Source organism: Cryptomeria japonica, chromosome 5 (assembly GCF_030272615.1).
Source record: "Cryptomeria japonica chromosome 5, Sugi_1.0, whole genome shotgun sequence".
Classification (NCBI taxonomy): Eukaryota; Viridiplantae; Streptophyta; class Pinopsida; order Cupressales; family Cupressaceae; genus Cryptomeria; species Cryptomeria japonica.
Window position 1 is genome coordinate 322016857 of NC_081409.1, and position 72089 is coordinate 322088945.

The 72089-nt window shown below is 37.6% G+C and overlaps 1 protein-coding gene across 1 annotated transcript; it reads right to left on the bottom strand.

Moving 5' to 3' along the window:
- Positions 1-27326: 27326 nt before the first annotated feature.
- LOC131062481 (pentatricopeptide repeat-containing protein At3g24000, mitochondrial) lies at positions 27327-30969 on the bottom strand. Its single transcript, XM_057996145.2, has 2 exons — positions 30725-30969; positions 27327-30603 (listed from the first exon to the last, which is right to left on the bottom strand). Exons 1-2 carry the CDS (start codon positions 30794-30796, stop codon positions 27499-27501), a joined length of 3177 nt encoding a protein of 1058 aa, XP_057852128.2. The 5' UTR covers positions 30797-30969; the 3' UTR covers positions 27327-27498.
- Positions 30970-72089: the final 41120 nt, after the last annotated feature.

The window sequence follows — 72089 nt, forward strand, 5'->3', positions numbered from 1 at the left end:
GATTTGATTTTTTAGAAGAATAAAGAAAGGGATTGATTTATTAAATAAATCAATCATATGCTATAGTGACAATATTAATTATATTTAATTAATATTGAGAAGAATTTTAATTAACATAATTAATTAATTAATTATGTGAGGAATTAAAAAATAATTAAAATAATTATTTTTAAGTGTCTACATTTTGCCCCTCTTTGAAGCGAGGTGTGATGACGCATTGATTCAAAGAATAATCTTGTTTTGATGTTGATATTGGTTTGATAGGATGCCCCGACTCTTGATTTATAAATTACGGTATGGTGATGCCCCCTTGGGAGATCAATTGAGGTATTTGATCTTTGGAGTTTTGCGAAATTGATATCCCGATAGATTTGATTTAATTCGATTGATAAGATCTAGATTCAGTCTGGTTTCAAGAAGAATTCATCCTGTATAAGACAAAGATGATCAAAGTGTCTGGTTTCAGGAAGGATTCATCCTGTATAAGACATGATTGATCACAATGTCTGGTTTCAGAAAGGATTCATCCTATATAAGACATGATAAGAGCATCTGGTTTCAGGAAGGATTCATCCTGTATAAGACATGATTGATCACAACGTCTGGTTTCAGGAAGGATTCATCCTGTATAAGACATGATCAATCACAACGAATGTCTGGTTTCAGGAAGGATTCATCCTGTATAAGACATGATCAGAGCGTCTGGTTTCAGGAAGGATTCATCCTGTATAAGACATGATCAGCTCGTCTGGTTTCAGGAAGGATTCATCCTGTATAAGACATGATCAGATCACAACGTCTGGTTTCAGGAAGGATTCATCCTGTATAAGACATGATCAGAATCAAAATTGATTATGTGAGGAAAAGAAAAAATAAAATAAAATAAAATAAAATTAGAGGAAGAAAATTAGGGTGGAAGGAACAAATGAGGAAGATATATGAAGTAGTCATGAGGTATTTGGAAAGAAGAATAAGAGATGCGAGACCACGGAGGAAAATGGGGGCAATTGAGAACTCCATGAGATTATTGAGTTTAGGATTTGATGGAATGATGGTGAGATTTTTGTGCACAACAAATGTGGAGAGCCAACCTAGTTTGATGTTGCCCTGAGTGACTTGCACCACTACTTATAGAAATCAGGATGCTATGAGAAACCCAGGGCGTGGACTAACTCTGTGGACAAATGGGAATTTCTTGCACACAACAATGCAAGTGTTAAGAAACACTAATACAAAGTTGTGGGTTTGTGCAAGGAAACCCTCAAACACACCGATACCTCTTGTATACGAGAAGGTAAGTGTTGATAAACACTAGTACTAGGTCGCCGATTTATACAAGAAGGATCCAAAACATGCCATACTATGAAATATGCCCCAGTATGCACCTATCATAACATACCTGGATATGGAAGGACCCAGGCAGTCGTAAATAGTGGCATTTGTAGGGCAAAAGATGCAAGCCTATATGAAAATGAAAAAAAAAAAAAATAAAATAAAAAATAAAGAAAAAAAAAATTAAAAAAAAAATCTAACAAAATCTAACAAGTCTCTTCCTTGTGACCAAATGATACCTCTTGCCAAGAGTAGAACTAGGATGGACTTGGGATTGTTTCTCAAGACTTCTTGAAGCTTATACAGAGGCATGAAAGCTCAGTTGCATTGGGACATTTCTTGTTCATGACTTAGGCAAAGACTCATTATCATATGCATGTTTTATTTGGAGGCGGAAAAGAAGGAATGTTGTGCATGGGTGGGCTGGATGGCAGATGATTTGTAGTATCGACCTGATAGATAGTGGATCCGATTATTTACCTTGGCACCCGCACAAAGGTTTTCACCAAGATACTTGCCCATAGCACCACGAATTGTTTTTCTTTCTTTTTTATGATTTTCTCTTCTTTTTTTTTTTTGTTAATTTTTTTTTTTTTTTTTTTGACAATTTAAGACTTTCTGAAGACTAAGCATAAAACCTTTTGAGGTGCATGATATTCATCGGATCATCCAAAGGATCGCCTTCAGGAGTAGCCAACTGATAAGCTCCTGATCCATATTTTGCTGTGATTACATATGGTCCAAGCCAGTTAGGCTCGAACTTGCCTTTCTTTTCTCGTTCTTGTAGATTTTTCTGATTCTCCATGAGGACAAGATCACCAACTTGGAATTCTCGGGTTCTGACTTTTTTATGATAACTCATGCGCAGACGGTTTTGATATACCCGGAGATGATTCAAGGCCTTGAGGCGCCTTTCATCTAACAATTCTAGCTCTTGTAAGCGGGCAATTCTGTATTCTTCCTCTGGTAGGATGTTTTGCAGCGATACCCTTAGAGAGGGGATCTCGATCTCAAGGGGAAGGATAGCTTCAAAACTAAATACTAGGGAATAAGGAGTGGCGCCTATGGGGGTGCGGATGGAGGTGCGGTAGGCCCACAATGCAGGATGGATTTGGAGGTGCCAGTCACGGCCCGCTTCATTGACTATCTTTTTGAGGATTTTTATTAGGGTTTTATTAGAAGCCTCAGCTTGGCCATTGCCTTGGGGATAATATGGAGTGGAGAAGCGGTGTTGGATGTTGAATTTTTGGCAGAGCTCTTTGACATCCTGGTTTTTAAATTGTTTACCATTATCTGTGATGATAACTTTTGGGATGCCATATCGGCAGATTAGGTAATTCAAGATGAATTTGGATATTTGCTTGTCGGTGGTGAAAGTAAGAGGGATAGCCTCTACCCACTTGGTGAAGTATTTGGTGGCAGTGATAATGAATTTATGTCCGTTGGAAGATGAAGGGTGGATTTTCCCAATGAGATCGAGCCCCCACTGCGAGAAGGGCCATGGTGTAATGAATGGTTGCAATTCTTGTGACGGTGTATGAATCTTGTCACCATGTTGCTGGCAAGGGATGCATTTTTTTACATAGTTGTATGCATCTTCTTCCATTTTAGGCCAATAGTATCCTGTTCTCAAAAGTTTTTTAGCCAATGTGAGTCCACTTGAGTGTGCCCCACAGATGCCCTCATGTACTTCGCGTAATGCCCATTCGGCTTCTTGTTTATCTAAACACCTTAGGAGGGAACCATCAAAATGCCTTCTGAACAAGGTGTCTGCAAGGATGGTGTAATGGGCACATCGACAGATGAAAGTTTGTTGTTGGGTTTTGGTGAGATGTGGGGGAATGGTGTTGTCTTTGAGGAAAGCGAAGGTTTCTTGGTACCAAGGGGACTCTGGACCAACGAGAACACACACCATTTCAGATTCTGGTAGGTCGTATGCCGGTATAAACAATTGCTCGACCAATAACTCACACTTCTGACTATGTGCTGGCATTTGAAGGAGGGAGCCAATGGTGGCCATTGCATCTGCAGCCCTATTGTTTGTTCGTGGGATTTGATCAAACTTGATTGCCGTGAAATGTTGTTTAAGATCTTCAACCATGGTACGGTAGGGAAGGAGTTTATCATCTTTTGTCTGGTATTCATCATTGACTTGTTTTAATACGAGCTGGGAATCGCCATAGACTTGTAATTCCTTTATTTTCCAATGGATAGCCAAGCGTAAACCTGTGATGAGGGCCTCGTATTTTGCTATGTTATTAGTACATGCAAAGGCTATCTTGTATGATTTGGGGATGCCATCTCCTTGAGGTGTGACCAATAATATTCCTACCCCCGATGCATTTTGAGTGTAGGAGCCATCAAAATACAATTTCCATGTGGAGGATGTGGTAACAGTCATAATGAACTCATCTGGTAATTCTGTGAGAAGAGGATGGTCGCCTGGAAGTGGAGCTTTAGCCAGTTGATCTGCAATGACTTGTCCCTTGATTGCCTTTCTATCCACATATTCAATGTCAAACTCGCTTAAGAGCATGACCCATTTAGCCATTCTGCCAATGAGAGTAGCTTTTGACAGGAGATATTTAAGTGGATCAATTTTAGCAATTAATTTTGTGTTGTTGTTTAGCATATAGTGTCGTAGTTTCTGTGTGTTGAATACTAGTGCCAAACATGCTCTTTCAATGGGGGTGTAGTTGAGTTCATATCCTACTAATGTCTGACTGATGTAGTAAATGGCATGTTCCTTCCCTTGATCATCTGTTTGCGCTAGCAATGCCCCCAAAGCCATTGTAGTAGCACATATGTACAAAATGAGGGGTTTTCCAGGGGTAGGTGGCATCAAAACTGGAGGTGGTGCTAGATATTCTTTTAATTTTTCAAAGGCCTTTTGACAGAGGCAATCCCATTTGAATTTTGTGTCTTTACGTAACAAATGTGCAAATGGATGGCACTTGTCGGCTAGCTGTGAAATGAAACGCCTGACAGACTGGAGTTTTCCCTGGAGGCTGCGTAGTTGTCTGAGAGTTTTTGGTGGAGGCATTTCCATAATAGCTTTTACTTTTGCAGGATCAACCTCAATGCCTTTGCGAGAAACAATGAATCCCAGTAGTTTTCCTGATGTGACGCCAAACACACACTTTTTAGGATTTAGGCGCAGCTTGTATTTTTCCAATCTTTCAAAGATCTGTTTTAGAATAGGGATGTGCTCTTGTCTTGTCTTAGATTTGCCTAGCAGATCATCCACATAGTCCTCCATAATTTTGTGCAAGAGGTCATGAAAAATTGTTGTCATTGCCTGTTGATATGTAGCTCCAGCATTTTTAAGGCCAAAAGGCATGACCCGGTAACAGAAAGTACCCCATGGTGTTGTGAATGCGGTTTTATGCTGATCCTCATCTGCTATCCTGATTTGGTTGTATCCAGAAAACCCATCCATTAGCGATAGCATTTCATGTCTTGCTGTAAGATCCACAATCATATCTATGTTTGGGAGCGGGAAATCGTCTTTAGGACAAGCTATATTTAGATCTCGAAAATCTGTGCAAATGCGGATGCCCCCAGCAGGTTTGCTGACAGGCACAATGTTGGAGACCCATTCAGCGTAGTCTATGGGTTTGATAAATTCTGTGTCTAACAACTTTTGAAGTTCTGCCTTGACCAAGAGAGCAATATGCGGATGCATTTTGCGGAGTTTTTGTTTTACAGGTTTTGCATCTGGGCGGACGGCGAGATTGTGAACCACCAAGGCAGGATCCAACCCTGGCATATCGAAATAGGACCATGCAAAATTGATTTTAACCTCTGTAAGGAAGTTGATGAAGTCTTGTTTCTCGATTTCGGTGAGGGATTTGGCAATGAGCACATTTTTTGGAATGACTTCAGTGCCCATGTTGATGCTGTCTGTTTCTTCTATCAACAAATTTGATTTGTCCCGTGGAAGGTAACCAATGGTAGGGAGGTCAAATCCCTCATCATCAAGTGCCTTTTCTAGGTTTTCACTTTCAGATATGCTCTTTGTTTTTATTTCTTGTTCATCCAAAGGCACCTCAGGGAGGTTTTCACCTAGGAAATCATATCTTTTTCTTTTATTATCTTTTTTGTGGATAAGGGTATTGACTTGACTACCAAAGTATCCCTTTTCGTGTAGTTGAATACCCTCAATTCTATTACCATCTTCCATATTTTGCGTTGTTAGGAGAGCAATGAGAGCATTATTGTCAACGTAGATATCTAAATTGGGTTTGTCTCATTGGCCCCAGTCAATGAGTTCAGGATGGACAAGATGTAGCTCATGTGAAGTGGGAGGGGTTATGGGGGTGATGGTATTGATGTAAGCATTGCAGAAGGTATCTTTCTCGTATTCATAAGGCATTTCATGGAATTCCTCTTCGTCAGCGCTTTCAATATCCAAAGAAGGACTAGAAGGGGCACCAACGATAGTAATATTAGGCACCGGGGTGTACCCCAAGCCTCTGTTGTATCTGTAGGAGATAGGATTTATGGGTGCTTTTCTTCCTTTCTCCTTTGGTCCCAGACCGTGTCCTTTGTAACCCATTTTTTCAACTATGGCAAATGCTTTTGGATACATTTCTTTGGATATTCTTGTTGGATCATCGTCCTCTTCCTGGTATAGCCATGAAGAGATATCTGCTTCGAGGTTCTCATTATCAAGTGGGCCCCATTGCTAGAAGGTGGTGCTTTGGCATTGCATGACTAGTTTCGGGTCCTTTTTTAGCTCTTTTGGTTTGCCAAATGACTTAGGAGAGAGAGGGAGGTTTCCTATTAATAAGACGTCCTCCAATTTGTATTCTCCACAACCATTATCCAAGATCTTGATTTGATTATTTGGTTGGGATGATGTGGAGGCAACATTTGATGTGTCAGATGGAAGCGTTGGCGAAGGTCTATTTAGTGGGCAATGATACAAATGCTTCCCCTCTAATAGTTTGCAATATTGAAAAGGTTGGGGATCACCTTTGATAGTGATCACTCTTCCATTATAGGGGAATTTGATGCATTGGTGATAGGTGGAGGGTATGGCCTACAAGGAATGAATCCATGGCCTCCCGAGGAGAATGTTGTAGGGGAGATCAAGATCTAGTAGTTGGCAAGGGGTTTCAATTGTAATGGGGCCCACTTGAAGAGGTAAGGTGATCACGCCCTTTGAAATTCTTTCTGCATCATCATATGCCTTTATTGTGATCCTTCCTGATGTGTCTATTAGATCCTCAGAAAGTCCCAATTGTTTTATCAATTTGTATGTACACAGATTAAGCCCGGATCCACCGTCTATCAGGATTCGTTTGACCTTGTGCTTGTGGATGAGAGCTTCGATGTGCAAAGGTTTGTTATGGTCCTCATCTGCGGGAGCATCTTTGGAGTTAAATACAATGTGTTGCTGGGCAACAAGGTTTCCAATGAGGGTTTGAAATTGGGTGGCATTGATGTTATCAGGAATGCGTGATTAGAGAAGGGCTTGTTCCAAAATTTCTTTATGGACTGGAGAAGTCTTGAGAAGTTCCAAAATGGAGATCTGTGCGGGTGTCTTCCCAAGTTGATCAAGGAGGTCATATCAGTGGGTGGAAGACATGGGTGGAGGGTTTGGTGGGGGAGGAACTCCTTGAATGGTGACTCTTCCTTGACGTGTAGTTGCATTACAATCATTCTAGAAATGGGAGGTGGAAGGCGTGGCACCTTGAATGACTATTCTAGCCAGGTTTGGTCTGCTTTGGGAAGAAGGAGGATTAACTCCTTGGATGGTTATGACATTGACATGATTGTCTGCAGGTTCAATGCGACTTACTAAAAAATCAAAACCGGTTACGTGATTAGCATAGTCATAATCCATTACGTTAGATGATGAGCCTTTTCCTTTATCATGCTTTGGGAAGGGTTCTTGATACATTTTGAATTTGTCATTGTTATTACCAGGTTTTGAATTTTCTACCTCAATCTCACCTCTATCAATGAGATCTTGTATGTAGATCTTCAATTTCATACACTTTCGTGTATCATGTCCCTTGATACGATGGTATTCACAATACTCATTTTCATTATACCATCTTGGTTTAGGTTGATTGGGATCAAACAGGCGAGTGATTGGAAAAACCACTATACCTGCTTGGACAAGTTTTTGAAACACCACTTCAATAGGCTCCGCAAGAGGAGTGAAATCTCTTGGAGTCCTGTTATTCGATCGGGGTGGTCGTCCTTAGATTGAGACATTGTTGTGAGGTTTTTGAGATTGATTTGAATTATTTTGATTGTTGAATTGATGAATATTGGTGGTGGATTTTGGGGGAGTGGCCACGGTTTGGAACCCGCTTCACATCAGTTACACCATCATTGACCATGTTTTTATTTTTAGCCCAAAATTTTGGCTTGTCGTTATGATAAGAGGAAGAACTTTGTGATGACTTCTGGTAATGTTTCAAGGTTCCTTCCTCCAACAAGACACGTTCGAGGGTGAGGCCCTTATCGGTCAATTTTTGGAAGGATTTGATACATTGAGATATTAAAGGTCTTGAAAGTTCAGGCACCAAGTTCTTTTGAAATAGTTCAATTTGATGTTGTTCTGGCATGTCCCACTGGAATTTTTTGATAAGATGTCGCCATCTTTGTAGAAAATTGGCGAAGGTTTCTCCAGGCCTTTGTTTTGTATTACATAGGTCCATCATAGAAACATCATTACCCATGTTGTATGCATAGTGGGCCACAAATTTTTCTGCCAAGTTTGGAAAAGAGACAATGGAACCTCGTGGTAAAGATGAGAACCATGCCAGGGCGTCTCCCGTGAGACTCTTGGGAAAGAGTCTGGGAAGATAAAGGTCACTATAGGAGACTTCTTGGCATGAGATGTGGAATTCGGGGACATGGTCGCGGGGGTCTCCTTTGCCTTCATACTTGGTGAATTTAGGGATCTCAAATCCCGGGGGATACGGTGCAACTGATATAGATGGGTCATAAGGACAAGGGTAAAACTCTTCGAATGAGTAAGCTTTCCTTTTATTAGTGTTTTCTTTCATGTTTTTGATGATATTCTTCATGTCTTGAATTTCCTTGATAAGGTCTTGTTGTGGACTTTGATATTGATAAATTGTATCTGCCCCAAGCATTGGATGAACTAAAGAAGGTGCACCACCACCAATATATTGATATGATGAGGAAGTGGGAACGTGGGATGTGATGACCGATGTTGTTGGGGTTCGTGTGATAGTTGGTTGTGATCCGCCAACTGTTGTGATGGGATTGAATGTGGTCTGGATAAAATTTGCGACATTGTTGGGAGAAAAGGAAGTTTGTTGGAGAATGGATGAGATTGGATTTGATAGTGGTATGGATGGTAAGGAGGAAGAAGGTGGGATGGAGATTGTGGTGGGAGGTGTCGCGAGTGGCATTGATTGGGTTTGGATGATTGATGGGGCTGCAATTGATTGAGTTTGAATAGTAGGTGCAACACTTTGTGTGGGAGTGAGGTCTCCTTGTGGTTGTTGGACAAGAGCGGATCTATTAAATTCAGGTGGAAGTTGAGCTCCATGTTCAAGAAGAGTTTTCAGAAGTGCAGTAGGATTGTGTTTAATAAACTTTTCTACCATCTCTTGGTTATAAGAATCCGCTAGGAAAGTTTGCACTTCCGGACAAAGTTCATCTTGGTTAACCATGTCAAGATTTTGGCTTTGACCTTGATCGCTTGGTTGCCCACTTTGTGTATGATCTTGCGTGGGATCTTCGTATAGGACACCAATGTCTGGCATGCCATATTGTTGATCAATCATCTTTTTTTTTTGGGATCGAGTTGCGACCATACACGATATTTGTGATGAAAAGACTTAGGAAAAATGTGATGAAATGACTTAAAAAATTTGTGATGGAAGGTTTTTAGAAACTTGTGATGAAAGGACTTAAGAAATTTTGAGAATGAAAGGACTTAAGAAATTTGTGATGAAAGGACTTAAGAAATTTGAGGATGAAAGGAATTAAGAAATTTGAGGATGAAAGAACTTAAGAAAACTGTAATGAAAGGACTTAAGAAATTTGAGGATGAAAGGACTTATGAAATTTGTGGATAAAAGAACTTAAGAAATTTGTGATGAAAGGACTTAAGAAAACTGTGATGAAAGAACTTAAGAAATTTGAGGATGAAAGGACTTAAGAAAATTTGAGGATGAAAGGACTTAAGAAATTTGAGGATGATTGATGAAGAAGGTATGGCAGTGATGTTTTAGAAGAAAACTTGATGACTAGGTTGTCTTTGGCATGAACATGAAGGATCTATTTAAATGGCAAGTTGTATGAAGGGATATGACCACCCTGATTTGGATGATAGTAGGTGTTTCAAGGGACAAAATTGAATGTTGACGTAGAGGATAAACTCTTAGCTTCTCTCTTAGGCTTATGAAAAATGGGACGAACGGAGTTTTGACGCAATTTTGAACTTGGTGTGGGTAATAACTTGGACAATTTGTTTGTGTCTTGACAAATATTTTTGCAAAGTTTTTTTGGGATAGTGATGTGTTTTTAGTCTACTCTTGGCAAGTATGTATCAAACAAAGCAAACACAATGATTAAATGCATATTATCTCAAAGACACTCATGCTCATATACAACATTCTTAAGGCTGGCAAGGACAGTAGTCATTGAATCCCAATTGGTTTCCCATCTACGCTTACCCAGAGCGGACACTTAGATGCTTGACCCCACTGGCTCCCCTCCACGGCACTCACTTCTCAGGGCAGCCAAGCATCAATTCCCATGAAAACTCCTCATGACGAACTTTGTGTCTCTACTAAGGGCCGTAAGAATATGGGCCGCTTCAGAGGTCCGACCTCCTGCACCAATGACTAGAAGGTTTTTGGCCACTATGAACAAGGTGTTTAGTAAGTCTTCCCGTTAGGAGCTACCCTTCGAAGTTGTGCAAGCGCAATTGAGGCCTATAGCCCAACGAAGCACCAAGAACTTAGTAGTCACGCAAGCATGATTGAGATCTCTAGGATCCTACTAAGCACCCAATGTGAGAGTGAACTCTCATATAGCCCCAACCATTAACCCTTTCGTAGTCAATGGCCTATTTATTATAGTGAGTTGGGAACCCCAGGTCCGGGTGTACTCACTTGGGTCGTTCCCCTCTTACCTTCTCAAAGAGCAAGTTGGGAGGGCAGGCTCGCTAGAGATAAACACACAATCAAACAAGAAAAGGTTGGAGGGTCTGGATTTCTGATCGTCTAATAAGACGAGAGCATACTTTCCTACCTTTACGCTTTTCTTAAAGACACATAAGACAATGGTTTTATTCCATTTTAATTAATATCTAGGTGCCTAATTTAAATAAATGCACAATATTTGGTTGAATCAGCTAGGCAACCTGCAAAACCACTTGATTAGTAGTTTGAAAAATGGAGTCTTCAAAAAGCGTCCTGCAAACAACTTGATTAGTAGTTTGGAAAAAATAGTCTTCAACAAGCGTCTTGCAAAAAAAATCAACAAAATGACGAAAATATTAATTTTTTTAATTTTTTGGGAATAAATAGAAAAACATGAATAAAAACTTTTTTACTAATGACAAATGTGGATTTGAAGAAAGCTTTGATGGGTAAATGGGGTTTGACTAGGTTTTTACCACTTTCTGAGGGATATGCAAGTGAAAAAAATGGGGATTTTGGAGGAGAGATGAAGGAATGGGAAAATTTGTCCAAGAGGGACAAAGAAGCAAAAGTTGAAGATGGATAATATGGGAAAAATTTGGAGGTGATTGAATGAAAAGGGAAGAAGTTATGGCAAATCCTAAAAATAGAAAAATATGGGATTTTGGGCCTCAAAAAGTGGATTTTTGAGATAAGGCCTCCAAGGAAGAAAATGTGGAAAATGGCAATGTAGAGAATATGGTGAAGTTTGAAGGGAAATGGAGTCAAGATAAAGAAGATATGACGAAAAAATAGAAACCCTAGATTTAACAGTACAGAAACCCTAAATTTAACAAAAACAGAAACCCTAGATTTAACAGAGCAGACAGAAACAGAACAGAAGCCCTAAATTTAATAGAACAGAAACCTTAAATTTAATAAAATAGAAACCCTAAATTTAACAAAGCAAACATAAACCCTAGATTTAATAGAGCGAATTGTCTCACTAAACAGAATAAAATAAAAATGTCAAAGGTCTGGATTTCTGATTGTCCAGATAGACAAGAGCATACTCTCCTACTTTCACACTTTCCTGCAGGTGGACAGATTATATTTAAACAGAGCAGATAACAGGAAATAGATAAATTAAATGCAGACTACAGTTAGCGCCTACAATTTTCAGACAGATTAACAAAGCAGACAGTAGCACTACACAGATAGAAAAGTGTCAAAGGTCCAGATTTCTGATTGTCTAAATAGACAAGAGCATACTCTCCTATTTTCACACTTTCCTGCGGTCAGAGCATACAGTCATGCTAAACAGAATAGAAAAGTGAAAAGTCTGGATTTCTGATTGTCTATATAGACAAGAGCATACTCTCCTACTTTCGCATAGATTATACTAAAACAGAACAGACAACAAGTCAAATAACAAATCAGATAACAGAGCTGTCGTGCTGCAACAGAAACAGAATAGAATAAGGAGGAGCTATCACGCAGAAATGCAGAGCCACGATTCTGGAACCTGCGAAAAAGATATATACATATTTTTATTTATATTTTCTGCAGTTGCGCTATTCTGGAACCTGCATCTCATAACTCATAAAAACCTTAAAAAAAAAACAATAACATTAGTTCTTAGGGACGTGAGTCCCACCGGGCGTGCCAAAATGAAGAGGGAAAAATAGATTTAAAAGGTAAACTGATCAAAACATAACGAAATAAACATGCAGAATGCTAAAATATCATAAAAAAACCATTTCACCTTGCTATTTTACCTTCTCCTTCAGATTGAGCTTGATGAAGTGAAGACACCCCTTGATAATGCTCCACTTGATGTGCTCCTTTGATTGCTGGATGTGGATGGCTCTCCAATATTGTGCACAAATGATAAGGATGAGATGATCAAGTTGCCAAGATGATTTCCTGGGCTCAAAAGGGCAGCATAAGCTTACTGAATTTCAAGATGTTTTGAATGAAGGGATGAAACCCTATTTTATAGGAAGAGGAGAGGAAAACGGATGGCTAGGATGAATTCGAGATGAAGGGCTAAGATTTACTTGTGAGTTCACACAAGGTCCAAGAGAGGGTGTGAAGACTAAGAAATATGCCTTAAAGGCATTTCGTATCTCCACACTCTACAAGATGCATTGGAGGCATTAAAAATTCTCCAAAAATGGATATTATGGGGATTAGAAGAATAAAAAGGAATTAAAAATTCCTTGGGAAAGGGAAATGTCTAGAGGAATGTAAGATTTCGAAAATCTTACATTCATTTAGAAAAAGAGCATTTAAAGCTAGTGGCTGGATGAAAGGACAAAGAGTTGACTTTGTGGCTAATCATGATGATTAGCCATTAACGACTCATTAGGAGGGGAATTAGAGGAAATGTTAGGTGGGATTTATATTTGTAGGAGAATTTGACTAAAAGAATAATGTTAAGTGAGTTTAGGGAGTTTCTAGAAGAATTTATTAGGTTAATGATGAATTAAGAAGATGATTTGTAGGAATTATGTAGGTTAACTAATTAATTGAAATTAATTAGCTAAGAGGAAGGTTTGTGAGGATTTGATTTTTTAGAAGAATAAAGAAAGGGATTGATTTATTTCATATGCTATAGTGACAATATTAATTATATTTAATTAATATTGAGAAGAATTTTAATTAACATAATTAATTAATTAATTATGTGAGGAATTAAAAAATAATTAAAATAATTATTTTTAAGTGTCTACAGTCCACATACCGGTTCACATAATGCCAACAATCTCCCCCTTTGGCATTGATGGCAATATACAAAGATATCTCTCCGCTTCACATCTTCTCCCCCAATTTCTGCAAATATCTTCTCCGCTTCACATCTTCTCCCCCTTTGACAACAATGCCAAAGTGGAGGCACAAGCTTCTTGTTCCATTATGCTGCTCCCCCTGAGGAGTAGCATCCTTCAACACATCAATCTTGAAGAAAGATTTGACTATGCAATACATGACTGATGTGGAGCATATACCTATAGTTCACTTCCTGAAGGGGCAGTACCCCTAATTCACCTCTGAAGTATACAAATGTAGTCTTTGGGAGAGGCTTGGTGAATATGTCTGCTAACTGCTCCTTACTAGAAACATGTTCCAGTGCAATCTATTTGTTCTGAACCTTTTCCCTTAAGAAATGATACTTAAGCTCAAAGTGCTTGGTTCTAGAATGTAAAACCGGATTCTTGGAGATATTAATTGCACTAGTATTGTCACAAAATATACTTACCGATTCAGATACAGGAACTTTGAAGCCATTCAATATATGCTTCATCCAAATTGTCTGAGTGCAGTTCATGAAAGCTGCAACATACTCTGCTTCCATTGTAGACTGAGAGATACAACTCTGCTTCTTACTCATCCATGAGACTAGTCTACCACCGAGGAAGAATGCACCACCGGTTGTGCTCTTCCGGTCATCTACATTACCAGCCCAATCAGCATCTGTGAACACTTTCAAGTTGAAATCCTTGCTATATGGATACGACAATCCATAGTCAACAGTTCCCTTCAGATACCTAAGAATCCGCTTGACTGCAACCAAGTGGGATTCTCTTGGACTTTTCTGGAACCTTGCAGTAATGCCAACTGCATGTGCAATATCTAGTCTGCTATGCACTACATAATGCAATTTACCAATCATTGATCGGTATTCCTTTTCATCAACCAATGCTGAGTCATCCTCTTTGGATAGTTTACAACCAGTCACCATCGGTGTACCAACCGGTTTGCTATCTTCCATGCCAAAATTCTTCAACACTTCTTTGACATATTTGGACTGAGTGATAAAGATTCCATCCTTCATCTGCTGGATCTGCAGTCCAATGACGAACTTAATCTCCCCTATGAGTGAAATTTCAAACTCTTTCTTCATCTTATCTGCAAATTCATGACTCATCTTGTCATCTCCACCAAAGATAATATCATCAACAAATACCTCACAGATCAGGATCTGATCTCCTTCAGACTTCAAGTAGATATTGCTATCTTCACTTGTTCTTTCAAATCCAATCTTCACAAGATGGGAATGCAGATGTTCTTACCATGCCCTAGGTGCTTGCTTTAGTCCATATAGGGCTTTATGTAGCCTACATACCATGTCACTGTCTTCAGATAGGGAAAACCCATCTGGTTGCTCAATATACACCTCCTCTTCAAGTACACTATTTAGGAATGCAAATGTTACATCCATTTGATATACTTTGAAACCTTTAAAAGCTGCATATGCAAGAAGCATACAGACCCCTTCCAATCTGGCTATAGGAGCAAAGGTTTCTCCATAGTCTTCTCCTTCTTCTTGAGCATATCCTTTGCATACCAATCTGACTTTGTTTCTAATCCCTGTGCCATCCTCATTCAGCTTATTTCTGAAGAGCCATTTGGTACCAATGACATTTTTATGCTCTGGTCTGGGTACCAAAGACCATGTACCATTTTTCTCTATCTAGTCAAGTTCCTCTTACATTGCCTTGATCCAGTCTTCATCTTTATGTGCCTCTTTAAATGATTTTGGCTCAAATTCAGAGATCATACATGAGTTTTCTCTGACCTTTCTTCTTGTAAGGATTCCTGCATCCTTATCTCCTATGATCTGATTAGGATCATGATTCAGCTTGACATACTAAGGAATGGTCTTGATGGATTCCTCTTACTTTTCTTCTTCATCCTTATCTCCATCAGTATCAGTATCTACATTTACCGGTGTAGGAACATTGTTACTGGTACTCGGTTGACTGACAACAGCTCCCAGAAGGTTGCAACCGGTTCGTTTACCGCTTGCTCACTGTAGGTTTCCTCAGTTTTCTCAGAGGTTTCATCAACTCTTATATTGATGCTTTCCATAATTCTCTGAGTCCTATTGTTGAAGCACTTGAGAGCTTTGCTCTTGGTGGAATATCCAAGGAATATTCCCTCATCACATTTCGCATCAAATTTTCTTTGGTTTTCACTCCTCTTGATGTAACATTTTCTACCAAACACTCTAAAGTAGCTAACCACATGTGTCTTACCGGTCCAATACTCATAAGGAGTTTTATCCTTACCTTTCTTGATGAGTACCTGGTTCATTGTGTAGACTGTAGTGTTCACCGCTTCTCTCCAAAAGGTGTGAGCTACCTTTCCTTAAATCAACATGGTTCTAGGTGCTTCAACCACACTCTACTTATTCCTCTCTGCTAGGCCATTTTGCTATGGAGTCCAGGAGACAGACAATTGCCTCTTGATGCCATGTTCTTCACAGTACTTGTTGAATTCACCGGAAGTGAATTCCCCTCCTTGATTAGTTCTTAGGCACTTGATCCTGTTACCGCTTTCCTTCTCCACTAAAGCTCTGAAAGCTTTGAACTTTACAAAGGCTTCAGATTTGTCTTTCAAGAATGTGACCCACATCATTCTTGAGCAGTCATCAATGAGAATCATGAAGTACCTATCACCCTGCACACTTCTAGTTTTCATAGGACCACACAAATCAGTATGCACAAGATCAAGCAAGTTGTCAGTAGTGAAAGATTTACCTTTAAAAGTTGAGGAAGACATTTTCCCCAATTGACACTCTCTACACAAGGTATTATCTAGTTTGCTTAGCACCGACAACCCTCTAACTGCCTTGATCTTACTAGCTTTCACAATGTTATCAAAGCTTACATGGTAGAGTCTCCTATGCCATATCCAACTATCATCAAATTTTGCCATAAGACATGTACTTATATTTGCATTCAGATGAAATAGGTTACCTTTGGTCTGCATGCCGGTGGCCACCAATTCACCATTCTTTCCTTTGATTCTGCAAACTCCATTCTTGAATTTCAGAGTGAGGCCACTGTCATTCAACTGGACAACACTCAGAAGGTTGTGTCTGAGACCATCAACCCAATACACATTGTCAGCACTACTCTTTCAATTCAAAGAGATGGACCCTTTGCCTTTGACCATGCATGGTGCATCATTGCCAAAGCGAACCACACCACCATCATACTCCTCCAAGGATAGAAACTTGCTCCGATCACCAGTCATATGGTGAGAACAACCACTGTCAATGATCCACTCATTGGAATTATCAAACCGGGAGACAAGAGCCTTCTTGTCTGACACATCTTCTTTGACAACAACAAACACAATATCTTCATTTTCTTCATCCTCTGATTCTTCATCTGTGACACCTTCATCAACTGCCACAAAACAGTTTCTCTGGTTTCCTCCTTTGAATTTCTTGAACCTTTCCGGTTTGTCCTTGTTGTCACCATTAGGATAGTTTACAACAATATGTCCTATCCGGTTGCAAGAAAAGCATTTCAAAGGTAGCTTACCTTTGTATTTGCCGGTTCCTTTTGGAAGTTTCCTAGAAAGGAGAGCTTCAAATGCCATCAGAATCTCCTCATCATCTATTTCTCTGCTCTGTCTTGGTTCACCACTAGTGCTAGCTTCTTTTCCTTTTCTAGATGGTACAACAGAAGCTTTAAAAGTTGATTCAGTCTTTTGAACATTGCCATCAAAACTATTTAGCTCATAGGCTGTCAACTTTGCTATGATGGAGTCTAAGGATACCTTAGTCTTGTCTATTGATCTCAGCTCCTGAATAACAACAACCCTTATTGCATAGACCAGCAATAGGGATCTCAGGACTTTGCTTACCACAGTGGCATCTTCTATTTTACCACATGCACTCTTGATATCTCCAACAATGGTTTTGATCCTTATTCCATACTATTGAATGGTCTCACCTTCAACCATCTGCATATCTTCAAACTTCCCTCTAAGGCTTTCTTCCTTAGCCTGTTTTACATGCTCATCACCGCCATAGATATTTTCAAGAGTATCCCATACCTCTTTGGGATTTACCTTATCCTGAACATCAATAAACTCAATGTTAGATAAACTACTAATTAGGGCTTCCATGACTTGCCCATTCTCCTGCATCTCTCTCTTTTGGTCATCGGTAAGGGTACTGGTAGGAGAAACATAGACAATCTCAACATAGCTCTAGTGTTGAACACCCATGCTTCTGATGAATATCTTCATTCTGTCTTTCCATATACTGAAATTTTCTCTGTTAAACTTTGGACCTTCCCTCTTCATCATTAGACTGGGATCTTTACCTCAAGTGGTTAAGCTTATAGCACAGAGGACCTGGAGGATGCTCTGATACCAATTGATAACATAATGATGAGTGAATAGTACCAAACCGGTACTGAGAGGGGGGGGTGAATCAGTAGAGACAAAAATACAGTCCAAAACCGGTTTGAGAACAGACACTTCAAATGACTGGCAGACAGTGACACTGGTTTGAAACAGAGTGCAACCGGTAAAGCTAAGAATGTCTGAGACAAGCATTAACCGGTTACTCACTTAGCTTTTCACTCAACTTGAGACTACACTACCATTTCACCCTTATGCATAAATAGGTAATCTATCATTAGATCATAATAACAGCTAGTTCAACATGTTTTATTGGCAGGCATAAAACACGGAACCATCATATGCTTGACAAACAATAGCAAAGAATCACAAGATAAAAGCATCACACATGACACACATTTTTCACGTGGAAACCCAACTAGGAAAAACCATGATGGGGATGAATACCCACAAGTTGTTTTTGAACTCTTTAGAAGTCCGCTCTGTTAGGAGCCTTATCCAGTTAGAGACATTACAAAAGGTTCTACTAGGAAACAATCCTGTTAGAGATCACTCGGTTAAGGGATGGCTACAATACCCGGTTAAGGGTTAAACTTTGTTAAAGGTTACCTTGTAAGAGGATTTCAAGAACTCAATAGCTAAAGGATTCCGAACTCAATAGCTTTGAATTACCATGTTAAAGGATTTTCAGCAAGTCGGTTAAGGCTACCCTGTTAAGGGATTTTCCATTTGTTGAGGTGGTTAGAGATCAACAGGTATTACAATGATCTGGTAACAACACTCAATGCCAATGCAGATCTGCTTAAGCTCCTCTTCACCTTCTGCACTTACACTCTACAGGTATCACTTCTCTCCTTTTGGTTTGGCAAGAATCGCGTATCCCTTCTCTTGGATACACACACATAACTTTTGCCAACAACCTCAGAAAGAGACACAACATCAACCTTATAGGAAAACAAATACGTCGGTAGCATAAACCCTAAACCCTAAACCTGTTAGGTTAAGGAATTCAAACGGTTCAATCCTGACTGTTGAGAACATTCCATTAATTGCAACAGTCTTGATCCAATCTCAAGACATTCTCCATCGTCCATTTTCACCGATTTCATGGTGGCTGATAACCCATCACACATTGTCACCATTTTACAGACTTCGCACATTCCCGAGGTAGATAGGAACAATCTCCTTTATGCAAGATCCTTCACGCACACAAGGCTGACGTGGCAACATGATCTATTCTTCATTACAATGATAACTCATCACACAATGTCACCAGTTGAGCCATACAGGCTTGAAGCACTTCAACCGGAAACCCTGAAGTTGAGACTACCAACTGGTAGTCATACAACGCTTCCATGTGCCGATTCCCATAACCATATGTCGGTTCACCTTGAACAAGCACACCACTTCAGTTTGGCACAAATACCGGTTCACAGTGTTATACTTGTTCTCACATATGCTGGTTCATACCTCTTCAACATATTGACATCAATGACAACATACAATGTCATTATGTCCACATACTGGTTCACATAATGCCAACAATATACATTCATCTAAAAGAGAAGCACATTATCACAATGATACGCCCCCAAAAAGGATACATCAAAGGATAATGATCACAAAACACTAAACACATAAGGGATCTACTTAACTCTAGGGTCAGTATGCTATTATGATAAATAATGTATATCATGTATATATTTGCATTGAATTGTCCTCATCCCCAAATAAAGTAGAATCACTATGGAAGAAGGGCGCATGTGTATTTTGAGTAAACATGGAAGAGACCAAAAGAGATCTCAACGCTTTGCATCGTCCTCAAGTAGACAACACTAGGGACAACAAATAGAAGAATTGATAAACAAATAGAGGAAGATTACAAACAAGCAAGAGAGAGAGAGAGAGGATCTACGACACAAATGAAGCTAATCAAGCAAGTCCTCTGCCTCCCCATCTTGTTGAACATTGTTTTGGGAAGGTGGAAAATATGCAAGAGGATTGACTTTGAAAATAGTAGATGGAGATACCACAAGTTCCAAATAAGTACCATGCTCTAATGAAGGATCACTTTGTTTCTTACTAGGAGCTAGGATTAATTCTCGTGAAAATTGTTTAGATAAATCATTTTCAACATCAACATATTCATATTCATCACTTGAATCAACATTGTTAGTATAAACATAATTTTCATCCATCTCTTCATCAAAATCAATAAAAATAGGATCTTTAATTGGAATAGAACATGAACCATCATTTTTCTTAAGCATTTTTTGCCTTGGAGATTTAGGTTGAAATTACTCCCTAGGGTTAGGTAAAGGCTGGACAAATGGGATCATGTCAATATTTGGAGTCTTTGGGGAGGAAATAGGTTGAGAAGCAAGGATATGAGCCTTAGCACGACGTCTCCGACGATGTTGTCTCACACAACATATTCTTTTAGTTTTAGCCAAAGGTTGTGAAGGTTTAAGATTAATAGGCATAGGCTTCTTCTCTTCCTTTAAAGAAGGATGCATGGGAGAAGGTTTTTTAGGTTGAAAGATAGGAGATGTTGGGGACTTCCCTTTGTAGGATGTAGGAGGCGGGACCACAACATATAAAGGAGTAGAAGGTGTAGGGAGAAGACCATGTCCATCATGAGGAGGATGGATAGGTCTATCACGAAGAAGATGAATGGTATTGGGATCTCTAGGATTGCTCAAGGATAAGATCATCTCATTCTTCCACCTTTCATAAGATTGAAAAAGAGCACCACTTCAAGGTTTAAGAGGTTCAAATTGTTTAGACCAAAAATAATCAAGATTAACATCTCCACGCCTCATCGTAGGTTGGTACATACTATGATTAATTGTTATGATTTTGTCATTAAGAGGAAATTTCAAACACTTATGAACAGTAGAAGCAATCACTTTCATGGAAGAGAGCCGAGGATGTTCCAACTTCAAATGAAATTGATCTGATGTAGGAATGATAGAAAAATTGACATCTAAGCACTTAGTACCAACCTCAATGAGAAGAGTAATAGAGCCAATAGTGGGACAAGAGAAACCATCAAATATTTTAATCACCACATTAGATTTATCATATGTCACTTGATGCAATTGTAAGGTACAACATTATTCTTCAGTTATCACATTTACTATGCATGTGAGATCAATGAGCATGACTCGTGAAAGCATGTCTTTAATCTTCACAGTGATGTATAATGGGCCATTGGGTGCTTCAATAGTCTCAATAGGATCAAAGGTAATGCATAGGTATATAGGAGGTGTAGGTTTATTAATAAGATTCACAAGGTCATTAGAAGAAAAGGCAAGATGTTCAGACTCAATCACATTAGTAGAATGAGAAGGCAAATGATTAGTAAATATTTGGAGGTTTTGATTAGGAGGGGCTAAAAATTTGTTTCCTTTGTCATTCACACTAGCCACGAATATGGTATTATTATCAATAAGATCTTGAATCTTACTCCTTAGGGAATAACACTTTTCATTGTCATGATCGGGTTGACAATGATATTGGCAAAAAGCTTTGGAATCATGATGAGGTGGCAAAGGTTTGGTTGTGTCAATTGGTTTGATGGGAAGAAGTTTTAACACATTATTGTTCAACAATTGTGTCATAATGCTATGCAAAGATTTAAAAAGAGGAGTGAATTCTTTTCCAAAAATATTTGGATAAAGGAGGCACACCTATTATCGCGACTGCTACCTGGGTGTTGTTGTTGTCATTGAACTTGATGAATCCCTTGTTCAGTTTAAACTTTGTAAAAGGTTATTGAGCATTTTCAATCTTATCAACTGAAGCCATTGAAGGGGATTATTAAAATTGACTCCTTGAAGATGATAGTTATGAAGTATTGTGCACAACTGTGTAAAGGAAGTAAACTCAAAAAAGAGAAGCTTATCCCTAATGTCCTTTTGCAAATTAGGAATGGAAATTCTTTGAACATCTTGATCAGGCATAGGATAAGAAATTTGAGAATACAAATGCTTATATCTACCAATAAAATCAATCACTTTTTCTTTAATACCTTGCTTACAATGCATTAAATCAACCAGAGTAATCTTGGGACCAATATTATTGTGAAATTGTTGAATGAAAGCATTATCCAACCTTTGAATGATGTGAAACAATAAGGAGGTAAAGAACAATACCATTGTAAATCTTTATCTCTAAATGTTCTAGTAAATAATTTAGCCAACAATCTTTGATCATAAGAAAAATCACTATGCAAAGTTTGAAATGTTTTCACATGAGTCATAGGGTCACCTTTTCCATTATAAAGCTCCAATTGGGAGACTTCTAAATGTTTAAGGGGGACAACACAAACAATATTATTAGATAATGGGCTCACTACATCAAATGTGGACACATTATACCTTGATTGGTTCATGGAAGCTATTTGTTGTTGCAAGGATGACATTGTTTGGGCTAGACTACTAATAGTTGCTTCAGTGGATGGGTTGAAATTGGAAATGATTAATTGGGATGGAGGAGTAACATTGTTAAATGAAGGAGGAGGTTGAGAATAAGGAGGTGGGACACTATGATTGGTAGGTATGGGAGATGATTGGGTAACAAATGGAAGAATCACAAAATGAGGTATGAAAGAGTTGTGATTAGCAATGTTGCCCCCTTGACTAACATGTGTAGGAATAACATTGTGTGTGGAAGTAGCCATGATATTGGATATAAAAGTAGGTACACTAGGCATAAAAGTAGTCATAGGAATAGAATGATTAACTTCACTAGGAGGTTGAGTGTAACCAAGGACTTCAACACATTTTTTCAAAGGCATGATATTAGTGTCAACAATATGAGCAAGTCAATTCAACAAATCGACACCAATTTTATCACTTTGAACCATTCTTTTTAATCCTTCAATCAATGGGATAGCCTCACTTTTCAGGTATTATTGAATCATCCATTGTTGAAGATATTCAAATTCATTGTCAATCTTCTCCAATTGGTCAACGAAAACCGTAGTTAGTGATTCACCCTCATCATGAAAATTATGTAAAGAATGGGGATAACCAACATCAATTGTTAGAATAGAAGAACCACCCACATTCTCACGAAACAAGTTATCTAAATTAGGATCCATATCGTTAGTAATTAAACCTTGGGAAGCCTTAATTCTACAACTTATTCTCACAAGATTATTATAGGTAGGGCTAATAGTAGTAAAACTCAAGCACAAAGGAGGGAAATGTGAATTTGAATTTGAAAACCATGATTAAGCAATACAAAATCTTGTAAAAATGATTGATTAACCAATTAATTAAGTAATTTGATGTGAATTTGAAAGAGAAATGCATCTAGATCATAACATAACTTTCATAATAATGAGTTCTGAAAATAAAATTGAAAATTTATGCAACCCTCATGGTAAATTTTAGAATTATAAATTAGCATTTTTGTAAATTCAACCACTAAATTCATGTAATTCAATTTGAAAATGAGATCTAGGAGGGAAAGTTTAAATTTTAAATTAAATGAATAATCAAATCTGAAATGATAAATCCAAATTAGAGAACCCGCAAGCTTAATTTTTGAACTAAAATTAGGGTTTTTGTGAATTTAACCTCTAAATGTTTAAAAATCAATGAAAATTTACACTTGCAAATGTAAATTTGAATTTGAAATTCATAAACACTCAGAACATGAATCTGAATTATACGTGTAAGGAGTTGTGTTCACCAAAATGTGATGGTGAAAAATTAGGGTTTCCACCACAAGATGTATGAAAATCACTAATTTTTACTTGGGGACCAATACATTAGGGAAAGATAGGAATTAGATAGATTTAAACCTAAGAGGTCTAAATGCTGATATAATTCTAGGGAGTTTGGAATGTGTGCCTTCTTTCCCTTGAGTTGAATTGATTAATTGAATTTGCTGAAATTAGGGTAAATGTATTGGAATTGATATAAAAATGCATAATAATAAGATACACTTGTCAGATTGAGCCACGAACCTAGATTTGAGGATTGTAAGAGGATTCAAATATGTTCCTAGAAGGAGCTCTTGATTTGTTGGGACTGGTGTGATGTTCGTTCTGGTCCTTTGAACTTTTCACACTCCAATGAAGGATCGATTTGTCTCTACAAATAAAGCTTATCCTGAAGATCGTAACTCCATACCCATTCTTGCACACACTAGAAAAGGAAAATAGGTTGGGAATAGGGGTTTGCCTTAGGTCAAACCCCGATTTTGGAATTAACCATGAAATAGAAATAAAATCTGATTGAATTGTAGTAATGAAAATGTTCTCCTTTTGAGGGAGATGCTGAATAATGACTAAAACAAAAATGTTATACCTCCTTGTGAAGTTTTGCTTGTCTCCACATGAAATTAGGGTTTCATGAAGTCTTCAATAACATAGAACATGAATGTCGACTCCAATGCTTGAATCTTGACTTTATCTCTACTCCAATGCTTCAATGAAGATTGATTGCTTGCTTGTTTGAACTTGAATGCTTGACGTCGAATTGAATTTCATGTGTGGATGATCAAATGAGAGGGGTAAACCTTTTTTTATACTTGCCCATCGAAAACAAATTTATTTTTTCAAAGGGAAAATCAAATAGTTTTACCATAAACACATTTCATAGCTAAAACTAAATAAATTTTTTTTCTTTTTTATCTACATCAATATGTATGTATGTACATGTACACACACACACACACACACACACACACACACACACAATACATATACACATACATATACATACATACATACATATGTATATGTATATGTGTATATGTATTGTGTGTGTGTGTGTGTGCGCGTGTGTGTGTGTGAATTGTTATTAAAGTGTGATACTTAATTGCAATCATAATATCTAATGTTAGATCTCCCAACATCTTGGAATGGGTACTTGGATGCAATGTAGGTGATTTTGGGATATTATTTGAGTATTCTCCTTTTAATTTACAAACATTGGTTGTAATGGCATCACAAAGAGAGATGAAACATTCTAGTGACAATTACAAATTGACTTGGCTTCATTTACACCACTTTATCAAATCCTACACACTAGGAGAAGGCGTTGAGGATATTTACATGTCAGTGGGGGGTCCACAAGGATAATGGAGTGAATAATAGAGTGCTACTTTAGATGATTTGTGCCCTCTTTACATGGGTCAAAGATATATGAGAAGTTACATTTTCTATTCATTAGTGCATTGACTACTCCCATGGGGACAATGGGTTTTGTAATACCATGATTTCAGATGGTCATAGCTTCAAGAGTTCACTTTTGTTTCCTCTCTACTTTTCTCTATAAATTCTATACATTGTATATGGCTTATAATAGGTACATATGTACTACCAAAACATTGTCAATTTGGAGGGAGAAGTGTGTTGTTTATGTTCTCTTGTTTTAGAATATTAATATGTACTTGAGTTTCTTTTTGAGCATAGGTATTTTCTTTTGAAAGTGTGTTTCTATGTGCATCTAGTATTATGTGTGGAATTTTTATGAAATGTTTGTTTTATATACTTTTTCGATTTCTATTTAATTGATTGATACATAATAAATTGAAAAAAGTACACTTGTTTGAGATTATTGTTTCAATAATTCACTTTGTATCTCAACAAGAATGAATCTATACATGTAATTGCCTTTAACTCCATCTTTCATCTATATAAATAAAATATTTCAAATTTTAATTTTTAATATTGATTTAACAATTTAACAATTTTTTATTTTTGTTTTAAGCTTCATGTATTAATTTATGATTGCAAACGTCTCTATAATTGAGACTGATCTTGTTGAAGGTAATAATTTAGTAGAAACTTTAAAGCAAAGATATCTCGTTGGAGTAGAATTATAAGGAGTGTGAAAGCATTATTAAACCATATTTTTAAGAAAACTTTGTAACGAGCATATCACATTCTGTAAAAAAATCCATGACTGAATCATTTCATCAAACACGTTGACATCCTTGGATTGGAAGGAAATTTAAAAAAAATCGACCAACATCTGTTCTTTGATGGCAAACACTTTGGTTTTGACAATGCCGTACGTCTCAGAATGGTGTATGTGATGACTGGTAATGTTTATGCTAAATTGATGCAACGAGATTGGATTTGAGATTCAAGTTTTCTTTTGTCTTTGGAAAAATTTATGTGATGTTCAAAAATTCTGACACCAGTTTCAAGAAAAAATATTTAAACACGTCTTACAGCTTGAAGAACTCTCAAAACACAAACATAGGCAAGGTTTAGCTCTGCCGATGGATTCTTGTGGGTACAGAGAGTAAGTTCAGAAGATTAAGATTTCTAGTAAAAAGGTTACCCATAATTGAACTTTCAATGCTGATGTTCTAGCATGGAATTAGGTTTCTTAAGTGAGAAGTTTTCAATGCCGAGGATGAAATTGCATGGGAATTTCTAAGAAAGTACAAAAACGTATGAAGACTGAAATGTGAAGTTAGAATGATTCTAAGGATGATTTCAGCAGGTCCGCAAGATTATGTAAGATGCTGGGAACTGTGCAGAGGTTTGAACCCCATACAGAAATAAAGTTTGCAAGACTATTCCACTGTAAGTTGAAGGTGTAGAAATGAAGTATGTCATTGGCTACATGAATACCGTGTTGATCAACTGAAACAGAGAAAATTGACCAAATCCTTCTCTTAAAGTTTTCTTCCCTAAAGCCATGCCAACATGGTCAAAAGGTCTCTTTGACATTTTACACTTTATTGCTTTAGATGTTGATTAAATGAATATGATCTTTGAATTTTACGAGACTGAAAATTAACTCTGAGGCTGCCTATCACAACCCTTCTACCTAGAACCATGTTAAAATGCCAAGAGCTGGTATTGCATTCTATTCCTGGATTCTAAAATACCTCTGAAGTATATATACTTCGGCATTCACTGGAAACTAAGATGGTCCTCTCCTTTCAAATTTCTTCCTCAAATCCAGTTAGAAAGTCTTGCCCGATTCCAACATTTCTTCGAGCTCAACTTTTTAGTATTGAAGCATCAAACTCAATTTTCCTGCATATCTGATAAAATGTACATCCAGGTTGTTAGGAGCTATGTTACCAGAAACGAGAAACGTGAAACGTGACAGCAACGGCAACGCAACGAAAAACGGAATTTAGAAAGGTTGCGCATAAGAAACGATATTATATATATAATTCTTTTATAAAATCAAAATATAAAAAGAAATAAAAATTAAAAAATTCAAGATACAAACAAATGCTAAGTAGATATTAAATACTTTATAGAAATAAACTCATAAATCTGTAAAATACCCTAGGGGAAGGACCTCATCTGTCTGTCCAATGCTCTGCATAATCTACCAAAGAAGGGTTGCTGTAAAAATATACAGTGTTTGTTTGCTTAGTTTAGTTGAAAATCAACACATCATCCGCTACTTAAAAATATATTAAATCTATATGCATGACAAACTGCTGGTTAACTCGTGTAAGTGGTGAGTTAATAGCCTAAAAGGACGCAGCAGACAGTGGCAAGCACAAAAAACTGGCAGATATTTTTGCTACAAACTCCTTCACAGCCGACTGGAACGGTCAGATGGCTTAGAAACGGCCGTTTCAGACGGGAAACCCGTTTCTGCCATCGAAACGCGAAACGGGGCTTTCCCGTCGCGTTTCTGGTAACTATGGTTAGGAGCCATGGTCTATCTGATTTTCCCAATAAGGCATAACATCTTCCTATACCTCTGATGAAGTAAAAGAAATATTACTATATATATTAACTCCAATGCCAAGCTATAACAACTTATGGTTATGCCAGAGCCTAAACACTTACAAACTGCAATTCCAATGCCCTTTATGCACAGAAGTTGAGAAAATACAATAGTATCTAGCTGTATGTTCTTGTTTGCATTACCTAATATCACCAATAGTCCCCACAAGAACACTTTCCATTTTTAAAATGATGGAACCGAATGGAATCTCTCACAACAAGTTCTCGGTCTACAACTTTGGAAATGAGCTTGGTGGCATTGTGGCAATCTCCACATATCCGAAGGTTCTTAACAATTCGTAGAGGTCTATGAGGAGGTGTATTAATAAGCCCAAAGGCCATGGCTAACCTCTCACTATGATAACAAAGAAAATGTCCCTTCTGCTCATCTTCTACATCATGTAACACAAATTTTGTGTCGGGCACATATCCTGCTGCTTTGATCTGCACAGTTAATTCAAACAATTTTGCATATATCTCATCTGTTTGCTCGTGTGATCTGTCTTCAACAAAAAATGTATGGACCCTATTTTTGAGTTCAATCCAGCTGCAACCTGGTTCCTTTTTAACCCCTCTCTGTTCCATTATTCTTCTTACCTCTCTTGCACTGTCCCATCTTCCAGCAGCAGTGTAGATGTTTGAAAGCAATACATATGCTGCAGAATCTTGTGGTTCCAACTCAAGAAGATGTTTTGCTGCCTGCTTTCCAAGTTGTATATTTCCATGGACCCTACAAGCACTAAGCAAGGTGCGCCAAATCAAAGAATTTGGTTCAAATGGCATTCTATTTATTAGGCTCTCTGCCTTAGCGAGCTTTCCAGCACGTCCTAGTACATCAACCATACAGGCATAATGCTCTACTGTTGGAGTGACACCATAATCCGCTTTCATATTATTAAAATAGTAATAAGCTTCCTGCACTAAACCCATGTGGCTACATGCAGATAGAACACAGATAAATGTGATCCTATTAGGCTTAATGCCTGCCCGTTGCATTTGTCCAAAGAGTTGGAGAGCCTTCTTTCCCTCCCCATGCTGAGCACAGCCTGCGATCATTGTAGTCCAAGTCACAACATTCCGTTTTGATATTTTTTCAAAGCACTTGAATGCATCAATCATACTTCCACACTTGCAGTACATGTCAACTAGAGCATTTCCCACACAAATATCCGGCTCGAGTCCAGTTTTGATAGAGTAACAATGGACCTGCTTCCCCTGTTCTAGAAATGCTTGGTTGGCACATACCCCTATAACACTTGCAAGAGTAAACTCATCTGGTTTATTGCCTGCCCATTGCATTTCAAGGAAAATCCTGAAAACTGTATCGCCTGAGTCTCTCTTAGCATGCCCTGCAATCATTGCATTCCATGATACATCATCTTGAATAAGCATATCACCAAACACTTTTGATGCATCCCACATATTTCCACACTTGGTATACATGTTAATAAGCGTATTTCCCACACAAACATCTGAATCAAATCCAAGTTTGATAATTTGGCAATGGATTTCTTTCCCCTTTTCCAGCTCTGCTAAATTGGCACATGCCACAAGGAGGCTCGTAAAGGTGAATTGGTTTGGCTTTATGTTTGTCAAAAACATCTCCTTATATAAATGTAGTGCCTCATCCTCTCGCTCATTTTGAGAATATCCGGCTATTAGTGCAGACCATGAAACAACATTTTGTTTGGGCATTTTCTGAAACATCTCCATCGCCGCCTCTACATTCCCACATTTTGCATACATGTCAACAAGAGAACTCCCCACAAAAATATTCCTCTCAAATCCACTTTTTATAGCATAGCCATGGACCTCTTTGCCTTCACGCAGAGCTACTTGGTTGGCACATACATTAAGTACACTTGCAAGAACAAAGTCATCTATATCCATACTGAGCCGGTGCATTGCTCCAAAAAGTTTCAGGGCTTTCTCACCGTAACCATTGAAAGCATATCCTCCAACCATTGCGCTCCAAGAATTTCTATTTCCATTAGATACTTTGACAAACACATTATAAGCATGTTTCATATTGTTGCATTTGGCATACATATCAACAAGGGCGCTTGCCACAAATGCATTTGAATCAAATCCGACTCTAGTTATATGCCCATGAACCTCTTTACCCTGTTGCAAAGCTCCCATCTCGGCACATACTCTAAGCACACTAGTGAATGTATAATCATCCAATCTAATACCGGCATCTTGCATTTGCACAAAGAGCTTAAATGTCTCCTCTCTATAATCATTCTGAGCACAACCCCTTATCATCGAATTCCATGATACCTCATCTCTCACAATCATTCCATCAAAAATCCGAAATGCATCCCATATCTTACCGCATTTTGCATACATGTCCACAAGGGCATTCTCCAGCGACACATCGGTTTCAAGCTTACCTTTCATAATATAACTGTGGACTTGTTTGCCTTGTTCAATAGCCTCTAAGCTAGCGTATGCCCTAAGAATGATCCCAAAGGTGAATGGATCAGGTTCTATTCCAGCTAATTGCATTTGATAAAAGATTCCCAGAGCCTCTTCCTCATAACCATTTTGCACATATCCTGTGATCATTGCAGTCCAGGAAACCACGTCTTGTTCAGGCATTTCATCAAACACTTGACGCGCATCGTCCATTGATCCACACTTTCCATACATTGTCACAAGAGCATTGCTAACACACACATCCCCACAATATCCATTCCTAAAAATCTGCCCATGGACTCCCTTCCCCCGCTCCAATCGTCCCATGGTAGCACAACCTCGAAGGATGCTTGCAAATGTAAACCTCCCAGGCTTGACACCCAGCAGCAACATGTCACTAAACATCTTCAGAGCTTCCTCTCCTCGTCCACAACGAGAATAACCGCCAATTATCACAGTCCAGGAAACAACATCTCGCTCAGGGATGCTTTCAAACATTTGGCGTGCGTCCTCCATGGCACCACACTTAACATACATATTCAACAAATTGTTCCAGATAACAATGCCTGGGTTAAACCCATTTTCCACCATATGGGCATGAAGTCTCCGCCCCTCTGCAAGTGCCTTCCTCTTGACACATCTCTGTAAGAGGATTTTATAATCTTTTGAGTTTAGCCTAATTTTCTTTTGTAAACTATCATTTGATATATCCAATCGTGGTATTTCCTTCTGGTTTTGCTCTGCATTGTTGTGTTTCAGTCTTAGGGTTCCTATATTTGCATAAGTTTTTTTAATGGAGGTAGCTTGGCCAATGATGTTATTTCCAACAGAAAGCTGAATAAAACAATAAAAACAATTATTGGATTTTATAACAAAAACAAAGGAAACAAAACAGAAAGCAAGGGTATTGTTAAAAGAAGAGAATGAAAGGGGTGTTTTGTAATAGAATTGTTACCTTGTGATCAAATGGGCGCTCTGCAAAAATGGTGGTCGGAGTAACTGAAGAAGGTGAGACCCACATTGGCATGGCGTGGAACGCTTGTTGCTGGGTGGGCACTGTATGGTTGCCATTGTTGAATCTTGAATAATACTCAGAAGGCAAGGATTGATGATAAGCCTGATAGTGGAAAGTGTGGTTGTGATGAGTTCTATTGTAAAACGAATCCGAATTGTGTTTTGTATTTTCTTGTTTGTGGTGCCAGTTCGTAAATATCTGCAGGGTGGCTGTTTTGTAGATATTTGTTAAGAATATATTATTTTCTTTTAATAAGATAATTGATATGTGCAAAAAGATTAATTAGTTATTAGTTTAGGATGAGATGTTGGTGGTGAAGAATGTGACTCATCAATGGGTCTTTGGTTTGGTGAATGTGACATGTTTCAGGGAGTAGGAGATGTGTCTCCCAATAACCATGATCAAAAACTATTAAAAAGTCTAGTATATTGAAAAAATCAAAACTCTCAAATGAATAATATAACTTTTAACTAAATAAAAATAAAAAAATTGTAAAATATCTCTTAAATAAATAAAATAATTACATGTTTAGACAACAGATGTAAAATGGCTCTTCAAATAAAAATAAAGCAAAAAATGATTTCAAAATAAAATAATTTTTAAATGGTTACAAAATAAATAAAAAACTTATTACAAACTTTAAATACTTTTAAGTAAATAAAATAAAATGGTTATTAAATTGTAAATAAAACTATATCTATCTTTAAAAAAATCTATGTAACAAACATTTGGAGAGATCATTCTCCAAGCAACTAGTTCATTGAAATCAATATAAAAAATAGGCATCTTTCACGTCTTTTACATATATATTTTGACTTCAAATCCTACAAGGATAGAAATAGTGCTCCTTTTTGTTGTTCAATAAATGCTTGCTATTCTTTTCATACTAAAGCCATGATTTATTCTAATGTACTTATGCATATTTAGGTACAAGGTAGTAAGGTTTCACTTGAATTTGCTCATTTTTATGAGCTACTAGATCATTGGGGGAAGGCCCTATACATTTGTAGCGTCATAAATTGTACACCCTTAATTGGGTGGTACAATTCCACAGTTAGGTTAGCACCCGCCTTAGTGTGTTTGCATTTTGCATTTCAAATTCCCTTTAAGAATTTCGTTAATTAATTAAATTAAATATAAAGTCTTCTATCATCCTTCTACATTTTATAAAATTGGGCCCTTTACCCTAAGTGTGCCCTTTTTTAATTTTATTCTCCCAATTAATCATTTCATCAAATACCATAATTATGTCTTATTTTGACCTTCAAGGCCCGATTTAGCATATCTAAACGTTACAAATTCCCACATACTCTTGGAAATTTCTTTAAAATCACAGTATCTTGCTTCCCCAAAAAATTGGCGAAAAGTTGGTCAGACCATGTGGGTACCCGCATGGTCCTGACTTTTTCTCCCCGAAATTCGGGAGCATGTTTTGGTAGTATTTTAATATTCAAATCCAAGAGATTGGTGAAAAATATTATTTCTAAGTCGGCCTATGACTCAAAACAAAGTTAGGGTCTCCTACATAAACCCTTCATTTCCTCATTTGAAGATCTAAGATCTAGCGATTGAAGGAGATTTTTATGAAGTGAAAGTGTAGGTTTTATGAAGTCTACAACAAGAAATCAAGCATTCACCAAGTCTACATCAAGTATTTTCAACACCCTTTAGGAGATTTGAAGACATTGAATAATAATAGGAGATCATCGAGTGATGATTGGCTTGTACCTCTCCCTCAGGGTTTGGTATGGTTTCATGTTGTTTCCATGTCTTTGTATGAGCTTCATTTTCAGATTTGCATTCATTCTTTAGATCTCTAGATCATTTTTGATTTGAAGCATTTGCATCTACATTTACAAGCATTTAGGGTTTTCTCCCCAAAGCGTAGGGTAGAACTCTAGATTTACTTTCTTGTTCATTTAGGATCTTGCATACACACAAGATTCTTGCACACACAATTTCAATACATTATCAACTATTTGTGGAGGTGGAAACCACAAAAACAAGGGTTTTGACGAAGGCAAATCCCTATATAGCCACCCACAACACTTGAGTTTCCCCTTCTTTTGGTGTGTAAGTTGCAGATTTAAGGACCATACAGGGCTGGAAAGGACAAAGGAGACGAAGACAAGGAGAACTGTCTTTTGCAGATTTTCTAAAACCATCTCAGGACTAGGATGCTACAGAGGGACCAGGGTGTTCCACCTTGGTCCCAACAATTTTTCCTAGATTTTCAGGTGCGGACTTTGCTCCTCTTTGGTAGCTTGGATCCTAGCTTGTGGCTTTGTTTGATTTCTGTAGCATTTTGTTTTCATCATTTCATTCCAATAGACTTAGTATTCACAAGTTCCAAACCTAATTCAAAATTACACAATTTCAACTCAAACAAAAGGGGAAATAGGACCTCAATCAACATTCAACCCTCTTCCTAATAGAATTGAGGTTGGATCTACAGAAGGTTCACCCTCCTTTTAATGTTTTGGTTGCTTTGGCTAATTGGTGGTCTAACTTACATGGTGTGACCCTAGTTCCAAATTTTTACCATCACATTTTGGATCACATTTTGCACATCTTCCCCTTTATTACAACAAAGGAATAGAAACCCTAAGAGGTATTCCTTGATTCTCTCTTTTCTCTCACAAGAAGTAGTTAAAGTGAAGTATCTCCCTAGGCTCTTTCATATTCCAATGTGTACATGAGAGTGGGATTAGGTCTTAGCCACTTGGTTCCACTTTTGTGCATCACATTTTGGTGAACCCGACGTAAATCCAATCTTCTTACATTTGCATTTCTTAGTTGGATCTATCTATTGCATATTTATTTTCATCCAAAACATAAAAATCTCAAAAATATTGTTATATGCATTGTGTGTTCATTTCTTAAACATATAGCTCATGCACTTTTATGTTTGTATTTAGTGTATCACATTATTGCTTCAAATATTAGACATCTAGTTTACTTTCTTTGTTGGCATTGCTTCTTTCATTTCATTTTGTAAAAAAAGGGACATTTTCAAACATTTTCATGCCAAAAATATTTTTTGGGCCGTTGCCCCGAACCCCATCTCTTGCTTGTCGGTCTTTGGCCGACTTGTCTTCATATCATGATAGTTTCTTTGACCTTCTTATGACCCTTCACCCCTCTCCTAAAGATCCCACTAAGGATGTTTTGAGGAAATAGGATAATTTCAATGACACATGTATTAATTCTCTCCCTTCCAAAGATGAAGTATTAATAAATAAATATATTCCCTCTCCCAAAGTTGTCTCTACCCATGAGGATACCCTAGTTCAAGAAGAGACTATTAATATTTCTTCCAAAGATTTCCCTCCCAAGGTTGAGACTTTGAATAGTGATGTTAATCCTTCTCCTAGAAAGGACCTCTCTCATGTAGATCCTTTGGTGATAGAGGATGATATGATCTTTCCTACTAACACTACACCTTCTTTGGATACTCTTCCTTCTAGAGATGAAACATTAATGATTGGAGGTATTCTCTCTCCCAACATTGATATTATCTATTATAACATTTTTGTGCAAGAAGAGACTATCAACACTTCTTTTAATAGTTCTTATCATATGAATGATGTTGATCCTTCTCCTAAAACGCATACCCCTTGTAAGGATATTGTGGAAAAAGAAAATGTTCTTTGGTCACAAGGATTTACTATCATTAATAATCCCCTCTATGAGTATATCCCTTTCATTCAATCCAAAGAAAGTCCTACCCATGAAGAAATGTTTAAGGTCGATAATCCTCTTCCTAAACCAGCTTCAATCAACATGATACATGTGAATGAAACACCTAATAAACCCCTCTTCACAGTTCAAGTTGCTAATTATTTTCCAAATTCTCAACCTCTAAACAAGCCTCTCTTTGTGGTTCAAGGTGGTTATAGTAATAATGCCTTTTTGAACTCCTAACAAACCAATAATTACTGTGCAAGGAGGATATCCCACTAAGAGTCCTTATGAGTATGCTAAACAGATGACCCGAGAGAGTTATAATTCGGTTGATCACACATATAATACATGAAACAATACGTGACCTAGTCCTCCTCCTGTTATTCCTTCTTCATTTCCTACTTCTCAACCTATTCCTCCACTAGCACCTTGTATATCACAAACTCTTGGTAAGGAGTATGATCTCATTGAACAACCTAAAGAAACTCCTACCAAGATATCTCTTTGGGATTTAATTCAAACTTCATCTACACATCATAAAATGTTACAAGATGCTTTAAAGAACTTAGATGTCCCACACATAGTGACACCTAATAATATGGCTTATTTGATTGATCCTATAAAAACTTCTAAAGCTCAAATTGTGTTCACACAAGATGAGTTATCCTCCCATGAGATTCAACGCTATTATGATCCTCTTACGATTGTTGTCATTATCAATGATAATGCTATAAGAAGAACCTTTGTTGATAATGGATCTAGCCTTAATATTTGTAGTGTGGATTTATTGCATAAGATTAATGTGGATTGTTCTTCTATTTAGCCTGATTTTCTTACTATTCGTGGCTTTGACAATATTGCTAAACAATCTTTAGGTAGTATAACCTTTCCTATTAGGGTTGGACCTGTTACTTTTCCTACACTTATACATGTCATGCCCGATAAGCTTACCTACAATCTTCTATTAGGATGACCTTGGCTTCATAATATGCAAGTTGTCCCTTCTACCCTTCATCGCAGCGTCAAGTTCATCTACAATAAAAAGATGTATACTTTGTTTGTTGATACTAATTTACAAGTCCCATTGCAAACCAAATATTCTTGTTCAACTACTTCTAATCCTTCTTCCAATTCTCCTACATCTTCAAATATATCTATTTCCTTGAATACCCTTGTTCCCTCTAGTGATTCAAAGACTCTTGAAAAGGATTCTACTCAATTTGAATCTTCTCTCAAAGATATCTTTTCTCCTGAAGGGGTACTCTCAGGTGATGATTGGGGATCTATAGAATTTAACCCTAATTTTAAGGGAGAATATAGGGTCTCTTGGAAAGGATCTAAATTTGAGAAAGAGAAAGCTAAGGAGGACCCTAAAAAGCAACCCACTTTGTCTAAACAACTAAGTAGCAATTTTGTGGTTGCTTCTAATTCAAAAAATTATTCAGAATTTTCTTCTAATTCATATAGCATTGAGACCTATGAGGCTCCACCATCTCTTTCTGATATGGCATTCCTTTATGGTCCGGGTTTTCATATCTTAGTTAAGAGTGGATATAATGGCAATGGTTGTGGTATAAATAAACAAGGGATTAAGGTTCCTTTAGAAAATAACATACGTGAAGCTTCATTTGGCCTTGGATATAATCCCTCAATGCCCACCAAAGCATCTAAAAGACCATCTCTAAAGGTGAATGCTATATTTAGTAGTGATGACGACTTCTTCTCAATTAAATCATCCTTTACATCTCTCAACACTCATCCCACTCATAAAAAAATGGTGACAATTGACAAGTCTCTTTACGAATCTCCCCAAGAGATTGCCGATCCCACTTATGAGACTTTATCTTTTATTCATTAATATCTTCTCTTATAGAATTAAGGCTCTAATGAGTTATACCTATCCCTTTACTAAGGTTTCTTGTGTGCAAGAGGAGCATGACTTAGTGGCCTATTGTTCTCCTATAAACTACTTTCTTGATCTTTCACTACTCATCATCTTATACATGATTTTCCTCTCATTGATGGTAGAATGTCATATTTAAATTATTCATCCAATCTATCATACATTTAAATAACATTAGTATCTATTATGTTTCTCATCATTATGTGACATTGGGGGCCCATTGTCATTTCATGATAGTATAATTTCATGTGCAATCATTCTTTGGAAGTAACATAATAGCCTATTTTTGTCCCATCTCTTGTCTCTATGTATGGGGGGCAAGAATGATTTCAAAAATTTCTCCTTCTTAAGATTAAAACTCTCCCCTTTGTGAAGTAGTGTCTTCTATGATAATCTCTTATTGATTGTAGAGGTGTATACCGCTCTCTCATATTGGAACAAGTATCCCTAATGAGAATCTTAAGTACATGTCCTTAATTGGACCTCTTCCTTGGTGTTGGATGTCTATAACAATTTATCAAATTCTTTTATTCATTGAGTGGTATATTTCATAAGAAACACTTGTATGTTGCAAACGTGCATATCCTTGATGAGGATCTCTTTCCTTCTTTTAGAAGAATGTTTCTTTTATAAATGATCTCTCTTTGATGTCCTTGCCTCTATAATTGGGGGACAAGGGTGGTATTTAACTATTATCTCCTTTTTTCAATGATTCACCTTTCATTTGTTGAGTTGCATTTTTCAAATGGATTTTCATCTCCTGCATAGAATATGCATGATGTAGAGCCCCAACGAACAAAGGCTTGTCACACAAACTCACTCTACAAGACCCTCAATTAAGGTCTTAAAATTCATAGATACTTGGAAAATCCTATCAACAACATAAAATGACACCTCTACACTCCCCTATGCTCAATGGAGCCCTATTTAATCCATAAACAACTCATGGAGATACAACCTCTCACATCAAGTCTCTTCTTGACTCCAACTCTCCTGTAGCCACCTATGACCAACTTGGATTATAAGACATTGACCATTTTAGAGTAGGTATGGACCCTATATAATCTCTTGTCCAACCCTAGGGACATTGATTATAACAAAGACAACACCCTTTTGTTTGTACAGGTTCAATCAAGGTGACTTGTCCTCTACAAGACGTCTATTCCTAGTAGCCCTGGTTTGAACCTTTAAGGGCAAAAAATTGAAATTATCCTAATGTCACCCCAGAATCTTGATACTTTAAGATGTTTCATTTGGTGACACAAAAAAATCCCAAAACTTAGACCCCAACTCTTGCATTGACTAGGTCAAACGCTGCTACTACAGGAGGCCTAATGGGGCTTTTAGGCCACTTTTACAAAGCAACCATACACCAATGGATTGATATAAAGACACTAATGGATGGGAAAGGTTTGCACACATCCCTAAAACCAAATCCACCATTATATAGGGTCCACCACTCTTGTTTCTTCTGCTGCATAATTTTTAACTGTCAAAACCGTCTAGTCACATGAAGATGTCTAGCCTAGGGCTTGATCCCAAAATCCACCAGTTGAACGAACCAATTAGAAACCTTGGAAATATTAAAATAAATTGTCTCCCCTACTATTCCCTTGAATTTGAGCCAATTTGGCCTGAGGAATGTGGGGTTAAGAAAGCATTTCCTCGGAAACCCTAGTTTTAGAGGGTTTTCAGACCACCTTCCACTAAAATGCAGATATCTCATTTATTTCTCAGTCCTTTCCTACCAAATCAAATCCAAATGAACATAAACATAGAGGCCTATTAAAATAAATGATTTATCCTACACATGGAGTCCGTACAATGGCCATACAAGGCACTGCTATAGCGAATTTGTGTAAATTTTTGAGTGTTTATTGAATTTGATCACTGTCTTACATCCAAAAACTTCTTTTGAAATTCATCAATCCTTTCTTCTAAACCCCCAAGGAATTAATAAAGGTTTCTCAAACCGCCTCAATTGACTCCAATTGAAATTTGAATTAGGTAGCCATTGGAGGGAGATTAGTTACAAGTTGACAACAAAAGTTGTCATCCAAACTTGACAACTTTGCACAAAACTTGACAACCTATGACATCTGCCTATGTAACCTATTAGGACACATCATAAACCTTACAAATAGGCCACATAGGAGCCAAAATACAATTCTTGCCTCATTTAGGAATTTTGGATGTCATTTTACCATGGTTGACCAAATAGGTCTTAAGAAGTTCACACTACAAAAATGGCACCAAGGCCTTACATGGATAATCAAAACAAAATGAATGGTCTTGAAAGACCTTATTACAACTCAAAAAAATTCAAGGAGCCTACAAACACCTCCAAGAGCCTTCATTGCTCAAATGGTCTTCAAAGCCTGCAAGGTGCTCCTGCACCATACTCCTAGGGGGCATAGAAAACTCAAGTCTCTTGAAGTTGAGGAATGGGGTCTGCAACAGAATGTCCATGATTTTTAATGTCATATTTTGTCATCCACGTGGCATCTTCATTAGGTAGGCCACTCCACTTGACAAGGTACTCCTTATAAGTCATGTTTCTAGTCTTCTTGACCACCTTGGTGTCCAAGATGCTCTCCAACTTCAATGGTTGGCTAGGTGGTAGATCCTTGACCCAACCTTCATCTCCTTCTGATTGCAAACCTACATCTGAACCTACAACATCACCTTTGTAAGGAAATAAATCTGAAACATTGAAAATGGGTGATATTCGTAAGCCTTGAGGAAGTTCAATCTCATAGGCATTAGGACCAAATTTATGCACAATCCTAAAAGGACCAATCTTTTTCATGAGTAACTTTGTTGGCTGCCCCTTTGGAAGTTTCTCTTTCTTCAAGAGTGCCATCACCAAGTCTCCCACCTTATACTACACATCTCTCTTCCTCTCATTTTCTTTCTCTTTGTACTTTTCAGTGTTTTTGTGAAGAGTTTCTCTCACCTTCTCATGAATGTCTTTCATGGCCAATGCAAAATCCTCTCCTTGAGCACTTCTTCTTTCCAATCCTTGTAGATCTCTTAATTCAAGAATACCTCTTGGATGAATCCCATAGACAACCTCAAAAGGACTTCTTCCTGTGCTTCTATTGATAAAATAATTATAAGCAAATTTAGCTTGAGGGATGATCATATCCCAAGATTCTCCATGCTTCTTTGTGAGACATCTAAGAAAATTCCCCAATGATATATTCACCACCTTAGTTTGGCCATCAGTCTGAGGGTGATAGGTTGATGTGGAGGACAATTGAGTGCTCAACTTCTTCCACAATATATGCCAAAAGTGGTCCACGAACTTAGAGTCCCTGTTAGTCACAATTTTTAGCGGCAAACCATGGATTCTAACAATTTCTTTGAAGAATAAGCTAGCAATGTGGGAAGCATCATTAGTACATTTACATGGAAAGAAGTGAGACATTTTACTAAACCTATCTACTACAACAAAAATGCTATCAAATCCTCTTTGAGTCCTAGCTAGGAAGACCCAAAACAAAATCCATGCTGATACTCTCCCATGACTTATTAGGAATAGGGAGTGGTTGATATAAACTTGCATTTGATGATGCTCCCTTAGCCCTTTGGCATATGCTGAAACTTTCAACAAACTTCCTGACATTTGAGGCTTTCACCACCTTTCTACTTAGCCTAACACAAGTCTAGCATAGAGATATCATTATGTATATTATAATTATATTGAGCCACAAAATGCTCAGATAAATCAGAAAAAGTATTGATGACATCGAATGGAAATTTGGAGAGCCATTCTAACACAAAACCACTGAGAATCTTAGGAAAAAGTCACAAAAGATAGTTATCATACCATGATACCTTTTGGCAAGCCATAAAGAACTCTTTGAAATGATGATGCAGATCTACCTTCCCTTTGTATTTGTTGAATCTTGGCATTTCAAAATGTTTGGGGAAGGACATCGTTGTAATGGACTTGTCGAATGGGTAGGGACACAATACCTCAATTTTGAAGACCCGTTTAGAGCTATTCTCTTATAGCATTTTAAGAGTAGCTTTCATTTCCTCCCTTTTGGTATTGACCGGGAAGGAGTCAGGAGATGACATAGCTGTTTGATATCATGGTACTTGATATGACATTTGTTGTGAGTGGTGATAACCCTGTTGGTGCGGTGGGTTCTAATAACTTGCCATATTTTGGTAAACAAGGATTTGTTGTTGACCTAGTGATTGTTGCTGATACTGAGGTATCTACAAATAGGTCGCCACATTTTGTTGTGGGGCACTAAGTAGTTGTTGATATTGTAGATTCTAAAATTATTGAATTTGTGGCATGCTACCTTGTAGACAACTGACCCCTATGAAATTGGGATACACATTAGATTGAGAATTTCTTGCTGGGGGATTTTGACTTGCACCACTTTGCACATGATGAACATTCATAACTACTTAGGATGCAGGTGGCACTTGCAAGTAATTGAATCATGGTTGTGAGACAACCAATTGGGAAGTTACTTGGGGTTGATATTAGGTAGCGCCAACACTTTGCGGGATTGATTGAACAGGTGGAGGTAGAGATGATGATGGCAATGTGTAATTCATGCCCCTAGTTGAAACCTGTATGGCAAATGTGAGGGGATAACTCGACATCCTTATGGTAGTACCCACAACTTGCGACATTGATTGAACAGGAATGGGTATGGATTATTACGACATTGTGTAATTCATGCCCCCAGTCAAGACGTGTGGTGGAGGAGGAAGGATAGCCTGGCATTTTGGTGGTCCAGACTGGCATTTGTGCAGAAGGCATGTTGATGGGTCGAGAGATTGAGCTGGTAAAAGGCGCGACTTGCATCCAACTAGATGTTATGGGTATCTGTGCCATTAATGGTAGAGAGGTGGCGAGTTGTGTGGACAACACATTAACCGATGCATTATAAACACCACCTCTTGAAGATGTAGGCCCTTGCCACTTAGCATAAAATGGCTAATAGTATCGCATGAGAGTATCCATAGGTGTTTGCATGAGTATCAGGGATATGCCATTTTGCGTCAATGTTGACATGGGTAGTTGGGTTTGTTGAGGTAATTATTGTTGACTTACAATTATATGTACATCAAGTGATGTGATAGTCATGCCATTGGCGACCATGTTGGCAGAAATGAGCTCTTTATGAGCTTCGCTGATTTCATCAACCATTTGGGCATTATCCTCATTAGCTAAAAATTGATCAATTGAGTTGATTTGGGAATTTGTGCTGTTAGGTTGGTTGACCATGGCATCCTCAAGAATGATAGGATGAAGAGTATCGTATGTGACAGGAACATTCCCTATTATGATAGAACTAAAACTTGAATGAAAATTCATTTGAGGTTCAGAAAACCCTAGTGTAGAATGCGGAGGTTGTTGATCCATAGTTTTTCAAGATTGAGATCGAGTGATAATAGGCATGAAATGGGAGACAAGATGATGAGATGATTAGAATGTGAAACCAAAATCAAGGATTGGATAACTATCTGATTTGATCAATGTTGATGAGAAAGAGACTTGAAATAGATGCAATGACTGATTCAAGGACAAATCAATTAAGGAACCAAATGCCCCAAAATCACAATTGGATGACATCTGAATAAAGCGATGCGACACTAAAGTTACTCAAGAGGATACACTCAAGAAAAATAATATATCAAAGTGAATGAAACCTCTAGCCCGAGGTGATATGATCACTATGAAATAAAGATGCAACTCAAGACAGGATATAGTCGAAGAGTTGATGATGATTTGTCACAAAAAATGATGCAAACTTTTTGTGATTTGAAGAGATGGGAATCAATAAGGATGGATTTGTCTGAAATGATTAAATTGGTAGATTTGATTGATGGATTGGCTATAGTACCAAATGATTATCCAAAAGATAAGGATTGATTTGATTGAAAAGATGTGATATGATTGGTGATGCAATTGATCAAATAAGGAAATTGGACTTTTATGGAAAGATTTAATCCATGACCTAAGTGAAGAAAGGTGATGACCAAGCATGTAAAAGATCAAGATGATGATGATGACGACGCAAGCTAAAGATTAATGACCAAGATTGATTAATGATTTGGAGGATAGTTAGACACAATGAGATAGACGATAGTAACAATATTTGATTGCAAAGAGGATTAGAATGACGACTTTCTATTGAAATGGTACAATTGATTACATAAGTCGAGACCTTAGGAGATGATAATAACGACACTAGATTTGCAATGATGACCCAAGTTATGACCAATAACTGAGATGATAATATGGATTACACAAGTCAAGACCTTAGGAGGTGATAATAAAAATGCTAGATTTGCAATGAGGATAACCAAGGGTATGAAAACAAATTAGGATGATAAGTTTGAAGATGTAAGCCCCAAACCCTAATGGACGATAGTAACAATGTTGAATCGAAAAAGAGGACAACTAAGATGAACTATTTCAACACTTGACTTAGGTAAAATTTGATAGTGTAACGGGACAACTGACGCACAACCAATAGATAAAAAAAACAAGTGTTGAGGGATGAGACCAAACTAGGACCTAGTGACGTGAGATTGTTTGATTTTTTGAGTTGATTTTTGACAAAAGATTATTTCGAAAGGAAACACGACAAACACACAAGTACAATAATGAAAATCAGTCATGCACTTCCTCAGATAGTCAAAGATGATACTTGTTGAATCCCCTAACCATAAAATACCAAATCCAACAGGATAGATAGAAGATTGGAAGCATAGGCTCCACCCTCGGCACACACTTCTCGGGCCTTGCCAAGCTTCAAATTTATAGAGATCTGAGGATCTAGAGAAAATTTCTATCTCCAATTGGGGGGTACATGAGAGGTATCTTTGACATGCACGTATCACAATGCTTGAGCCAACAAGTAGAAGGATTGGGGCCATTATAATAATGGTTCATAATAATTTTTTGATGGGTCCAGTCCAACAATGATTTCACGAAGCAAGACACTTAAGGCTCTAATTGAGCTTATTCATGTAGAGAAGACCTCCACATATGATGAATTCACTCAACACTCTGACTGTTTGACCAAGTTTTTTGTATAGCAGCTAGAAAGACACCACTCGAGGTCGCGCTGGGAGATATGATATCCCCAACGTACTCCTGTTTTGAAACACTCCCTTGAGGTGATGAGGCTCCCAAGAGGTGATTTGATAATAAAGATAAAAACAAGCATTGTTAACCACCTTTCTCATCACCCAAGTTCTGCGAAGGCGAGGGGAGAGGATAATAGGTGTAATTGTCGGTCCACCCTATGAGTGCACAAGTGTGCCAAACACAAAAGACAAAAGGTTCAATTTTAATCCCCAAATAAGATTGTTTACTCTAAAAAGAAAAAAAACTCCTAAGTTACCCTGCAACATAAATTGTTAGTAGTTTTGAAATTTTTCTTTGACCGATCGGAATGTCCCTGTAAGGTAATTGAGTTAGTAGTTTGGGATTTTATATTGTCTTTGATCATTCGAAACACCTTTGTAGGCACTCTATTTTTGCTACACGCTGTAGACAGAGAGTTAGTAACACATAAAAACACCTGCAAACAAAGATAAAGCAAAACGAGAAGCATCAAATCAACAAAGCAATTGCAACTCACTAACTGAGAAAATGCGAACTAATTTGTAAGCAAATGCAAATTACTATAATGGCGATTACGAATTACTATATGAGAAATTGCAAATTGATATCTGAGCAATTGCAAATTACTGTCCTAATAATTCCAAATTACTATTTGAGCAATGGTGCACCAGTTAGCAGAATACCAATTTTTTTTTCTCAATTTTGCAAAAAATAGAATGATAGAGTTTTGAAAAATTAAGGTTAGCAAAGTCAAAACAGGGATAGGGGCATGCTGAATTTCAAGATAATTTCCATCATCCATTGTTCATACTCAAGTTTTTCGATTTATTCCTCGGTTTCATGAATGACCGCTTCCGCCTTGATGATTCACCCTAGTTCCTTCTGTGATCTCCTATGCTCCGCCTGCTTGCAAAAACCTGCAACTTTACATTTGACTTTTCAAGCCATAGTTAGCAAATTTCACAAAATTAGTCATATAATCTGCCCTAATTAAAATTTTTAAGTTCTGGAAATTCACAGAAGCAGAAAAAATAAAGGCGACATAGAATGTGAAGAAAGCGTCAAAAAGCCCCAAAGTTAAATTTTAACTCAACAAATGTGAATCAACATTAATGCAAATGTGAATTAATATATGAGAAAATGCAAATCACTGTGTGAGTGATTGTGAATTATTGTAATGCCGATTGCAAATTACTATCTGAGCAATTGCAAATCATTGTCTGAGCGATTGCGAATTACTGTGACAACAAATGCGAATTAGTTAAAACTGGGTGCAAATCTGTATGAAAACCTACAAAAATTAGGTTAATGGTAACACAATTTCTTGCCTTCTAGCATGAGAATACTTGCAAAATGAACACTCATAAGACTATTACATTGACCATGAAGTGGGTCCCACCGGGCGTGCCAGAAAATGTGTGAGGTAAATATGCATGCTATACTAAATTGATCAAAAGATAAACTAAATAATCAAGCAGGCTATAAACTCAAAACACCTCAAGATTGGGATGCTTAAAAAGAAGGAAATGAGATAAAGAAGCAATAATAAAGTAAACACAAACCTCATACTCTAACTTTGATTTGATTATCCCCAATTTGGATGTGTGCTCTTGATGTTAGCTCATGCTCGATTGTGCTCAATGATGCTGATATGTTGATTGGATTAAAGATGCAAAGATGGGATGATTATATGTGAAGGTGGAATTTGGCATTATGAGAGTATGGATGTGCTAAGTGCGAAGGATATGATTCTACATAATAATGGTGTATGGTATGAAAAGTGGATTATTTGCTCCAAAATGAGGGGGATTACATAGGAGAAGGGAGGATATAAAGGGATTGGAAAATGAAAAACTTCTCCTCAAGGAGGACAAGTGGCAATCCAAGGAATGACAAGTGGAACAAGATTCTACACTTGTCCTCAAAGATGACAAGTGGCTCAAGAGGGAAAGACAAGTGTCTAAAAGAGGGACACATGTGTTGGGGAGGAATGACATGTGTCTTCAAGGACACATGCCTCTTTTGGGAGGAAGCCACCCAAAATAGGATCAATTTCCTAATATTAAGGAAATTAGGGAATATGTGTGTGCACACACATGTGAGGGGAGGTTAAGATAAGGTTAGTTTGGGGGGATAGGGTTGGTTATAACCCATGGGTAGATTGGAGGTTAGGTTAGAGGAGGGTTATTTAGGTAGTTAGAAGTTAGGAGAAATGTGATTAAAAGGGAATATTTGAATTTAATTAATTCAAATAAAAAGGGGTGAAAAGGGGAATTAATTAATTTGATTAATTAATTCATGGATTGAAAAAAGGGGGGATTAATTAATTACATTAATTAATTTAAGGGATTAGAAGGGGAGAATTAATTAATTCAAGGGATGGGCTTTATTAATTAGGATATTTAATTAATTAAATGGCTAAAGGAAATAAATTTGAATAAATTGATTAGCCAAATTTAAGTGTCTACATTAAAATTTTATCACCTTCAACTTTTAAATAAATATTACTATCTGTTGTACCTTTCTTGAATTTTTCCTACAACAAATACTTATCCAACCTTGCATACCGGGCTCTAGGAGCTTGCTTGAGTCCATAAAGTGCCTTCTTGAGTATGTAGGCCATATTCAGATCTTTTGACAACTTAAACCCATCCAATTGTTCAATATACATCTCTTCTTCAAGTTAGATCCATTCAAGAAAGCTATCTTGATATCCATCTCTTATACCTTAAATTTCTTATATGTAGCAGATGTAGATGAGGAAAAGATTAGGATTAGTTTAGTTAGAGAAAACCAAAAGCAAAGAATGAATGTAAACAATGTCTAAGCTAATCACAAACTTAACAAACATGTTAACTATTCTTATTCTGACCAACAAGGACATCGAAATAAAATGCAAAATATATGAAAATAAACATTGTTACCATCACATCCCTTCAACGTGGGCTCATTGTTTCTTCTTTCATCTCTAATGGAGATTTGTCACTCTCTGTATGCGAGGATGCATAGACACAAAGAAAGCAAGTACTAATATGATATCGAGATTTACTAGAAGTATGTAATTAATTGAAAAGATGATTGCTATGCTATTTTGACAGAATGATGATATAAAGATTATTGCTAGACAAATTGACAAAATGAAATTACTCAAAAATTGGGTGATTCAGAAATGTGACAGAATAAAAATGCATGAAAGTTGGATGAATAGATTGAAAGGGAGGTCTCAATTTATAGAAAACCATCAAGACTCAATGGATGGATGAGATCAAAAATATTTTTGATCAGGTGGAGGGAAGTTAGATCAAACACATGAAAGAATTGCCATTTGAGGAAGAATGAGGGAGATGAGGAAAAAGTGGAGAAAAGGCAAAACATAGATCTTTCTGAGGATGCATTCCTTATTTTTTAATTTAAAATTAAGATATAATGAGATATTTTCAAAAAGTAGGATTTTCAAAAATCAAAGATATTTCATAAATATCCAAGATAATGTTGCCACTTTAAAAAATTAGAAGGATATTAGGCAATTAAAAATTTAAAAAGTAGATATTATCCTCATATGAGAAGATAATTTAAAAAAATTAAATAAATAAAGATATTTATTTAATTTTAATGACATAATTAGCTAATTGAATAATTTAAATAAATTTTTCAACTATAGGGCTTTAGAAATGAACCTTTTGTAGACCCCTAAAATTGTCCTGTCTAATTAAATAAATATTTTTATTTATTTAATTATTTTATCCTAAGTCTTCTATTAATTCAATAAATTTTTATTTATTTAATTAATTCATTAATCCTCTTCTAAGCCTTTTCTAATTTAAATAAATATTTTTATTTATTTAAATTGTCCTTTTCCTAAATTAAATAAATTATTTATTTAATTGATCCCACTTCCTCTATTAATTAAATAAATCTTTATTTATTTAATTAATTCATTAGCCTTTTCTACACGACACATGTCATTCATTTCTTAATTCTTCTCTTACCTACCCCTTTTATCATTTAATTATTTCCTCTAACTATATAAGAGGATGCCCTCTTCCTTTTCAACCCTAATTGTTTAATCCACTAATGACAGACTCAAGCCTTCTTGTGATCAAGCTATCAACCACAATGCAATCTTTGTTGATGTCTTGTGTACACATAAAATCTGAGAGCAAATATATCAAACAAGATCAATGGAGATAGGAAGAAATGGAGATTAAAACCCTACTAGACATGTGAATGGTATATTTGGTATATTTTGTTTATTTACATGGTCTTAGGTATCTTCATTTGTGTATGGTGGATTGTCTTCATTGTTAGGCTAGGGTTTTGTGGTTGGATCCTTGTTAGTCTTTCAATATTGTTGTTTTCACTATCCATTTCTACCATATACATTTTGGCACGCCCGATGGGACTCTTGTCCCTTTTATTTTGACATCTTGTTTGCAGATTTTGTGTTTTTAAAAGTTGCATGTTCGACATTGCGACGATTCTAAGTTTTTCTGCGTCTGCGGTAGATCTGACCACGTTTGCGTTTTATTTCTACGTCTGTGACTCCTATTTTTGCATTTTTTATTTTCTGTTGTTTTTGCAGATCTATCATTCTAAAATTGTGTTTGCGTGGCATCTTATTACGTTTTTGTTTTCTTTTCACGTCTGCATTGCATATTTTGTTTTCTTTGTAGGAGTTTTGCTCAGTTTTGCAGTTGTAGGTTTCTAGAATTGCGTCTGTGAGCTATATTTTTGTGTTTGTGTCTAGATCTCACGTCTATGTAGGTTTCTATCGCATCTGCATTTCACTGTTTGATTTGCAGGTCTCAGATCTGAAAAGCTATGTCTTTGTTCTATCATTCTGTGTTTGTGATCTATTTTTGCGTCTGCGTCTGGTAGAGTTGTATTTGTGTTTTTAGTTTTGCATTTTCATTTTCATTTAGGGTTTTTAGATTTGATTTTGGGGCTAACCTCTTTTTATCCGACTAATGAAGTGGTGCAGTTGTTTAAAAAGGAGAAAAACGTCTTGTTGAAGGCCCCTATATCACAAAGTCTTTTGGATCTTAAAATTTACCTAACTTGCGTGCTTGCATGAGGGGTATCATTTCAAAACCAATAACAAGTTTGGTACAGGACCTTTGGCAAAGATTTGATTTTGAAATTTCTTGCATTGTCTTCTTTAGTTTTGCGCGCACTTTAGTAGGTGCTCTAAAATTAACAAGTGTCTTTTGTGTCTTGAGCAATAGGCTCTTTTTGTTTTACCTTTTAGAGGGCCTACCTCTTAAGTATCCCATAAGGCCAAGTGACAAGGAATGACCCAAGTGGTAACGAGCTAAAGCCAAGCTCTTCAAAGCCACTATAAATAAATGTGTTTGTGATGAAAGTTGCAAGCAACGAGTGTTACATGCTGCTATAATGATATTATGACTCCCCATAAACCCTATAGAGCACAACCTCTATAGGTTGGGAGGCCTTCCATTTAATGGAGTGTAACACGCTACTAATTATAGATGCCCAAATGGATGCCCTTATTAGACACCTTTTTGTGTTAGAAGCCAAAAACCTTCTAGTTGTTGGCACAGGAGGTCGGACCTCTGAAGCGACTCACATTCTTACGGTTCTTAGTAGAGATACAAAGTTTACCATGGGGAGTTTTCATGGGGACTGATGCTTGGCTACCTCAGAGAAGTGAGTGCTGAGGGTGGAGCTAGTGGGGTCAAACATCTAAGTATCCGCTCTGAATTGTGTAGCCTTGGGGTAACCCCCAAGTGAGATTCAACAACTATTGTCTCGACCAACCCTAGGATTTGTTCTTGCATGATCAAAACACTCAAACATTTTTAAGAAAAACAAAGAAACATTATATCTACCGTGTTTTCAAGTGTATGCAAAAAAAACATTTCATATTATACTTCACATTTGGAAACATCTTTGATCCTTTGGACAAAACACTTTCAAACATTGAGTTTTCATTGTTATAGTGTCCTCTTGCCATGAAAAAAGTCAAAACATTGAGATTTGGTCACATTAAACAACTTCACAATCAGACAAAATTGCACAAAATATCAGAAAACACATCTGTGACTGTTAAAACTACATTTGTGTTTAGAAATTATGTCTATGAAGTACTGTGTCCTACAATAGAATATCAGCAAGAAATTATCACATTTTCAGAAACTTCGTCTATGATTGTTAAAACAATGTCTGTGTTGAGAAATCATGTTTGTGCAGAGCATAATTGCGTCTTTGACTTTAGGCTAAAATTGTCATTATCACCAGAAAACAACACCCGTGTCTACTTAAACTGCGTCTGAGATCTTAAATCACGTATGGGTTTATTAAAACTACGTTTGCGTTCATAGTTGAAAGATTAAAAAAAATCTCGAGAACAAAAGGGACTTAAGTTTTCAGATTCAAAGAGCTTCTAAGGCTGTTTCCTATAGGGCTTCATTTTTCAGTCAACCTGTCTTGGTCACACATAGTCAATCATTTTCCTTCATTTGCATTGCCCTCATTTATATTTTCAAAATTTGAGTCAAAAGGTTACTTTGCTTGTCCTCGTCACACTTTGCAAACATACTACAACACAACACTAGGTGATTCCTGCATCAATATCTATCATCTTAGGGTCTCATTGGTCTTCTTGAGTGAAGGTCAACTTACCTCATCAAGAGATCCATCATCTCTTTGGAAGCCACACCTTACTCTCAAACATACATACTTTGGTATTACACTCTTGGACATTGCAAATTTACCCTAGATTCATCTACACTTCATACACCTCTTGGTCTTCCATAGTCTTTGCATTTTCATCCTATATACCTTTCATTTTGGTCAAGCCTTTAATCCATGGTTGAAAATCGTTCATAAAGGTCTAGAAGGGAAGCCAAAGAAGCTTTAAGGTCTTTAAACACGAGTACTTATGAGTTTGATGGAGATGAATTTTACAATCCATTTGACAACCGCAGTAATATACTAGACAATGACAATAATGAGAACAATAATGGAAATGATAATGACAATGACAATGTATCCGTGGATTCTGCAGAAGTTGAGGAAACTATCATGGATCCCCATTTTAATAAATTGGTTCAAGAAATCATGAAGAGGGATAGACAATATTTCCTACAAGTCATGGCACAAAGTGGGACAAGACTACCTCATGATTTTGATATGTCACAAATTTTGAAGGATGATACAAATCAAATAAATCAAGTTAATACAAGACAAAGGAGGCCCGATAATGATGGTAATAGGAGAGAGTGTCTCATGCTTGAGTCACCTTCCTCCCTATTTTAAAAACATGAAATTCCAAACACATACACTCATTCTCATGCCAGTTATGATAGAACCTCTCATGAACAACCCCACAGTCGTCTTTTCCCATGGAGAAGAACTACCACTACACATGACCATGATAATACCCAACCTCATACCAATGCATACAATTACACTTGAGCAAATATTCAAAATCATGACACAAGGAGACCCCGTGTCAGATTTGGGGGTAGTACTCAAGATCACTCTTATGATACCTCCTATTCTCATGGTCATGACATGTATTGATCTAGACCTAGTGCTCCTCATTACAACATCATACAAAGTGGTCCATATGCAAGCTATAACTATGTTCCTCCTCCATATGAGCACATTTACGATCAATACCATCCATATATGCACTATATTCCTCCTCCGCCTAGTGGCTCAGGAATGGGACTAGGTGAAGCTCAAAGAGAAAAGACACCACCGAAGAATAACTTGCAACAACATATTAAGGACTTACAAAAATAAATGGCAAACATAAATACACCAAAGTAACAACACACAATGAAGGATATATGTCCTTACCCATTTGATAAAAGCATTCCAATACCTCCATTCCCTCCATATTTTATGACACCAAAGTTTGATAAGTACAAAGGCAAAGGGGATCCTAAGGCACACATAAGACAGTTTTTCCCAGATTGCATTGAGATAGCAGGAGAAGAAACATACATGATGAGATTATTTCCACAAAGCTTAGGTGATCAAGCAATGGAATGGTTATCCCAAATTCCATCTGGAATTAAATCATGGAGTGATCTAGCAGAGACTTTTATACAACATTTCTCATACAATATTGAAATAGATGTGTCAGTGGCTACCTTATGCAATACTAGGAATAAAATGGGGAATCCTTCTCTTCATTTTTACAGTGATGGAGAGGTCTTTCTAGTATATGCTCTTGTGATATACCACAAAAACAAATGGTAGAAATGTTCGCACAAAACATCAACAAGGATATTGGATATGAGCTAAGAAAAGCGTGTTTGTCTACTTTCAAGGAGGTCATTGAGAAAGGAATGACAACATAAAAAGTCCTTATTAAACAAGGTATCATTAAGATATTCAAAGAAAACAAAGAGGAATCAAATGGGAAAGACAAACTTCTCTTTTGGAACAAGAATAAGAACACAATCAATGATGGGGTAGTAGATGCAAATGTTGTGAAACCTAGAATTATTTTCCCCAATGCAAGTTCTTCTAATACAAATGATCAAGTGAACAATCAAAGGCAATCAAAACCCCGAAGAAAGTACACTCCATTGGGAGAACCAATTGAAACAACATTCAAGAAGTTAGTGGCAAACAAGCTCATAACACTATCAGATAATCCACCTTATGAGATGAAAGTAAAACCAAATTGGTGGAATGCTGATGAATATTGTGAATATCACAAAAGTAAAGGACATTTAACTAACAATTATCACATATTGAAGAATATCATACAAGATCTCATTGACAGAGGCGACATAGAAGCTGCTAGTCATACCTCCAATGAAGAGCATGAGATGTTTAAGGAGCCATTTCCTAAACATGACAAGGGAAAAGCTAAAACTACAGATAATCAAGCTAATTATACCAAGATTCCTTATGATTACAATTCTACTATTAATCATTTCAATGGACAATCATGTTTCAACCATTATCATAAAGGACAAAACTCCCGAAGCTTCTACCCAAAGGAGTAAGGTTGTTTTGAAAGGCATTGGACCATCTTCCTCATCTTCTAAAGATGAAACCTCTGAATGTAATGTCACAACCTATCGAGGTAAGATGACCTTGCACAATGTTCCATCCAAGACCACAACCTCTTCATCCATAAAAAATGAGTATGACCTTGTAGATTAGTTAGGGAAGACACCAACCCTCATTTCTATCCTTGAGCTCTTATGCATCTCCCCTTCACATAAGGCCATTCTTGATAAGACTTTGAGAGAAACATTTGTACCCACTGATCTGAATGTGGAACGGTTTCAAGCCATGGTGGGATACCTTTCCGTTCCATATAGCCTCACATTCATAGAAGCCAATGATGCATCCGTAACCCAGCCTCATAATGGACCTCTACAAATTGAAGCCTTTCTCCATAAATACATAATAAAATGAGTCCTGAAAGATGGAGGAGCAGGTCTGAACATTTGTACATTGAACACTATTAAACAATTGGGATCATCTGAAAAGGCTGTGAATTCTACACATGCAATCACCATAAATGCATATGATGACGAAGAACGCTCATCTAAGGGCACAGTCACCTTACCTCTTAGAGTTGGGCCAGTTACAAAGGATGTGGTTTATCAAGTCCTTGATTTAGGTCTCACATACAATATACTCTTGGGACGCCCATGGATTCATGAAATGCGAGTTGTTCCTTCAACATATCATGAATGTGTCAGGTTCCCACACAATGGAGTTGAAGTGACCATTAAAGGTGATCCAAATCCATTCATGTATTGAAATAACCCGTGACAAAGATTAGAGATAATAATACCAACCAATAGAGAAGCAACTCCATCATCCACATATGTTGATCCAAAATTCTTAAAAGCTTCTACATCAAATCAAGTAGAACTCAAAGAAAAAATCAAGGTTAAAGAAATGGGATGTGGTGACTATATCTTTCATGTTGATAAACTCCCACTATCTCCTAAGATATTTAGTTGACAGGAACAACCTACAAACAATTTTCAACATCAAGGAATTGGGTGTGAACCACCTAGTGTTGTGGCTACTAAGTCTGAATGCAAATCTCCTCTAGTGGTGCAAGTAGCTCTTGATATCAATAGTCCTAAGAGTGGTTCCAATAAAGAATTTGTTGAATATATCGCCAACCCTTTTGAGAACTCCTATAGCCTTACCATTTCATCCACTAATTCCATTTCCACCCCTCTCCTATATTTGGATCAACAAGAATCACAAAAGCCCTTACTTATTGGGAATAAAAAAATCAAGCTTTGAAAAGAAAAATCTAAAAGTCATAAATAAAGAAAAGTCCTTCAGTCCAAATAAAAATCAAAAGCTATTGGACTCTACAAAAATCAAAGTCAAGGATAAAAATCCTACGAAGGAAAAAGAACAAGAGTTGATCTCCCCTAATATCAAAATAAATAGGGGCAAAAGTTCTAAAATTTCAAGTAAAAAATAATACTTGTTGATCCCGAGTCTCTATCATGCCATGCTACTTTCAGTTCTTTTCGCAATCATAAGCCTTCATAACTCATCCAATTGTTTGACACATACATCCTTTTTTAGTGATATATCACATCAATGGACCTTAATGGAACTTTCTTGAAGGAGTTTGTTATCAGAGATGCCCAAAATTCTTTAGGTGACACGCATATGAGCGAACGTAGTCCACACATTAGTAAATATACCATAGTTTCTTCATCAACAAAGCCAATAAAGGGATCAATATATCATTCAGTCAAGGAAAAATGAAACTATAATCATAAGGTAAAGCCTCACACATTTGAGGTGGGTGACTTAGTTCTCAGAGAAAATCCTAAGAATTAGCAAGACAAAGAGAACTAGGGCAAGTTTGAACCAAATTGGCTTGGTTTTTATGTTATCACAACAGTCTATGGATCAGGTGCATATCAACTCTCAACACTAGATGGAGAATATTTGGAAGATCCTATCAACAACATGCACCTTCACAAGTTTTACATATAGCTCTTCAGAATATCCTAATATCAAAAATACAAAAAAAAAAAAAAAGTCATAAAAAAAATAAATCGTTACTTGGTGAAAACCCAACAAATAGGCACCCTGTGACACAAAAAAATTGAAAAATAAAATAAAAAATCATAAAAGTAAAGAGAAATAAATTCATCCAATGATGAAAACCACTTTGATGGCACCATGGGGCAAGTACCATGGTGAAAATTAGGTTACAGATGCCATGTGTAGTGACATTGCTCCTCCATCCTTTAGGATTCAATCTCATCCTTTCACTTTGCACACACTCACATCCTATCCATCCATAATAAATTTACCCATCATGGCTTGTTATTCATCTACCTAAGATTGGTTAGCCATTCATAAAACCTTCATTTTCCCCCTATCCTTCCATAATAAATCAGTTCCAATCTATAACTAGGGCAAAATCCTAAATCTAGTGATGGAAGTGGTACTCTGAGCATCACACGTTTTGAGGAGCATCGTCTTTTTCTTCCTCCTTTTCGTGCACAATTTGGAATAAGAAGTCATTTGCATTCCCAATCCACAATAAAGTTTCGTTCTTCTTGGCAATAAAGTATTAGTTTCATGGATTTAGTCAGTTTCAGATGAGACACAAGCAACTGTGGGCTTTCAACAAATCAAATCTTTCAGCAGACTTTGGTAACAACATGGTTTTCAGCATATTCTGTCCTTTATCGGGATGACAACATTGTGAACAAATTAAACATGATTAGAATATGTGGCAAGAAACACAAATAACTTGAAGATTTCATTGTGTGTTGGTGTCAAGTCTTGGTTTTCTTTTGATTTCATCTTTTAAGGGTACATGTCTCTGACTAGAGATTCTATCTCCAGGCTGTCTTTGACTAGAAAGGTGAGGATGGGATATAATTCACCTACTATTTTTTTGTTATCTTTGGATTGTCTCTTAGTAATTCTATGACTTGTCTATGGATATGAGGACACTGAGTCTAGTGTGAACTGGGGCATTCCTTATTTGCGACTGTCTGATCTCCATGCAAATGGGTACAATTACTTTCTGGGTTGAACCTATACCTCGATTGTCATAACCTCTTTTCCATAATAAATCTTAATGATGATAAAACACAAGAAGCTCTTTCACTTCCATATCTTCTATCTTCAATCTCCCTTTCATGATTGATCTCCATCGTCCTTCCTTGAGTCCGTGTAGCCCATCATCGCATGACTAAGTATAATGACACACCAAAAATATCCATATTTCATGTAGTTTGCACCTGCATCATCACATGTTAGTATAACTCATTTCATACATACATCTAGAAATCGTAATTACAAAACATCTTGCACACAATACTGATTAGCATATCATATATACATTTGCATTTTTATTATGTAAATAACTATAGCATGTTAATAATCATATATCCATCCACATATAGTACATCCAAATTTGCATAAGCATATAGAAACAGAAAAGAATAAAAACATATTGCATATCATCATGTATATATTTTTTGCATCCATAAGCATCATAACAATCATCATAAGCATCTAGAGTCATTATAAGAACATGCATACATAAACTACATCAACACATAGAAGCATCCACATATAGAAGCACATCATATAGGTACACATGCATATAGCTACCCCAAGGAATGAATCATCTCATATATATATATATAATAAGTATCATGATACAATGATGTCAAAATCTCATATGGCTACAAAATAACCCAAAGGTGTCTACATCATCATACAAAATATTGATTCAAAAACTAGATCCAAGAGAGCTATGATGAAGACCCTCCCTCGGAGCCAGCTGGCCTTGAAGGAATCTGAGCTCTTGAAGTCCTTGCTCTAGGATCACCTCCTCTGTCTCCTCCTCCTGGTAGTGTGGGTGGACCCATAACTCCGCCACTGGATGCCTGTCGTTTGTCCCCTCCCCTTGTGGTAGTCTTCCTAGAAGCTCTCCTGAAACTCCTAGCCCTTAGCTCTCGAGGAACAACTATGTAGTACATATCTCTCCAGTAGGTTATCTCCTCTCCTGCCCATAGGACATATGCATATCTATCCCCTATGTCCTCAACTTTTCTCCTTCCTTCCCTTAGTAACTCCTCAACTTTAGTATACCGCTCGATAGCTTGATCCCTCTCCCTCTTCATCTCTTATAACTATCGCCTCAATTGAGTCATGTCTCTCTCAAGATCCTCAATCTCATCGGCCTATCCTACTACAATCTCTCACTGTACTAGCAACTTGTCCTCCTCCTCATCCCCACCTTGGGAAAACTCCTCCTATCTGGCATGTACCTGTACCTATCCACCATCCTGTAACACCTATCCTCCTTTGCCCCTTAGCGGTCTTGGTGGTCTCCCTACCTATGGATCCTATCTCTCCCCAACCCTCTCTCTAACATCCCTCTCTCCAACATCCCTCTGTCCACCCCAGCCCCTATCCACCCTCCTTGCTACTCCTCTCCTATGCCTCCTCCATCTCCCTCCACCCCTATCCTCATCATCCTCATCATTGTCATCCTCTGTTACCATAGGCTTATCTGGATCTGTCAACCTCGATACCAGATGTGTTGCAAAATAAGCATCATACTTTGCATCTGTACCTCAGTCAACTACATCCCTCAGTAGATCCCAAGACATCAGAACCATCTGCTCAAACTATGTCACTATGGTATCATAAGACAAAATCGACCCCCAATGAGCCTGCTCCCGCACTATCCATGCAAACTCTCCCGATCCTTGAGGCATCCTCTGTTTCTGCCCAAACTGCCTGCATACCCTATCAATCAGATGCCTGCCAAGTATATAGGGCATCCGCTCAATCAAGTACCTGCTCCTGAACACATATGGTAGCTCTGTGGTATCCTCCTCCCAATCCTCACAGTCAAGATAAGGTCTCCATATGACACTATCTATATCATCTATAACCCGTCTCTAATAGTCCACCTTCCCAATTTGTGGTTGGGAAGTAATCATACTGTACAAGTGTGCATAGGACTATCCATGCCCTCTCCTCTCTAAAGTGAACCGGTCTAGTCACTACAATTTGCTCATATGACCACACCTGTAGTAGATTCACCCCACACCCTAACCTGCAGCCATCAAAATATAAAAACTGGTGAAGCTCATGATACAAATGTGCTAGTACAGATGGACCCAATGCATACCTTATGTGTTGTGTCACTAGTGTCTCTAGAGTCCTCCTCCAACCTGTTGGTGTAAATAATTATTCATCATGGATATTATTACACTTACTTAAGTTTACTTAGGATAATGCATTTCATAGTAGTTTGGATATGAGACACTTGGGTGTTTGTGCCTCATTGGGATAGTGTGTGTAGGAGAAATTCCACCTCTTATGGTGTTGATCTTGTTATTACACTATCATATCCACTTATTGTGGAGTGATAATTCCACCTTCGGTGGGTGATCCACCTCATGTGGAATATTATATTATTTCTCCTACCTACCCACACCTATTTCCTACCTACCCTTGTTTCTCATTGAGCCACTTGTCATATTTGTGTGCTCATACATCCATATGGCCTTGCCTATATAAGCAGGCCTCTATTCATTGTATTGGTTAATCCAGTTGATCATTTTTATATTGATGAGAATACAGTTTGTTCTTGTCATTCTATTGTCTCTTTTATGCTTTTCATTGTGCCCTTGATCTTGGCAAAATCCAACATGGTATCAGAGCTTTTGGGGCTTCGTTGATTAGTTTTTGGAGACATCGTGGAAGGCTTCTATTTTCGGATTTGGGGATCTACATTTTTTGGAGGCATCGTACAGTGATTTGGACATCTCCGTTGAATCCGGGAGGCCATTTCCATAAATTTTGACTATAAAGTCGACCTATTTTGGTGAGGAAATTTTTTTTCCCCAATTTGGCTATATCGTACGAATTTTCGAATTTTTATATATTTTTCAAAATTTTTTTTTCATTTTTTCAGAATATTGTTTTGAAAAATCAAAAATCAAAAAAAAAAAATTGAAAAATTCGAAAAAAAGTGATCAAAAAAAAAAAAGGAAATCAAAAAAAAAGAGGGAAATTATTGGGTCCGCAGACCCCCATACCTGGCAGTACCTTCGGTGCAGGTTTTGCAGGTCTCCGTCGGATCGTACCTGCTCTGCGCAGTTCCGCGTGTACCGGTCCCGCCTCGGCCGCCGCACCGGTTCCTGCGCCACCGCCCGTCCGAACGCCGAAGCCCGCCGGCGGCTCCCCCGTCTCCTGGTTCCCTCGGCTCCGCTGCACCTCCCGTGTAGCTTCCGGCGTCACCAGCGGCGCCCATCGCCCGCCTCCCGGGTCTCCCTCCCGCGCCGCTGCCCGCAGGTTCTCCTCCCGGCTGGCGCCGCTCCGAGCCCGCATCCCTCCGGCAGCGCTCCGCTCCTCCTCGGCCCACCTGCACGGGCCCACAGTCAGCCACGCGGACAAAGACCGGTGACCGCATCTGCCACGTGGCAGGTGGCCAGTGGCTCGCGGATAAAACCAATCATACATTCCCATACAGTACGGACTGCCACATCAGCAGCCACATCACCCCTGCACAGTCAGCATTTTCGTACAGTACGGACTGCACAGTCAGCAGGCCGAGTCATCCGCCCGTACAGTACGGACGCCGAGTCAGCCAGGCAGCGAAGTTTTCATGACGGTCATACGGCCGTCAAATTTAACACAGTGTTTTGCTGACATCAGCACCACATCAGCATTTTTTGAAAATTTTTAAACCCCTCTCCATTGGGCTTTTCAGTTTTGCAGTCCAACTTTGGAAGGCCATATCTTGCTCATTTTTGCTCCTTTTTTGGTGCAATTTTTTTTGAAATGGGCTAAAATTTCGTGATCTTCGTAGTGGTGTGGTTATTTTCTGATTTTGATGTGCAGGTTTTTCGGAATTTTTAGATTCTCTCAGCTGTACCTGTCCAATCCTCAATTCTGCAACTTCAAAGGCCTCGTTTGAGCTCATATGACCTCCTTTTCAGGTGCCGTTTTTTTTGAAAGTGCTTATTTTTTTGTTTACTTTCAGAATCTATGATCAGATTTTAGAGATTTTGAGTGAAAATTGTACTTTCAGATATTGGTCTTATTTGACCTATTAGGTACTTGTAAATTGCTTGGATCTTAGTAAGATCTCTTGCATTATCAGTTGAGTCTCTTTTGGCCTTCTTGAGGCAGTTGTAAAATTGTAAATCAGAAGTCCACTTTGCCATTTTTGCAAGTGGCCCATTGTATACACACTATTTATAAAGTGCCAAAATCATCACATTTGGGGGGGGTTCTTTGATTGAGTGAATTTGGGGGGGTGTCTTGTGTGATTGTGCCTCTTTTGTGCTCTTTCCATTCTTGTTGCAATGAGTCCTAATAAGTTTCCACCTTTAACTCCACATAATTATGCATCATGGAAAATTAAAGTATGGAGTAAACTAATGGAAAAGGGTCTCACACACTACATAGATGGAACAATAATAGCACCACCTGATCCTAAGGCTGATCCAAATGCTCAATTAGAATGGCTCACTAAGAATTGCATGGCTCTTGGAACCTTACGCAAGTATGTATCAGATGACCTCATTTTCCACATTGAGAAGTGTAAAACAATTAAAGAGGCTTGGGATATGTTTCAGAAATTGTATGGACAAGTTGATGAAATCAGAGGCTACCAGATTGATAATGAGCTCACCAACTTAGATCCCAAGAATTTTGATACAATCCAAGATTATGTAACCAAAGCAAATGAGCAAAGAGCAAAGCTAAAGGATTGTGGAATAGATAAAAAGGATGCTCAATTGATATTCAACTTGTTGGACAAGCTTGCACCAGAATATGCAGCATTTGTATCTAGCTTCCAAACTCATCGTTTGACAGTAGGGAGTTCTTATGTTATGCCTTCTTTTGAAGCTTTCACAGAAATGTTGATATTGGAACAATCCAAGTTGTTGAACATGGGGCTTCTCAAGTCTTCAAAGTCCAAGGCTTTGGTAGCAAATCAAGGCAATCAAGGAAGTCAAGGCAAAAATTCCAACAAGAAGAAGAAGCAATCTAAGTCTCAACCACAACAAGAAAAGGGACAATCATCCTCTCCATCACAAGGCAATCAACAATCCTCTTCCAAGAAGGGGACAACACCTAAGAAGGATAAACCAACTTGTGCATATTGCAAAAAGTATGGTCATGATGAGCATCGTTGCCACGCAAAGCAAGTTGATGAGTTAACCAATCTTCTCAAGAAAAACAACATCAACTTGCCATCCGCCTACACAAAGAAGGATTCATCTTCTTCTTCTTCCTCACAGTCAAAAGGAAAAGGGCAAGCATTTGTGGCTACAACAGGTTCTTCACAGCAATGGATACTTGACTCGGGTGCCTCCTATCACATGGGTTCTACAAAGGAGCAGTTTTCTTCATTAGAGCCATCTAAGGTACCTCACATTTACATAGGTGATGATACACAAGTAGAGGTTGAAGGGAAAGGTTCAGTTGACATGGATGATGGAACATTTGAGAATGTTCTCTATGTTCCTAACTTGTCTACCAACCTTCTCTCCATCTACCAAATCACTCACTATGGGAATGGGAAAAAGGTTGAGTTTACACCAGATTCAGTTGTGGTGAAGGAACTTGATGATGATGCCTTGGTAGCAGTGGGACAAGTCAATGACAACTCAAGGCTTTATTCATTTTCTCACTTTGTGCCAAGTTCACCTTCTAGGGCCTTGCTTACTCATTCAAATTCAGAAAGTAAGCTATGGCATGAGCGGTTTGGTCACCTCAACTACCGCTATCTTCAGCAGCTTAGCACTAAAGACATGGTCACAGGTCTTCCTCGAATCAGCTTTTCAGAAGGTGTATGTTCAGGTTGTTCCATGGGCAAGCATCCCGAAGAGAAATTTGATAAAGAGAAAACTTGGAGAGCTTTGGAAGTTCTTCAACTTGTTCACAGTGATGTAGCAGGTCCATTTCCAGCACCTTCATTTAGTAAGGCCCGCTATGTTCTTACCTTCATTGATGACTACTCCCGCTTCACTTGGGTCTACTTTCTCATTCATAAGAGTGAAGTATTTGACAGATTTCAGGACTTCAAGGCTCGTGTGGAAAAACAATCAGGGAAAGTGATCAAGATTCTTCGAACAGATAATGGCAGGGAATATGTGAACAAGAGACTTGAGGACTTTTGTACATTTGAGGGGATTGATCTTCAGCATTCTGTTGCATACACTCCACAACAGAATGGGGTTGCAGAACGCAAGAATCGAACTCTCAAAGAAATGGCTAGCTGTATGATCCATGCACGTTCTCTTGATCCCGCCTTTTGGGCAGAGGCTATCAGTTGTGCCACACACATCCAGAATCGGGTTCCTCACAAAGCTTTACAAGGTATTACTCCTTTTGAAGCTTGGGTTGGTAGGAAACCGATTGTGAGACATTTCAGAGTCTTTGGGTGTCCAGCATGGGCTCGCATTCCTCCACAGAAATGCAAGGCATTGGAACCACAGAGTCGGCCTTGCATATTTGTTGGATATCCTGAGGGTGTTAAGGCATACAGATTGATGGATCCAGAGACACATGAGGTATTCATTGAGAGGAGTGTTCACTTTGAGGAAAGCTCTCCTAGCTTAGCCTCTCTACCTCCTCCACCTTCCTCCATTGTGGATAGTGATGTTAGTGATTCAGATGATGAGACTCCCTCAACTCCGACTCACAGGGTTACACCTCCGTAGGGTCCATTTGTAGTTGAGGTGCCTCATTCTCCCCCTCCACCTAGACCTCGTTGGGCTCGACAGACACTTGAGTCCGCGGGTTCTCTTGCTGGGGATCCTTTGGATACACAGAGAACTCGATCACAACATCAGGATCATCCACATGCATTTATTGCTACCGCTTCCGATCCACAGACATTTAGGGAAGCATCAGGGGTTCCTGAGTGGGACCAAGCTATGGAGGAAGAGTATAGTTCCTTGATGAGGAACAACACATGGGATCTAGTCCATCTCCCTAAGGGGAGAAAGATGGTTCTATCGGACCAAGTTTGCAGTGGATGGTAGTGTGGATAAGTATAAGGCTCGGCTTGTTGCCAAAGGTTTCTCGCAGGTTGCAGGTGTTGACTATACTGAGACCTTTGCACCCATAGCTAAGATGAACTCCATTCGTTTGACACTTGCTATAGCTGCAGCTCATGGTTGGGCTGTACATCAGATGGATGTGAAGAGTGCCTTTCTTCATGGTGATCTTGATGAGGAGATTTATATGGAGCAGCCACAGGGTTTCATCCAGGATACTTCTTTGGTTTGCAGATTACGAAAATCTATCTATGGCCTTAAGCAGCCCCCCAGGGCTTGGTATGCAAAGATGGATTCCTTTCTTCTCTCCGCAGGTTTCACCAGGTGTCATTCCGATCCGAATGTCTACATTTTGCGACAGGATGACTCTCACTTGATACTTGTGCTCTATGTTGATGACTTGATCATTACAGGGAGTACTTCATCCATCATTAGCAGGGTCAAATCTGCTTTGCATGACAGATTTTCTATGACTGACTTGGGTCTTTTGCACTACTTTCTCGGGATAGAGATTTCACAGTCATCTTCCGAGATTACTCTATCGCAGCCCAAGTATGCTCTTGATCTACTTGCATGCTTTCATATGGCTGATTGTAAGCCTGCCCCGACTCCCTTTCTTTCAGGAGTCAAGCTTGAGGCTCAGTGTTCTTCTCCACTAGTTGATGCCACTTTGTATCGTCAGCTTGTGGGTAGTCTCATCTACTTGACTCATACACGCCCTGATATTTCATTTGCAGTTGGCATGGTTTCCCGCTTCATGTAGGAACCACATGAGCTTCATTGGAAAGCTGCCAAACGCATTCTACATTACATCCAGGGTACACATCACTATGGGATTCACTATGCAGCAGGCACAGGACTTCGCTTGGTTGGTTACACAGACTCCGATTGGGCTGGCGATCTAGTTGATCGTAAGTCTACTTCTGGTTACAGTTTTCACCTTGGTTCGGGCCCCATTTGTTGGCAGAGCAAGAAGCAACATGCTATTGCTCTCTCTTCGACTGAGGCTGAGTATCGAGGCGCTATTAATGCAGCGACTGAGACCATTTGGCTCCAGCAGATTCTCACAGAGTTTGGATTCCCTACTCCACGGCCGATAGTCCTATATTGTGACAATCAGAGTGCCATTGCCATCTCGAAGAACCCGGTCCAGCACCAGCGGACCAAACACATCGAGATTCATATGCACTATATCCGAGAGCTCATCCAGGAGCAGGTCATTGATTTGCAGTATTGTTCTACAACAGAGCAGGTTGCTGACATATTCACCAAACCCTTCACCGAGAGTAAGTTTCAGCAGTTGCGAGCTCTCTTGGGGGTGCGGGATGTGTCATTAGGGGGGGTCAGCTGACTTCTCCTTCCTATCTTATGGGGGGGACTTTTTCCTCTTTGAGGTTTTGTCCATCTTCCTTGAGTTTCTTTTGTACATACATCTCTCTTTTGGGGGGGAGTTTTTTCCCACTGGGTTTTCTCCCTTTCTCCGTTTGTGAGAGATTGCATTGCATTGTTTTGTTTGCTTTTGCATGTTGTACATGGGTACCTATCATGGCCTCGTAGCTGGGACCCATCTTGCATTGCTTAGTTGCATTGTAGACTTAAGTGCATTTCCCTAAGTTGCACTTAAGGGGGGGTGTTGGTGTAAATAATTATTCATCATGGATATTATTACACTTACTTAAGTTTACTTAGGATAATGCATTTCATAGTAGTTTGGATATGAGACACTTGGGTGTTTGTGCCTCATTGGGATAGTGTGTGTAGGAGAAATTCCACCTCTTATGGTGTTGATCTTGTTATTACACTATCATATCCACTTATTGTGGAGTGATAATTCCACCTTCGGTGGGTGATCCACCTCATGTGGACTATTATATTATTTCTCCTACCTACCCACACCTATTTCCTACCTACCCTTGTTTCTCATTGAGCCACTTGTCATATTTGTGTGCTCATACATCCATATGGCCTTGCCTATATAAGCAGGCCTCTATTCATTGTATTGGTTAATCCAGTTGATCATTTTTATATTGATGAGAATACAGTTTGTTCTTGTCATTCTATTGTCTCTTTTATGCTTTTCATTGTGCCCTTGATCTTGGCAAAATCCAACACAACCAATAACCATACCCCGTGTCACCCTGTCTAGACAAGGGTAACCACTAATAACCCCTCCAACTACTACTAGTAGTCTGCGTCCAGTAGCTAGCATAACATCCTAGTTGACATGACCCAATCTCATCTCGATCTCTGGGTCCCCAAAGACTTATCTCAGTGCATCCCTATCTCCATCTTGGTCATACGACACCATCTCACCATGAATTGATATCCTCAAAATCCTATAAACATCCTCTAACGTGATTGCCATCTCCCCAGTCAACAAATGAAATGAATAGGTCTCAGAGTGCCATCTCTCTGCTAGAGTAGTCAGTAATCCTCTATTCGCCCGAATCTTAGGTAGATACATGATGTGTCTCAATCCCATACCCTCGACAGCTGCCCGCTCCTCAAAGGTCAACTCTGGTCACAACCTCTATGTCACAGGGAATCTCTCCCACGACTCAATCTGGGGCAAGTACTCCTGCATTCAACCAAACCAATCATGTCAATCTTAGTGGTACTCATGTCTATCACATAGTGCTAATCCTATTCTAGTGCTTATGTCTATCACATGGCGCTACATCCTAGCGTATCTGTTCATCACATTGCACTTGATCCTATTTTAGAGGCCCTGCTTGAGTGCATCCTCTCAGCAGCTTATCCAATTTACAATGTATGTTCATCATAAAACTATCAACTTGTGCCCACTTAGACACAAACAATTTTTTACAATATAGACGTGGTTTTTATCAACCTAGACATGCTTGTTTGCCCTAGATGTGCTTGTACATCACAAACATGCCACTATCCTACACAAACATGCCTTTGTGACACAGATGTGCCTTTTTCACATAGATGTGTCCCTATCAAACCTAGACATGGTTACATTCGCATACGTGACCAAAGTTATCCTAGACACACCTATCCTACCTAGATGTGCTCGGCACTGACCTATACGCGTTTCTAGTGCAAACACCAATTTTTTGTTTTTGTTTATCTACCCTAAAATGCATTAATGATAGCAATAAATGCAAAAAAGTACAAAGAGGCTTTGAGGTACTTACTGGCTCACCCATATCGTTTGTTCTCTGATATCGCTGAACTCGATCGAACCTATGCACTCTATCCATTATTGTTGATTGCTCTGACTTCTCTAAGCTCTCTCTTTGCACTCTGATCTCTTAGGTGTGTGGATGCAAATGAGGATATTTTCCTTGTGGCCTTATCTTATAGGCTACTTAACCTTAGTCTCCCAAGTCAATCTTTTTCCTACGTGACCTTATCACCCTACCTTGTCAGTCTTTTCAAGCCTTTCTTTCTTATCAAGAGATTGTCTAAAATCTTTTCAAACATTTTCATCCAATCTCTCAAGGGGCATATCATTCCTATCATGGGGCAACTTTGTATCAGTTTATCTTATCTTCTTTGAGCCAACGCGACAAGCTTCATTGTCTCAAAGAGGGGCAAAATGTAGACACCTAAAATTGTCCTGTCTAATTAAATAAATATTTTTATTTATTTAATTATTTTATCCTAAGTATTCTATTAATTAAATAAATTCTTATTTATTTAATTAAATCATTAATCCTCTCATAAGCCTTTTCTAATTTAAATAAATACTTTTATTTATTAAATTGTCCTTTTCCTAAATTAAATAAATATTTTATTTATTTAATTGATCTCACTTCTTCTATTAATTAAATAAATATTTATTTATTTAATTAATTCATTAGCCTTTTCTACCCATGAAACTTATCATTCATCTCTATTTTCTTCTTCTACCTACCCCCTTTATCATTTAATTATTTCCTCTACCTACCCTTTAATCCTAGCCGACCATTTATCTTTACACCTCTTAATCTTATACCTCCATTTCTTATAGTGTTCTCTATATAAGAGGATGCCCTCTTCCTTTTCAACCTTAATTGTTTAATCCAATAATGACAGAATCAAGTCTTCTTGCAATCAAGCTATCAACCACAATCCGTTCTATTTTGAGCTCTTGTGTACACATAAAATCTGAGAGCAAATATATCAAACAAGATCAATGGAGATAGGAAGAAATAGAGATTGAAACCCTGCTAGACATGTGAATGGTATATTTGGTTTTTTTATTTTATTTGCATGGTCTTAGGTATCTTCATTTATGTATGGTAGATTGTCTTGATTGTTAGGCTAGGGTTTTGTGGTTGGATCCTTGTTAGTCTTTCAATATTGTTGTTTTCACTATCCATTTTCACTGTATACACCTTTAATTAAATACTCAAAATCATTTAATTAAAGGGGATGAATCAAAATGAATTAAACAATTTAATATTATTTAATTAATATTAAAAAAGGGAGGTTTGATTAAAATGATGATAGATTAAAAGCAGAATAATTAGTAAGATGAGGCTTAATTAATTAAAGAATTACTTAAACCTAAAAGGGAAAATTAGTCAAATTAACGTTTGAAGACCTTAATTAGGTCAAAGTCAATTTTGGTCAAAGAAGGCAAAATTAGAAAGAATTGGGAAGGTTCAGATAGAAAATGGAACTATTTGAGTGAAAATGGAAAAATTAGGTCAAACCAGGTAAAACCGAGCAACAACAGGTAAACTAGGTCAAAGCGGGTCGATGGATGGAAAAGGGATGAATGTGACACCATAGGGTAGGAGAATAGGTCAAAATGGAACGCCAGACCAAGAATAGGGAAAACATGAAGCCAACGAGACCAAAAGTGGAAAGCAGGAAGTGACAGGACCAAGAAGAAGGCAAAAAACCCTATAACTGAGACAAGGGTTTAGGTCAAAAATTGACATCACCGGAAAGCCAGGGGAATGATATGACACAAAGGGGACAAAGTTAAGGATAAAATGAAACCCCAAAACTAAAATGGGAATAAAATGGAATGATTTGGATAGAAAATGGAAAAGGGGAAACAAGGTAGGATAACACAAATAGTGAAGATTATACACACGATTAGGTTAAAAATGAAGAACACAGGTGATATTGATTTTTAGTGTCTATATTTTGCTGCTCTTTGAGACAATGAGATTTAGAGTGTCATTTCAAATAAAATTGAAAAAAAATCATGCCCTAGCAGACCAAGGGATGGAGGTAGGATGCCTCCTTGAGAGATTGATTGTGTATGAAAGAAATGAATGATCTTTAGAAAGAAGAGAAGAATGTTAGATGAAAGAGGAAATATGATGAAAGAGAAAATGTTAGTAACAAGAAAAAATATTAGATGACGAAAAATTAGTAGTGAAGAAACCTTTCTTTCATTTGTGCACCTTTAGCAATAGAGAGCTTTATTTGATATAGCAAAAGGACACATTGCGTCGTGACATATGAGGTCAGAGCGATAATGTGACCTCTTTGCGGAAAAAATGACATAAAACAAACAAGGAATGTTTCAATCCATTCTAAAATGATAGGGTGTGTATGCCAAGGGTTGAGGTATGCATGACAATCACAAAGTGAAGCTACCAACACAAACACCCAAGACATGCTTGCCCCAAAATATCGTGAAAACATTCCACAAGCAAAAAACAAAAAAATAAGATCGTGAATCATCTTGGCCACTCTTATCACTTGTGGATATCCTCAAGTAGCATAGGAACACGATCAAAGATAAATTAATAAAAGATAAGACTTACTAGACCAAGTAGGCCAACAACCATTCTGATCTTATTGTCAAAGTTTGATATGACCTATCATGATGTTTGGTTTAAGGAATGAAGTGCCCCATATAAGATAGACATTGCCTGGTTTTGAGTATACCACACCATGTATAAGACACATGATAGCTAATAAAGGACTAATAATGTTGATTGATTGATTGATTGATTGATAAGACAAGTTGATCTATCTGATTGTTGATTTTATTGATAGTTTGTTAGTTGATGTGTGATTTGATAAGTGCAGTGTTTTACTAATTTTTCATCTGTATCTGCTCAAATATTTGTCTATTGTAAAGGACAAGTTTATTGATGGACTGAAAATGAAAATGGTGATTCTTTTTGGATTTTTGATTGTTTTCTAATTTTTAGGGCTTTGTGGTTATTTGATGTTTGTTTTGGAGATTTCTTCAGGATCATTTTCTAAATTTTTTTGAATTGAATGTTTTTTCAAGACATTATGTGGATGTTTTTGGATTTTTTTTAGGATATTATGCAATTTTTTTGGATTTTTTTAAGGACGTTTTGCAATTTTTAGGAATTTTCTTAAGACATTTTTTAAATTTCAAGATATTTAAGCTATGTACATGCATCATTGTCCAATCATGTAGTGAGAAGGACTCCATCTATTGATTACATTCAGAAAATCACCCCCAATGTCTAGGAAGGCAGGGACACTGGAAATGGCAGAATGAAAACCATCTATTTCATTATGGATGGATGAATGAAATGAAAGAATGGAAATGGATAAAGAGAAGATAATGGGAGCTTATGATGGCATTGAAGCTACTTTTATTGTCAAGGACTATCTGACAATCCAGGATAACATGATTTTGCCAAGCTAAGGGATTGGACATGACAAGATAAGATGATAGCATGGTGCACTAGATGACATGTGGTCCACAAGATTGGACATGTCGAGAGGTTTTTTGAATTATTATTTTATTTTGCATTTTTCTTCCTTATTCTATATCAAGATCAAGGGATGGATTTGGAAGATAATAATAGGCCATGGATATGATAAGAAAGATAACATATGGATAAGGCATATGAATAGGATGAGGGCATGATAAGGAAACCAATATGGACAAAAGAGACGTGGACAAGGTGAAGCAAATAGGAAGTATGGTTATTAGGAACATACTTAGCCTTGCCAAGATCAAAGGTGGAAAAGGGAATATGGATGCAGATAAGGATGATGGACATGAAGGATTAAGGATAATGAAGAACACGATGGATAGGATGCACTAGGATAAAATGAATGGAACCTGCCCCCAAGTATGGAATGCAAGAAGATGAAGGATTACACATAACGCCTATTTGCTAGGTTTTTATTGTGGTACTTTCCAAAGGCGCTTGTTTGCTAGGTTTTCACTAGTGGATGAATTATTTCTCTTTAGTTTTTTTTTAGGATCCCTTTTCAATTTTTTTGTACTTTCTTCAAGATCATTTTTCAATTTTTTTTTTATAATTTTTTCAGAAGACAATGGATGCATGATAAGACATAGAGGAAGGAATCAAGCATCTTGTTGTTTGGATGGTACCTTTGAAACATGTGTTGCAATAGACCATGGCTACGAGGGTATGCTCAAAGACATTGGTAGGATAATGAAATGGATGATTGGATGAAATGGGATAGGGATTTATGCAAAGGGTTGGATAAGAGGGATGGAAGGGTGGAAAAGAGGTATTGGATAATGGATTGGGTGTTGGAAGACTTGTGCATGAGTGGAGGAAAATGCGGGCAAGATCAACATTGGGACACAACTCGAGGGGTGGTGAAGTGATGGAGGAGAAGTGAATTTTGAATTTTAAGATTTTGATGGAGAAGGGCTGTGGATTTTGGGGCATAAGGAACCAAAATGGATTTGAAAGGTTGAAGGCATTTAAAGGAGGGATAGCAATTTTGGATGCCAAGTTTGATTTTTCTTTGGGATATTGTGCATCGAGGAGCCACTTGGGAATCCACATGGTTTTTGATGTTTCTTTCTTATGTGGTTACTTGGAACACATTGCTTGTACAATGGGCTTAGGAACCCATATGGATTTTGAATTTCCTTTATTTTTTTCCATGGGCCTTTGTGGCCTTTTGAACATTTATTTCTTTTCAGATCACATTTTTCTTTGTTTTTACATGTCGGTTAAGTTGGACATGTTGATCTATGAGTACACTAATGAATGTAAAGGTAAACACTATATTTTTGGAATTTAAAAAAAATTTAGATGATAATGCAATTCAGGAAATGATAATGAGATCCTATGTTTTTGGATTTTTGAGTGATAATGGGACTAATATACACCTATGTTTTTTGGATTTTCAATTTTTTTTAGGTGAGAATGCAACTAAAAGATTACAATACTATTCTATGTGTCTTTTTTTTGGTTTTTGAGATTTTTGTATGATAGTGCAACTAAATGATGACAATACTATTCTATGTTTTTGGGTTATTGGATCTTTTATAGTGTCTTGATGATTAAATTGTAAAAAAAAATTATGCAATCCTATAGGCTTGATTCCTAGGACATTTGTGAGCATGAACCTATGGATATTCACCCATGAAATTGAAACTTGAATTGTAGATAAGATGATGGTTGATTGATTGATGATTTGATAAAAGTTGCAACACTATGTTAGATTGATGAGCATAAGGGATGAAATTGATGTTTGATTGATAATGAATATTTGATGAGGTCTTGGCGTCTTTGACAATGACAAAAGTTCAAACCCAAGTTTTGCTCTCTAATTTCCTTGAGAATAACCATTTTCTATAATGCAATTTGTCTAAGGACACTAATGTTTTGAAATTGAGTTTTATCTAAGAGGATCTTGAAGGAAACTAATGTTATAAAAACATAAATGAACCTAGTGACCTCAATGAACTTATTAATCATAGAGCTGAAGGTGTTTCTGGAGCCTAATTGAACAATTTTTGTGACTTGATTGAATTTCTATTTTTTAATAGGCAATTGTGTGTCTAATTTAACAAATGTGTGAAAGATTGATAACAATTACACAAATCCACTATAAAATGCATGAATGATTATGCGTAGTTGCATGAGAAAATTTGGTAGATGTGTATATCAAATAGTAGTTGCATGAATGAGGTTTTCAAAAGATTTTGTGTGAGTTTTTCAGTGAAATTAGTTTATCAAAAACTTAGAAAATAATGTATACAGTTTGGTTGTTGACTCAATGACTTTTATTAACATAAATGTGTATTTTCTAGTCCAAATTCAGCCCAAATTTCCATTGGTTTTAATACAATCGAAGACAATTTTAGACAACCTTTACATCTTAATGACAAGGCTCATTGCGATGAAGTTAGACCCACACTTGGAATATCCTTTGATTCAAATGTGCAACACCTTAAGGAGTGTTGGTCATTCTTGTCTTTGTGAGAGAGGACATGTAGGGGGCTTTATGACTAGAAGTGTGACCCAATCACCCCCTCTTTGAAGAGGACATGTAGGTGTGATCTGCGTGTCTTGCAAGAAGTGAACATAGGCTTGTGCTTGTGATTCAACCTACTATTGTGCATGAGGATGTTAACTATTTATCAAATCACGTTCATATGCAAATTCATGGGTATCCACCTCTCCTTGCCCTTTTTAGAATCATGGGTGCAACACACATGAAACCCAAAGGGAAAAATGGAGGTGATATTGGCTACAAATAGTTATTTTTTAATTGTCTTTCTGTGTGTGCATCTCAGACATAAATAAGGTTTTTGAAGGAGGGCCTTAATTTTATAATTAATTGGGGCTTTTCATTAATCCATGGCATGTTGGATTCAACCCTACAAAGGAGCTA

Excerpts from the sequence above, each read along its gene's own strand:
- LOC131062481 (XM_057996145.2), bottom strand. The coding sequence starts at position 30,796 with ATGCCAATGTGGGTCTCACCTTCTTCAGTTACTCCGACCACCATTTTT. Across the intron at positions 30,604-30,724 it reads AGCGCCCATTTGATCACAAG|CTTTCTGTTGGAAATAACAT; the intron begins GTAACAATTCTA and ends TGTTTTATTCAG.